This window comes from Theropithecus gelada, chromosome 1 (genome assembly GCF_003255815.1).
Source record: "Theropithecus gelada isolate Dixy chromosome 1, Tgel_1.0, whole genome shotgun sequence".
In the NCBI taxonomy this organism is placed as follows: Eukaryota; Metazoa; Chordata; class Mammalia; order Primates; family Cercopithecidae; genus Theropithecus; species Theropithecus gelada.
In genome coordinates, this window is record NC_037668.1 from 2,649,395 (window position 1) to 2,720,725 (window position 71,331).

The 71,331-nt window shown below is 42.3% G+C and overlaps 2 protein-coding genes and 1 long non-coding RNA gene across 8 annotated transcripts; 1 reads left to right on the forward strand and 2 right to left on the reverse strand.

Moving 5' to 3' along the window:
* Positions 1–5,584: 5,584 nt before the first annotated feature.
* Positions 5,585–35,230, reverse strand: SLC16A4 (solute carrier family 16 member 4). 6 transcript variants are annotated; one of them, XM_025388191.1, is made up of 9 exons: positions 34,690–35,230; positions 33,049–33,167; positions 26,667–26,799; positions 25,187–25,330; positions 24,471–24,632; positions 22,058–22,558; positions 20,158–20,369; positions 18,643–18,736; positions 5,585–6,633 (listed from the first exon to the last, which is right to left on the reverse strand). In XM_025388191.1, the coding sequence occupies exons 2-9, from the start codon at positions 33,133–33,135 to the stop codon at positions 6,506–6,508; spliced, it is 1,461 nt and encodes a 486-aa protein (XP_025243976.1). In that variant the 5' UTR covers positions 33,136–33,167; positions 34,690–35,230; the 3' UTR covers positions 5,585–6,505. The 6 variants fall into 6 exon arrangements, with proteins under 6 accessions (XP_025243976.1, XP_025243993.1, XP_025243984.1 ...); XM_025388208.1 differs by lacking the exon at positions 26,667–26,799; XM_025388199.1 differs by lacking the exon at positions 25,187–25,330.
* Positions 35,231–41,569: 6,339 nt separating this feature from the next.
* LAMTOR5 (late endosomal/lysosomal adaptor, MAPK and MTOR activator 5) lies at positions 41,570–48,942 on the reverse strand. Its single transcript, XM_025402114.1, has 4 exons — positions 47,987–48,942; positions 46,686–46,747; positions 44,254–44,371; positions 41,570–41,905 (listed from the first exon to the last, which is right to left on the reverse strand). The coding sequence occupies exons 1-4, from the start codon at positions 48,253–48,255 to the stop codon at positions 41,845–41,847; spliced, it is 510 nt and encodes a 169-aa protein (XP_025257899.1). The 5' UTR covers positions 48,256–48,942; the 3' UTR covers positions 41,570–41,844.
* LOC112634548 lies at positions 48,212–56,384 on the forward strand. The gene is made up of 3 exons (XR_003121787.1): positions 48,212–48,345; positions 52,295–52,415; positions 56,115–56,384. It is a non-coding gene; the product is annotated as an uncharacterized LOC112634548 (long non-coding RNA).
* Positions 56,385–71,331: the final 14,947 nt, after the last annotated feature.

The window sequence follows — 71,331 nt, forward strand, 5'->3', positions numbered from 1 at the left end:
GTATTAGGGATTAGGTTCTTTATTTTTATTTTTATTTGTTTATTTTTGGGGGGTTGGAGTCTCGCTCTGTCTCCCAGGCTGGAGTGCAGTGGTGCCATCTTGGCTCACTGCAACCTCCACCTCCCAGGTTCAAGCGATTCTCCTGTCTCAGCCTCCTGAGTAGGTGGGATTATGGGTGCCCACCACCATGCCTGGCTAATTTTTGTATTTTTAGTAGAGACAGGGCTTCATCATGTTGGCCAGGCTGGTTTCAAACTCCTGACCTCAAGTGATCCACCCGCCTCGGCCTCCCAAAGTGCCTGGATTTCAGGCGTGAGCCACCATGCCCTGCCCCAGGTACTTTTTTCATGAAATGACTTATTTGTCTCAGTGATCCTAAGTCATGCCAATTTAATTCTCACAGAAATAAAACATGGAGAATTTTAAATGGATTTTATAAGTTGCTTTCAAGCACTTTAGTTATTTTTTGTTTGTGTATATGTTGAGACCACAGATGACAAATGTGAGACAATTGAGTAGATATTTGTGACAAATGAGTAGCCACATGAGGCAAATATGTAGATATAAAGCCTCATACAAGGTGGTTCTGGCTTAAGAGAAACACTCAAGGCTTTTAAAAAATATTGGGCTTTGGGCCGGGTGTGATGGCTCATGCCTGTAAGCCCAGCACTTTGGGAACCTGAATCGGGGATCACTTGAACTCAGGAGTTTAAGACCAACCTGGGCAATGTGGCAAAACTCCATCTCTAATAAAAATACAAAAATTAGCTGGGTGTTGTGGTGTGCACCTGTAGTCCCAGCTACTCCGGAGGCTGAGGGAGGCTGGGGCAGGAGAGTTGCTTGAGCCTGGGAGACAGAGGTTACACTGAGCCGATATTGCACCACTGCACCAGAGCCCAGGCAACATGAGTGAAACCCTGTCTCAATAAAAAGTACTGGGCTTTGGTTTTATGTGAGGTCTTCAGAGAAACCACCGTCCAAGTTTTACACTATGTCTCTCTTAAAAACAATTAAAATAATAGTGTGTGATTTTTTCCCTTACATGGAAAAAGCTGATTTTACAGTTAGACAAATGTATTTACTAAATAAACATATTTTGCAAATAGGACATCACACATATACCTTAATTATTTGAAAAAATCACAAAAGTATCATTTCAGTACATTTAAGTATAATTATTGCTTTTAATAAAGTTAAACTCCTAGAGAATCATTAAAGAAGAAAAGCCAGGGGCCATGAGCTAATTAATCAGCACCAGTAATTAGGTTTCAAAATTGGCTTTGTTGAGGGCTAGCTTTAGGCAAATAACTTGTTCTTAATTGCTTTTGTTCCTTATATATAAAATAGAAATAATAATAATAATTATCCATGCTATGTTACAGAATTAACGTGATGATAATGAGGTAATAGATGGGAAAGAACTCCAAATGGTTAATAGTACCATAAGGTAGAGTTTTAGTGTCAGAAATAGTATTTTACAATGACATGTATGGAAAACTCCTTCTTTTATAATGATGGAAATATCCTAACAGTTTTAAACATAACCCAAGAAGTAGCAGAGAAGAAAGTATACTGAAGTATACTGATCTTTTATGTTCAGATTACCATAGCTCTACTAGATATGTATGTGTATTTTAAGGCTTACAATTTGTAAACACTCCAACTATTAATAATCACATATTAAGGAATTACAAGTGGCCCTGTACGTAGGCATTATTTTCTCTTTAATCAGGTTCACTGAGTATTGGGAGACCTAAGAAAGTTAATTATCTTAACAACTACATTATTATTGCATTGTAGCAGATGTATTTTGTGGTTTTAATTTTGACGGAGGTGGAGGATGGGGGGTGGTTCTTAGGTACTTTGCATCTTTGCATTCTCTATTTTTTTTTAAGACAAGGTCTCGCTCTGTTGCCCAGGCTGGAGTTTAGTGGCGTGATCATAGCTCACTGCACCTTCCACCACCTGGGCTCGAGTGATCCTCCTGCCTCAGCCACCTGAGTAGCCTGGACTACAGGCATGTGCCACCATGTCCAGCTAATTTTTAACAATTTTTTTTGTAGAGATGGGGCTCACTGTGTTGCCCAAGCTGGTCTTAAACTCCTGATCACTCAAGTGATCCTCCCACCTCAGCCTGCCAAAGTGCCAGGATTACAGATGTGAGCCACCTGGCCTGCATTCTCCTTTTTGTTTCAATACAGACATTAAAATTTTAGGCCAATTTGAGTTAGATTTTTGTTATAACTGCTTTCAATTGAATTAGCTTCATAATCTGTTGATGCTGCCAAGAAGCCAGAGTAATGTAAAGGGGAAAGAGTAGGGTTTTGTGTTAGATTGTGTTTGGATTATTACTCCACTACTTACTGGGTATTTAATTTCTTTGACCTTCAGGCTGGGCACAGTGGCTCATGCCTGTAATCCCAGCATTTGGAGAGGCCCAGGTGGGCAAATCAGCCTGAGGTCAGGAGTTCAAGACCAGCCTGGCCAACATGGCGAAACCACATCTCTACTAAAAGTACAAAAATTAGCTGGGCCTGGTAGTGGGCGTCTGTAATCCCAGCTACTGGGGAGGCTGAGGCATGAAAATTGCTTGAACCCAGGAGGTGGAAGTTGCAGTGAGCACAGATCATGTCATTGCACTCTAGCCTGGGTGACAAGAGTGAAATTCCATCTCAAAATAAATAAAACTGAATTATTTTAAAAAATAATAATTTCTTTGACCTTCAGTTTCTTCATTTGTAGAATAGGCATCATAGTATAATATCTCTATCGGATTCTGAAGGTTATCATGAAGACTAAATAGGGTATTTGTCGGCTGGGTGCAGTGGCTCACACCTGTAATCCCTGCACTTTGGGAGGCTGAGGCGGGAGATTCACTTGAGTCTAGGAGTTCTAGACCAGCCTGGGCAACATAGCAAAACCCCATCTCTACCAAAAATAACAAAACTTTGCCAGGTATGGTGCACACCTGAGGTCCCAGCTACTTGGGAGGCTGAGTTGGGAGGATCACTGGAGCCCAGGAAGTAGAGGCTGCAGTGAGCTGTGATTGTACCACTGCACGCCAACCTGGGTAACAGAGCAAGACCTGGTCTCAAATAAAAATTTTTTGAAAGAAAATTTTTTTTAAAAAAAGATACGTGTCTACCTCAGTGACTGGTATGTTATTAGATGTTGAAGTAAAATTATTCACCACTCTACCACCCCAAGCGCACTTATTCATATATAAGTTGTGTAATATTTGTTTCCTCTTTGTCTTATGGAATCTCTTCAGGGGGGAAGAAAAAATCAGCGACTATTATGCTTTTCTTGAAACTCTGTATATAGCTGGGATGATATTCCTGCATTATGGATTCCTAGAAGTGTTTTATATGGCATCTTAAAATATTGTCCACAAAAATGACAACATTGCAATAAATGAACAGGAACATCATAAGTTAATTGCTAATATGATGAACGCATTAGTTACAGAAGTCGTTAGCTTTCTGTAGTCTTGGGATTCAGGCTTTCTTAATTCACACCACCCAGGTTTAGAGGGCCTATTACCGTTGAGTAGGATAAAGAACTTCTCTGTTGCATGAGATTCATAAAACCTAAGAATTCAATTTGGAGTTCTTTAGTTGGTCCTATTTAAAATGTACAGCTTGGTTAGATGGGAGGAAGGATCAGGTTGCTCTAGGTAGTTGAAGTCCCTTTTAAAAATAATTGCTACTCTAAAGAGAAGGAGGAATTATTGAAAGTGGTTCATAAAATCATTGATTTCTTTTATCTTTTGTTTTGACATGAAAGCAGAATGGACAATAGCAGTTACTATATATGAAGGGCATTTTGCCTGATACAACTATATTTTCTTTTTTTTTTTTTTTTTTTTTTTTTTGAGACAGAGTCTCACTCTGTTGCCCAGGCTGGAGTGCAATGGCATGATCTCACTGCCACCTCCGCCTCCCGGGTTCAAGCAATTCCCCTGCCTCAGCCTCCTAAGTAGCTGGGACTATAGGTGTGCGCCACTGCACCCAGCTAATTTTTGTATTTTTAGTAGAGACAGAATTTCACCATGTTGCTTAGGCTGGTCTTGAACTCCTGACCTCAAGTGATCCACCTGCCTTGGCTCTTAAAGTGCTAGGATTAAAGGTGTGATCAGCCATGCCCGGCACAAGTATATTTTCATGGGTTTAGTCCTCACAGTACGTCTGTGAGGTAGGTTGGTGGTATTTTCATTTTACAGAGGAGGAAATTGGGTCTCAGAGAAGTTAATTTTAAAAGTAACTTTCATGAGGGCATATGGTAACAAGTGGCAGAGCTGATATTTATTATTAGTTAACTATTTTTGCTGTTTGTATGTGTAAGGGGGTAGTATTTTTTTTATATTTTCTTACATGTAAAATGTAAAAGTATTAGACATCCATATCTAAATGTAAAAATGACATTTTTTTTAAGTCAGAAAACCAGTTTTCTTTTTTCTTTTGCTTTAGAAAGCCATAAAAACCATATTTAAATAGGATCAACTACTGTTTTTTTTTTTTTAACATAACTGAGATTTGAACCCAGATTAATTTGGTCCCAAAGCTTATGCTAGGCCTTGGAGAGTACAAAGATGAATGAAACCTCATTCATCTTGTTGATCTTGCAGACTAATGGAAAGGATTGACATGTGAGTTCATGTAGTAATCTGTTAAAAGTTAGATAGGATTCCAGATGAGAATGACTGCTGGGGAAGATTTTTCCAAAGGAGGTAGCCTTTGAGTGAGTCAGATAGTGAAAAGTGAAATGGTGCCTAGTAGAGAAGGCATACATAGGCAGTGACAGGGTATGGAGCTAAAACCAGTCTTCTAGAGTTTTTCTCTGTAAGGAATCAATAGACATTTTAAAGCAGAGAGGAATGAAAGAATAGAATAACGATAATGGTAATAGTTTAAGAAGCATTCTGGGCCAGGTGTGGTAGCTCACGCCTGTAACCCTACCACTTCGGGAGGCCGAGACGCGTGGATCACTTGAGGTTAGGAGTTTGAGACCAGTATGGCCAAGATGGTGAAACCCTGTCTCTATTAAAAATAACAAAAATTAGCCGAGCATGGTGGCCAATGCCTGTGATCCCAGCTACTTGGGAGGCTGAGGCAGGACAATAGCTTGAACCCTGGAGGTGGAGTTTGCAGTGAGCCGAGATCACACCACTGCACTCCAGCCTGGGCGACAGAGTGAGACCCTGTCTCAAAAAAAAAAAAGCATTCTGAAGGAGATGCTAAGGGTGGTTGGTGTTGCAGATGCAGGGAACTCTAGCTGGTTTTTTCCTCTCAAGGATCACTCAGGAGGAGGAAGAGGAGGGAAAAAAAAGCTTACTCAAATAATGAAGGCTCTCTATTCACATGCAATCGCTTAGTCTAAGTGACATTATTAACATAATTATTCCATATACAAGAAACATCTTTTAATTTAAACATATTTCCCATTAAAACCACCTATTCAGCTTTCACGTAAATCTTGTAAAGAGATGTTTCAATATTTAGTGTGAATATTTTGTTAATTAGATGTAGTGGAAAATGACGCTTTGATGGGCAAAATTGCTGTTCAAATGATCTTGAAATGAAGTTTTTAAAGCAATTTTTATATACTGTTTATTATTTAGCAATACATACTTATCATAGAAATTTAAGAACCTAAGTAATACAAAGAAAGTAAGGATTACCTTTAATTAAGAACCTAAGTAATACAAAGAAAGTAAGGATTACCTTTAATCAATAAACAAAGATAAACTTTTGGAGGGAGTATATACCATTCCAGTCACTAAGTAAGGTTTTAATATTCAGATTCTAGGGTTCTGATCAATCAAAGGTTATTTTTCGCACTTCTGTAAATTAAGAAAAAATGTTCTATCTTTACATATTTTAGTGACTGAATTACCATGGCGTAATTGAGAGTTTGGATTTATTATGGTACATTCCGATTTCTATTTAATATATAAGATACCTGATTAAAATTTCAGACTATTTGATTAAATACTAACAATACAGGCTGCTATTACTCTTGTCTTGCTACCAATTAGACATTTCTCAGAATGCTAAAGCAAGAAGGAACCTTAAAAACTTATCTGGTTGGCAGCGCCCCGTGACTCATGCCTGTAATCCCAGCACTTCGGAGGTCAAGGCGGGCAGATCAGGAGGTCAGGAGATGGAGACCATCCTGGCTAACATGGTGAAACCCTGTCTCTACTAAAAATACAAAAAATTAGCTGGGTGTGATGGCATGTGCCTGTAGTCCCAGCTACTTGGGAGGCTGAGGCAGAATCGCTTGAATCTGCGAGGGGGAGGTTGCAGTGAGCCGAGATTCCGCCACTGCACTCCAGCTTGGGTGACAGAGTGAGACGCCGTCTCAAAAAAAAAAAAAAAAAAATTCTTGTTTACCTTCTCATGTTACAAATGTAGATGCGTTTCTTTCAAGCTTTTGTTTCCAGTGACACACTAGTTTAGGTTTTCTTTCGTTAAGCTCTCACTTGATTGCAGTCTTCTTTCTTTCAGGTCAGACTGTTTTTCCGTCTTTCGGCCAATGGTACAAAAAAAAAGGAAACTGAAGAGAGGAGATAGCATATGCCAGAGAAGTAGAAAGAGCCATTGTATGTCTGGGTATAATCATATAACCAGCCTGGAAGGAAGGAATGATTTCTGTTAGGGAAGGAAATTTTGCCATTAGTAGTTCTCAGCCATGAATAGCTCCTCAAAGCAAGGAGCCTCCTGTATTGTGACCCATTCTAACTTAGTGAAGCTTCTTAGCTGTCCTATTTTTCACTGATGAAGCTGAATGAGCTCCACCTGACTTAGGGACTTACCCCATCTCCAATCTTACAGTGGAAGTTGGAGAAAATTAGGAACACATACCATTTTATTTTACCATGAATTTTATTAGAAGACCACTATTATGAAGAAAATAATCATAAATTACTATTTTCCAAAGAAAAAAAGAAGTGATAATATCAGTTTTCTTTTTTCCTTTACTAGACAAACACTTGAATACTTACTATATTCCTGTTAATATTGCTAGGTGTTGAGGACATAGTAGTGAGCCAAAACAGATACGGTCCCTGCCCTCACAGAACTTCAGCGGGGAGATAGGTACCAGCCACATAAATAATATGTGATAAGTGCTATGAAGGGAAGGTGCAGGGGGCTATGAGAATATATGAGAAGAAACTGACTGCTTGATCATGTGGGTTAAACAATGACTAGTTCCACCCTGAAATCTAAATGCTTTTTTTTTTTTTTTTGAGACAGAGCCTAGCTTTGTCACCCAGGTTGGAGTGGTGTATTGGCACGATCTCTGCTTACTGCAACCTCCACCTCCTGGGTTCAAGAGATTCCCCTGCCTCAGCCTCCCAAGTAGCTGGGATTACAGGCGCCTGCCACCATGCCCGGCTAATTTTTGTGTTTTTAGTAGAAACGGAGTTTCGCGATGTTGGCCAGGGTGGTCTCGAACTCCTGACCTCCAGTGATCTGCCCATCTTGGCCTCCCAAACTGCTGGGACTATAAGCATGAGCCACTGCACCTGGTCCTAAATGCTTTTTAAAAGCATAAGTTGGAGGGGTCCTCAAAGTCTTTTGGCTAATAGCACATACCAAAACCTAAGCAAAACCCTTTTGTTTTTTGTTTTTTTTTTTTAACTGAGTAGGTGATAGCAAAGAATATTTATGCTAAGGCACATCATTGCAAAAGTCAACACTGAAAAAGGCAAATAATGTCCTTAGTATTACCATGACAATAATTTTGACCTCCTGGACTTCCTAAAGGGTGTCAGGGATCTCTAGGGATCTGTTGACCTCACTTTGAGAAGTTCTTTTCTAAAGTGTATTATGTATATTAAATCTGATCACTTATTCAAGAAATTTCAGTGCTGTATGGCAGCACAGGTCTGGGTTCCAGGGATATATCACTGAACAAAATAGATGAAAATATCTGCCCTCATGGAGCTTACATTGTGTCTTTGATTTTTCCCTTCTGTCTTAGATCATGATGCCTCACTGGATATATAGAGTATACCCTCCCCCACCTTTTTCTTCTGGTCTGCTTGTCTCATCTCCTCTTTATTCTCTTACGGACAAAGGAGATGAGACAAGCAGACCAGAAAAAATTGACTTAATTTATTTTTGTTTTATAGCTCTGTGTTTCCTGTTATTAACGTAAACAGTAAGTGAATAGAATGTTTTATAGCCTCTTTAAGTTCAACTAACTTTGAGTTGCTTTTTACTTACTGACTCCTGTTTGATTAGTGACCTCTATTAAGTGTTTCTTGGAGTTACTAGAGTGAAAACAACTAGGACAAGTCTTTGTGTTATGTTGATTGTTATTGACCAATAGATCTCTAAGAAATAGGTGACTAGTCTCTGAACTCTTGTAGACATTTCTAGAAAGGAGGGAGTATGGAAGGTAGCAGTCCTTACCCTCCCAGTCTCTTGTCATTCTTGCCTTAGTCCTGCCAACACAGCAAATATATTAAAGTGTATGTGTCTGTGTATGTATATGTGTATATATAAAACCTGTGAATTATAAAATAGTGGTCTCAGAAGTAACACCCTGGGGAAAGACTAGGAATTCTTGGATGAAAAGGCCAACAGTGCTACTAACATGTCAGGTAGGCACAGCTAAAAATAGTGAAAATGGATTGAAGAGGAAAACTGTTTATAAGCCTTTTCTTTATTTCTTTTCTTTTTCTTTTTTTTTTTTTTTTAATTTCTTACAGAGACTGGGTTTAAGTTACCCACGCTAGTCTCAAATTCCTGGCCTCAAGTCATCCTTGTGCCTTGGCCTCCCAAAGTGCTGGGATTACAGGTGTGAGCCATCTTGCCGACCAAGCCTTTCATTTTATACACAAACACATATGCGCGCCTGCGCGTACACACACACACACACACACTCTCTCTCTCTCATACACACACTCACTTTTTTTTGTTTTTTGAGATGGAGCCTTGCTCTGTCACCCAGTCTGGAGTGCGGTTGTGCAATCTTGGTTCACTACAACCTCCGACTCCTAGGTACAAGTGATTCTCTTGCCTCAGCCTCCTGAGTTGCTGGGATTATAGGTGCCCACCACCACACCTGGCTAATTTGTTTGTATTTTTAGTAGAGATGGGGTTTTGCCATGCTGGCCAGGTTGGTCTCAAACTCCTGATCTCAGGTGATCTGCCTGCCTCAGCCTTCTAAAGTGCTGGGATTTCACTCACTCTTAGAATGCTGTTTCTGAAACATTAAGTATTAAAATATAGTCATATGGCACATAAGAGGACAAACCTCATGAGGTTATGATACACATTTTTACTGTATCCTATGTTTAGATACATGAGTACTTTGTTTAGATACACAAGTATCTTTCAATGTTTAGATACAGTTGCCTACAGTACTCAGCACGGTAACATGCTGTATAGATTTGTGGCCTACGAGCAATAGGCTCTACCATATAGCCTAGGTGTGTGTAGGTAGGGATACTGTTCATCTGACAACAAAATATCTAACAACACATTTCTCAGAATGTATCCCTGTTAAGTAACTCATGACTATATTTAATATGTTTTCTTACCAGGGCAGGGAATTGTTTAGCATGTTTTAGAATTATTTCTATGTATTTCCATGCAAAATTACGTGAAATAAAACCTAGATGAAATAATTGTTGTAAATCTGTTTCTCAGTCATATTTGATCATTGAGATATTTGTATTTTTTAAATTCTAAATTAAGATCCAATTGCCATTCAATAGGATAATAGTATACAGTTGAGTATTTAGTTTTAGGATGGTATTTATACTAGCAGATAGGAGGTAAAATGTAGGATGCAGAAATACACATATGACTGATTATTTTATGAAAGTATAGTTGTTATAATCAAGCTTATATTTAAGTGGCTACTAGGTAAGTTAAATTTTGAGCTTCATTGGTATTGGAACATTTACTTTATTTGGTTGGAATAACTAGCCTTTCTCTACTGCTGAAAGTAAAAGGATTGGCCAGGCACAGTGACTTATGCCTGTAATCCCAGCACTTTGGAAAGCCAAGGCAGGCAGATCGCTTGAGCCCAAGAGTTCATGGCCAGACTGGGCAATGTGGTGAGACCCTATCTCTACAAAAAAGAAGTAATAAAGTAGCTGGGTGTTGGCTAGGCGTGATGGCTCATGCCTATAATCTTAGCACTTTGGGAGGCCTAGGTAGAAGGATCACTTGAGCTTAGGAGTTCAAGACCAGCCAGGGCAACATAGTCAGACCTTGACCCTATTCTATCAAAAAGTAAAATTAAATTTAGAAAAGTATTGGAAAAGAATAAAGAAAAAGTTAAAGAAAAAAAAAGTCAGGTGTCATGGCACATGTCTATAGTCCCAGCTACTCAGGAGGCTGAGTTGGGAGGATCACTTGAGCCCAGGAGGTTAAGGCTGCAGTGAGCTGTGATTGTGCCACTGCCCTCCAGCCTGGGCAACAAAGGGAGAGCCTGTCTCAAAAATTTAAAACAGATAGATAGATAGATAGATAGATAGATAGATAGATAGATAGATAGATAGAGAGAGAATGAGTGTCTGATTTTATTATTTTTGTTTTTTTTTTTTTTTTGTAACAGTATGAAAAATCTGTTCAGATGCACTTCTGACCCTAAACAGTTTAATGCTTCTAAGTAAAAATTTTTTTTTTTTTTGAGAGGAGTCTCGCTCTGTCGCCCAGGCTGGAGTGCAGTGGCGCGATCTCCACTCACTCCCAGCTCCGCCTCCTGGATTCAAACCATTCTCCTGCCTCAGCCTCCCGAGTAGCTGGGACCACAGGCATCTGCCGCCACGCCTGGCTAATTTTTTGTATTTTTAGTAGAGATGGGGGGTTTCACCATGTTAGCCAGGATGGTCTCGATCTCCTGACCTCGTGATCCGCTCACGAGGAAATTGTTGATAGTTCAGAAGCCACTGTATTCTCACCATTTTAAATGGAAGCACACACATAAGTTGACATTGAAAAGACTAGATTCCTTTGTGGTCATAGTATAAGCATTGTGAATGTCAGAAAAAGACAAGATTACATACCAGTGGTAATCTAGGATAATGTGCATGTATCTGAATGTTCACTCTATGCCTGGTATTACTGTTTGTAGCCAGCACTCTGAGGAATAAACTGGCAGCTGATGCAGAATTATTAAGCTGAAGACCTCTGTAAGCATTTCCTCAGTGTCTACAGGCTACCTGCATCAGATTTACCTGAGATGCATGTTAATAATGTAGATTCATTGGATTCTGTCAAGCAGAACTTCATCCTGGGTGGCACTCAGTTGATTCTTATGCACAGTAAAATTATTATTTAACAATAATAATTATTGTATTTAAAGTTATTAATCCAGACTCTTTTCTTATATCTATGGCTATAGGACTTGTTTTAGGCAGAAATGTCTAATAATGTTTCCTGTGATAATTTAAAACAAATAGGAAGATTGGGCTGAGCTGCCTTAAACACTTGTGCAAACCAGCTTTTTTTACAGTCAGTAAAAGAATAAGAATAATCATTGAAGTTAGATATTTAATATAGGATTCTGAATTCATTTTTTAAGTGTTAATACTTTAAAACTATTCCACATCATTTTTTATGTGTTAGGTCATACATGCTTCAAAAGGAATTTAGCATCCTGTCTAAAAAGTATTCATGCCTTCAGACATCTCAGAACTTGATTGTTAAGCCAAGTTATGAATCATTTTTATTAGGATTACTGTGTAAGTTTACTATTGGTCATCTTATTAAAACTTAACATGGCTAGGTGCAGTGGCTCACACCTGTAATCCTAGCACTTTGGGAGGCCGAGGTGGGCAGATTGCTTGAGCTCAGTAGTTCGAGACCAGCCTGGGCAACATGGTAAAATCTCATCTCTACTAAAAATAGAAACAATTAGCTGAGCATGGTGGGACACACCTGTAGTCCCAGCTACTCGGGAGACTGAGGTTGGAGAATCACTTGAACCTGGAGGTTGCAGTGAGCCAAGATCGTGCCACTGCACTCCAGCCTGGGTGACAGAGGGAGANCAGGACCGTGTCACTTGCCCCTGACAACAGGCGTGGCACACAGTGGGCCCACCATTTGCTGCAGGGGCTTAAAAGCATGAGCACCCGCTGGGTGCTGAAAGCTTTGGGGGAGGCAAGAAGCAGATGACTGGATCACCGTCCTCCAGAACCTCAAGGTCTGATAACAATGATGGTGACAGTGACAGCAGCTTCCACTGGCTGGCACTTTATCCCACATTGGCCAGGCCCTGCACTCAGCACCTTAGTGATGTCACCTCAGCGAATCCCCACCACAGCCCTTGGCAGTGGCTCCTATCATCATCCAGTTTGGCAGATGAGAAGACAGGCTCAGAAAGAGTTCATGAGCTCAAGGTCGGGGAGGTTTGCTGACATCAGAATCCCTTCTCTTTTTTTTTTTTTTTTTTTTTTTTTTTTTTTTTTTTTGTTGAGACGGAGTCTCGCTCTGTCGCCCAGGCTGGAGTGCAGTGGCCGGATCTCAGCTCACTGCAAGCTCTGCCTCCCGGGTTCCCGCCATTCTCCTGCCTCAGCCTCCCGAGTAGCTGGGACTACAGGCGCCCACAACCGCGCCCGGCTAATTTTTTGTATTTTTAGTAGAGACGAGGTTTCACCGTGGTCTCGATCTCCTGACCTTGTGATCCGCCCGCCTCGGCCTCCCAAAGTGCTGGGATTACAGGCGTGAGCCACCACGCCCGGCCTGAGACTCCATCTCAAAACAAAAAACAAACAAAAAATTTAAGGTCCTTAATTCCAAAGTTTCTTGGTGCTAGTTCTAATAAGTGGTTGAAAATTCTGCAGGTGACTGGTCAGAGTTGAATCAGAACTCCTGTGGTTGGGTTGTAGCATAGTGGCAAATTTCCAAGGTGTGCAGAGACAATTTTTCTCTCATCCCTGGGTCCACTGGAGCCACCAGCTGGTTATTGGCAATCTTGTTCTTTTACTTTGGGTGTATTGTGCAAATACTTTCTGTATGTGCCATGATCTGAAAAATCTTGGGAAACTTGGCTTAGCAAATTTAAATTTCAGGGCCTTTTAAGATGGGAACTCAGTAAAGTTTCCTTGGTAGAAATTTGCAATAAGATTTACTAGGAATGCTTCAAGTATTGGCTGTGTGCTGTAAGTTTTATTAAAAGGATCGTGGTGTCTATTAGGATTTGGAAGCTGGATTCTTTGGCCTTGCAAAGTGTATTACATAAGGGAAGGACTCCTCCTCCTCTTATTAAACCACAATAGAGAGCTATTTGGAATTTATTTTTGATGCTTTGTAGGTATTCATCAATCTTAGGAAAACTGAATCAAAGTAAAAATCTGTAAGGCTTTGTAGTTTATGGGGAAAATAATCACTAGATACATAAAATATTTACTTTTTTAAGCCTTTTTTTCCCCCACAGAATGTATAGAGGACGGGGCTTTGCTCTGCCTTCTCACTTTCTGCCCACTCACCCGCAACCTCCAGAGTGTATTTTCCAAGGAAAATTTTAGGCCATAGAGAAATTCTCAATTGATAGGCTAAGGTGACTGATAAAACTCTAGAGGTCAGGATTGGTAATAGTGGAGCGAGGAACAGATGGAATTTTTGTTTAATACTATATCTGAAATTGAGGATGGGATAGATAGGAAATGACCTATCATTTCATGAGGAGATGACTTTTCTGTGATAGGGGGACAGATATAAGCTTAGATGGATGAATATATATTTTAGCACTTAACTTTTTCCGTAAAACACAAATAGACTTAGTGCAAAATTACCAGTCTCACTCCATGGTATTTCTGATGAGATCGGTAAATAATAGAGACATAAACTTCTTTAGGAGCTAGTTGACTTTAACGTATGCTGAAGTACAATTGACTTACAACTATTTGGCGTTAGAAATGATTTTTCTAGGGCTTGGTGGGGGAAAAACAAGCGTGAAATACCTGCTTGACTTAAACTTCAACATATTTCAAAGTCATTTTATTATCCCACAGCTCAGAATGTCTTCAATTAAAGGTAAGAAAATAAGGTGATGGGCTACAGTGACTCAATAGGTGTTCAGTTAATGAAGTAGAAGAATGCAGATTCTAATAATTCACAGTTGTAGAGGTTCTAGGCTGTTCTTAGTATGAAGTCCCGGCAGTGTATGTGGCAGAGTGAATACTGTGTCACGACCTGGTGAGTCACGTGAGGACTGTGAGTAACTTTTATCTTCTGTGTGTCCCACATAGCATTTAACAGAGTACTCTGCTAGTGATTTGGTTGACAGTTATTGAATGAATGCTAAGTTTCAAGTATTTATTTGATAGTTACTTGATTATCAGGTAATCAAGTAATTACTTATAGTGTTTTAGGGGGTTTTCAGAAGATATTTGTGATTAATTTAAATAAATGATCATATATGTATGTTAGCATAGTGTATGCATTTGTCAGTTGGGAAAGGGGGGAATATGGAGAAGTGGGGAACTGCATTCAGTTTTATTTTATAGGCAGCTAATATAGTCCCTTGGTTTTATTTTAAAATGAAACTGAGCCTTGAGCATTTTGAGCTTTCATGTCAAATGCCTTGAATGGAACAGTAGGAATTTCATGTAAGTAGCTTACATCTGCCCTGTATGTTGGAGAATGTGATTAGATATACTTGCTTTTCTGCCCAAGGCACTATTTTTGTATTTATATTGCTTTTTTGCAGGTTTACTTTTGTTAACAGGAGTCTGTGAGAAATAAGGCTTAAAATATCAATACTTAAAATATCAAGTATTAAAATATCAATACTTCTCATTTTTCCACAGCCTTCCAAGGCTTCCATCTTTGTGCTAGTGTGTAGTTCTGGGTGCCATCTAACCCCAAAAGCAGCAGTTGGGTTTGGATGAGCTGTGTGACATTTGGTCTACACTTAGGTCTACTAACCACCCTGGGTCAGGGAACCTAGAACAATCCTAAAACTCACCTACTCCAATGCAGGCCATATTTTTTAATTAAAATTGAAATTGTTACTGAGTATTGCAAAGGAATAAGAAGGGACTTTGGGGTAGAGTGGGTGGGCAGGGCGTTGTCTTACAAAGGAGGTGTGGAGACTGGTAAGTTTTAACTTTCATCCTTTCAATCTCTCAGTTTCAGTAAAGAATTTTGTTGCTACCGTTATTTCTTAAAATCATGAAAGAAAGGTAAGAAATCGAGGTGTATAATTTTCTTGCCCATATTTTCTATATTTTAAAAAAATACAAGAATAGTATATATGGGTCTATGAATTTCTTGTGCTATTTTGCTTTCCTTGAATTATTAAAATATGTTGCATAGAACTAATATTGTTTTCTTTTTTATTTTCATACAGGAAGGACAGAAATATTGTTCATGTAATGTGTTACCTTTTTTGTCTGTGTGATCTACAAGAGCATGGCTGAAATGTTACCATTTTTAAGTAGTGTTTTGACTGAAGATTATTATGAGAAGTTTTACTTTTGTTAGATTCCTAATTTAAAATGCCTATACTCTTTTATAGGAGTTTCAACTTTTGCGATTTGGTAATAACAGATTTAGGTAAGTAAAAAATGAGAATCTTATACAGTTCTGAAGATTCTAAGTTTGGTTGAGAATTTAATGTTTCATCACCAGTAAACCTTTTGATTCAGTTAAAGACTCAGTTCTGCCTGCATCTGCAAGAACTGAGTTGATCTGTACATCAACATTTCTAATGTTTCTTTGGTAGTTGCTGCTGGAGTCAGAAGTTAGGAACAAATCTAATGGCCTTTGTAACGTCCTCTGCCATTTCACCGAGGAATGACTTAGAGGAACAAAGCTTTCCTGTAATTTATTTCTTCAACAGATGGTTAAGGGCACAGCATTGCAGTTAGAATCTTGTTTAAGATACTAGGAGCACGTCCTGGACTAAAAATTTCTACGTAAGCTTTAGCAATAACCTTATAACTTGCTTTGACTTTTTTGTAGAGCTTACAGAATGTATGGCTACCTAAGTAATACTCTCTGAATTAATGGGTAAAAAAATATATTATGAGTTTTTTATCCTTATGTATGGTGCTAGGATATACTGGATTTGGGCTAACAAAAGCTTGTTAACTTTTTTTTGTCTTATTGACAGAAGTATTTTATATCTCATATTTTACATTACATAGGTGTGTGTGTGTATGAAATAAAAGTTTGAAAATAAAGTGATATATTCTGTTTTTTAATCTGCTCTGTGGTAGTCTGTTTTCATAAAAACAATGAGATCATTACCCAACAAATTTACTTCAGAACTCACATATATACCTATAGCTTTTTCTTTTCAGGTAATGGTCTTCAGAAAACTTGCCTTGTCTTCTCGAGTATTGAACTATTTAAACATTTTATTTTAAGAAGTATACAAAGACATATAGGACATTAAACGTGTTATAGTTTTGTCGCTTGTCTTTTTCATTTGAGTAAGATATTCTATGCCCTTGTATTTGTTACTTCCTTGTACTTTTGGCCCAATAGGCTTGAAAAGTTCCAAGGTACTACTGGGACAGCCAGTGAAGAAGGATCAAGATTGAAAAAATGCATCAGCAAACTGTGTTTGAGCTCTGTTTTCTGTATCTCACTGTCCTGGGTACTAGCCATAGAGTAGTTGTGCAAGGTACTTCTGGTATTTGGCCTCCTTTTACTAGTCCCTATATAACAATTCTGGGCTTTACTTTATAATTCTAGCCTGCTTTCCAGGTGTGAAACGTAGGCTAAGTGTTAGATAGCATGGGAAGGGGTGTGTTCATAAATGCAAATAAGAGAGTTGGTTGCATATTTATATAAATTTTTTCTTTAGAATAAGTATACCTTAATTGAACCTCAGATAGTGGCATAGTTTTTTGTTCCCGGTACTAATTTTTTTTTTTTTTTGGACAGGGTCTCACTCTGTCACCCAGGCTGGAGTGCAGTGGCATGATCAAGGCTCACTGCCCTCATTCCTGGGCTTAAGCAGTCCTCCTACCTCAGCCTCCTGTGTAGCTGGGACTACAGGTATGCACCACCACATCTGGCTGATTTTTAAAAATTTTTCTGTAGAGATGGTGCCTCACTATCTTGTCCAGGCTGGTCTGGAACTCTTGGACTCACACAATCCTCCCACCTTGGCCTCCCTAAGTGCTGAAATTATAGGCGTGAGCCACTATGCCAGGCCCTCTCAGTAACAATTCTTGTTATCCTTAGTTTATATTCCTTCTTTTAATATTTACTTTTTCTGAATCTTTTTTTTTTTGAGATGAAATCTCGCTCTGTTGCCCAGGCTGGACTGAAGTGGTGCAAAATGAAGTCGGCTCATGGCAACCCCATCCCCCGGGTTCAAGCAATTCTCCTGCCTCAGCCTCCAGAGTTAGCTGGGATTATAGGTGCCTGCCACTACATTTGGGTAATTTTTGTATTTTTAGTAGAGATGGGGTTTCTCCATGATGGCCAGGCTGGTCTCGAACTCCTGACCTCAGGTGATCCACCCACTTCGACCTCCCAAAGTGCTGGGATTACAGGCGTGAGCCACTGTGCCTGGCCCCTTTCTGAGTCTTAAGAGGTATAAATTTAACATCATTATGAAACTTAATTTTTAAATAATGATAGTGAGACAAGATCAACTCCCTTCTGTCTTACTTCAGGACTAAAAGAAGCAAAAGTAAGTTTTAGGCTAAGTTCCTTTTTGTGGATGATTAGAAATGTCATAGTAATTTGTACATTGAAATACATTGAGAACCTGTGGTGTGTGAGAAACTGAAGTTTAGGTCTGTTCCCTAGAAATATTTCTGTGTGAGTATTTAAGTTTATAATAGTATTAGATTAAATGTTCAGCAAGCATAAAATGTCCAGTTAGGTAAAAGGTGAATGTAAAACTACAATTTGAATCTTAAAGTTAACTTACATATGAGAACTCCCCAAATGTTTACTGTACTTGTATATAATAATTTTCAATGGCCCCCAATAGCCTCTCCATAGAGATCTGGCCTTTAGGGCAAGTATCCTCCCATCCTTGGTACCCACAATTTGAAGGGCCTCTTTTCAAAGAGAGATACTTAAAGAACAGATAACAAGCAATCCTGGACATCCATATGGCACATCAGAAGAATAAAAGTGTCAGGCCTATACCTTTCAAGCTCTATAAAAGTGACTCATGTTTAGATACAGGATGCTAGTCATACATTGATTTTTGTTTGTTTCGTTTTTTCTTTTATAGAGACAAGGTCTCTCTGTTGCCCAGGCTGGTCTCGAACCCCTCAGCTCAAGTGATAACCCCCGCCTTGGCCTCCCAGAGTACTAGAATTACAGACATCAGCAATTGCTCCCAGCCTTTTTTATTCTTTTTCTTTTTCTTTTCTTTTTTTTTTTTTTAAGCATCATGGGTCTTTGAGGCTCTGAAAAAACTCTGGATTGTCTCCCCCAGACAAGTAGACATAGATCCAGGGTCTGCCCTACAACTCCCAAGAATATAAGAATCTGCTTAAGGCACATCTTAAGAGAATACAAGAATCTGAGCCTTCAGATTTTTCTGCATTGGTGATGGAGTGAGTAGATATAGGAAAAGCAGAAATAATCTGTTTCTTTTAACCTGATACTGTCATTACATGTTACCATTAATCCTGGATCAGTGTTTCCTTTTATTGCTATTGAAATTTGTTCAGAATGTGGTGAAAGGTGTTACCTGCTATAGGTGGTCCAGAAAGGACAGCCATCCCAGCAAAGAAGCTGGCAAGTCCCAAAAACCTGTTTACTGTAGAATTCCTACACAGATCAACCTGTAGGAATTAGAATTCAGTGTTAGCCACATTAAGGGTGAAATTCTATAGAGACTTCTGCCTAAAAGGGACAAATACTATTTATATAATCTCAAGCTATGAACAGTGTGACTTCTGGGGTGAGTTGGTTGGCTTTTTGCCCCCAGTATTGTGAAAGAGCTGAGGACTAATAGTGAACAGTAACTGCTAGGCAGGCAGTGTTTTCAGTTTATTAGTAAGAATACAAGTTTTTATTTTCATTTTAATTTTTTAGGTGGTTCATGGGTGCTTTTTCTTCCCCAAACCTTGCTGCTTTTCCCTATTAGGAAATGATATTTACAATATGAATTGATAGTGATATTCTTTTTTTTTTTTTTTTTTTTTTTGAGACAGGGTTTCACTCTCTCACCCAGAGTGGAGTACAGTTGTATGATCTTGGCTCACTGCAACCTTCACCTCCCAGGTTCAAGCGATCCTCCCACCTCAAGGGAGCTACTTCCAAGTAGCTGGGACCACAGGTGCGTGCCACCACACCTGGCTAATTTTTTTATTTTTCGTAGAGGCGGGGTTTCACCATGTTGCCCAGGCTGGTCTCCAACTCCTGAGCTCCAGCGATCCACCCGCCTCTGCCTGCCAAAGTGCTGACACAGGTGTGAGCCACCACACCCGGCCAGATGGTGATATACTTGAATCCCCTAAGGCTAGGTATCAGCCATTGGTTTGTAAGTAATCAGATAACACAAGGAGTTAATTTCAGCTTTAGGAAGCTTGATTTTTGCCTGAGCTTCGTATAATATCCTGTAGCACTTATGCTAATATTGATAGAACAGAAGTTTTCTAGGAAATCTGTTCCAGCATGTTTAGCACCTGGTTCTAAGGAGAACCCATGAAATTCCCAGGGGTTCCCAGAACACAGAAGTATTTGTAGAAGTATTTTGGTTGCATCTGGGTCAAGGACTTTGAGTCAGTTTAGGGTAAAAGTGGAGAGGAAGTATAAAACAATGGCCCTGTGAAAGTACACAGGACCAAAGCAATAACTTCAAGAGAGAAACCACACTGGTAAGGAAATCCGTTTTTCTCTGTGTTCCCAGGGATCTCTTCTTTAAGATTATGTCTTAAAAGGAGCCAAACAAGTTTCTGGAACTGAAGGAGAGAAGTGAACACAAGCCTAATCTAGGAGACTGATAAGTAAAAAGGAATCCTGCTGATCCCTTTTTTGCTTTAATTTTATTGCTGTCCCATGTGGATAGTCCTCTCACCATCCCTCCCCCGTCACACACAAGATGAGTAACTGGACAGGATATAGCTGCAGAGTTTCTAAGATGTTTGAAATGATTTTTTTAAGTTATAAAATTAATACAAAATACATATTTTGGGGAGATTGTTACTGATATTTGCTTTTACTGAATGGTTTAACAATGTTAATGAGTGTGTCTACTCACCAGTACAGGCAGTATCAATGCCAGGTAACCACCAGCAAAGATGGCAAAGCAGATGGTGTAGGTCATAAGTAGTGGAAATGTGGTGGCTAAAGGAGCAAGCAGGTTAGTGATGCCGCAGAGGATGAGGTAAGACTTGTGGTAATGATACTTCTTAATCCAGTTTTGATCAGCAACCCATCCAGAAATAATCTGACTGACCGTCTCGAGGATACCTGGAACAATATTGAAATCTTTTTATTTTCCTAGCCCCTTTGAAAAATGTGAATGCATACGGCATCATTTCCCAAGTAATATGACCTCATCCCGAGGCCAGGATATGTGAGGAAAAAAATGATTTCATTTGTTTACCATGAAGCTCTATTATTTACTTACCTATTCCAAATACATTTAATAAAATAGCAAAAAAGTCTCCGCTAGAGTTGTGTAGAAGACCCCCGTAGTTAGGGTTTTTTTCTGATTGTGTTTGGAAAGCTTACATCATCACTACAGTGGGAATCTTTGGTTACAGAGGACCCTGGGCGCAGAAGGCCATGCAGTCCCTTCGTCTAAGAGGTCCTGCAAGTGAGAAAATGAAGTTTCTAAAAGACAAATAGACCTTCAGGTCAGTGTCTTGGGGAAATTGTATTGTAGAAGATTGGAGTATAAATAAGTCTTCTGTTAAAAAAGAGATGTTGGGACTCATAATTGCATATGAAGTTTTAGGAATTAAGTCCTCCAAAGTTTATGCTTAATTTGAAAATATGTAGTAAGTTTGGAAATGGGAGATCGTATTTTGGACCACTGCACCTGACCAAATCCCTATCTTCTAGATCAAGCATTCTGTCTTTAAACAGTTTTATGAGTAGTCAACTAAAATAGTTGCTTTTATTTATTTTCATTTTTTTATTATTATTATTTTTGAAACAGTCTTGCTCTGTCACCCAGGGTGGAGTGCGGTGGCACAATCTCGCCTCACTGCAAGTTCTGCCTCCCGGGTTCGTGCCATTCTCCTGCCTCAGCCTCCCGAGTAGTTGCTACTACAGGTGCCCGCTACCATGCCCAGCTAATTTTTTGTATTTTTAGTAGAGATGGGGTTTCACCATGTTAGCCAGGATGGTCTCAATCTCCTGGCCTCGTGATTCGCCCACCTCAGCCTCCCAAAATGCTGGGATTACAGGCGTGAGCCACTATGCCCGGCCAGTTGTTTTTATTTTTAATTTACATTTTAACTTATTTTAAATATCAGACAATCCATAAGTGACTAGCCTTAAAAGTTGTATTTATCTGTTTTACTATGAGTTCAAGGGAAAAAATCCTTAGCTACAAATAATAAAACATTACTGAATGCTTGCTACAGGCCAGGCACTATTCTAAACTCTACATGCATTGCTTTTTTGATCCTGACAATCTTATGAGGGTAGATACTATTATCCCTGTATTACAGATGAAATGAAGGCACCATGAAGCAAAGTAACTTGCTGAAGTTCCCACAGTTAAGAAATACAGAGCAGGAGGTTGAGCCAGGGAAGTCTTGCTCCAGAACCAATCCTTTGAGCCACTGCACTGTGCTGTCTACCTGGGGTTTTCTGTTCCTTACAATGGCTATTACCACTGAGCATCAGCTTTTTGAAATTTCCACATTTATCTAATAAATAATGTCTACTGTGTCAAACACTGTTACATGAAGATGAGTAAGACTTGTTTTAGTGTGCACTATCTAGTAGGGGAGCCTGTGTGCAGTGACAGAGATCTCTTCCGGGGAAATGCCCAGGTGCTCCATTTAGCCTCAAACATTTTACTTTCTCTGGCCCTTCTACAATTCCTCTTTTGTTTTTCTTTAGCTTTTTGTTAAAATGTAAAAAACTTGTAAAATTAAGTTGATCTTTCCTTTTGGGTAGAAGGCTGACGTAGGCTTTCTTACCTGCTACGGAAACGAGGTAAGAGGCATCCATGATGTCAATCCCCAGTGTTTTGGCTCTGGCTACCAGGTGAAAGGTAGGGATGAAGTATGCTAACTGACTGAGGAGAAAAGACCAAGTAAATATGTAGAAGAAAGGATTTCTAAAGAGAGAAATATCAAAGAGTTGTTTGCAGCTCCACGAGATAACCTTATCACTTTCTTCATTACTTTTTAATAACAGTCTGTTCCTGTTAGGCCCATTGTAGAACTCTTCACTTTGATTTTGTGAGATTATTAAATTTTTGCTAGGTAGTCCAGCCTTCTGCGTAGTACTGTCCTTGATGGTAGACTCTTCTGTCTCATCACAGTGTGTTTCTGTTGCACATGCCTCTGGACCACGTGCAGACAAACTGCTGCCTTTATCTTTAATACCAGAATTCTCAGTTTTGATATGGATGGGTCTTAAGAGCATACTAGAAGGCACCAAATTCAGTGCAATAGCTCCAAATAATATAAGGGCACCTAAATAGGAGGGAGAGATTGAGCAATTAAAAATAGCCTTTCAGTTCACAATATTGCTTTGTGTTCGTAGGCTCAGAAGAGGCCCCACTGGCATAGGCCATTAATTCTTGAAAACATTACTTTGTCTCCGATTTGACTTATTAGTCATATACACTGCAGTATCCATGTACTAATGTAGTGCTTTGGAGATAGAGAACCAGAAAGCTGCACCAATAGATGGGATAAAAGGAGAGGTGGTGGTTATTTGTGTTAAGCATTGGGGGGGGGGGGGGGCAAGTTTTTGGAGGGAGAGGAGGGTATTTTAAATGCTAAAATATTAAATAGAAAATTTAGACCGGGCAGTGACTCACGCCTGTAATCCCAGCACTTTGAGAGGCCGAGACAGGTAGGTCACGAGGTCAGGAGATCGAGACCATCCTGGCTGACATGGTGAAACCCCGTCTCTACTAAAAATACAAAAATTAGCCAGGCGCAGTGGCGGGCGCCTGCAGTCCCAGCTACATGGGAGGCTGAGGCAGGAGAATGGCGTGAACCTGGGAGGCGGAGCTTGCAGTGAGTGGAGATTGCGCTACTGCACTCCAGCCTGGGCAACAGAGCGAGACTCCGTCTCAAAAAAAAAGAAAGAAAATTTAAATATCCTGAAGTGAGAGTACAGATTTAGGTACAGAAAAAATAGAATAAGATGAAATAAATCATTTGGAAACAACCTTAGAAGAGGGGACACCTGGCCAGGTGCTATGGCTCATGCCTATAGTCCTAGCATTTTGGGAGGCTGAGGCAGGCAGATCACTTGAGCCCAGGAGTTCAGGACCAGCCTGGGCAACATGGTGAAAACCTGTCTCTACAAAAAATACAAAAAAAATTAGCCTGATGTGGTGATATTCACCTGCAGTCCCAGTTACTTGGGAGGCTAAGGTGGGAGGATCGCTTAGCCTAGGAGGTGGAGGTTGCAGTGAGCCGATGTTATGCCACAGCACTCCAGCCTGAGTGACAAAGAGAGCCTATCTCAAAAAAAAAGAAAAAAAAAAAGGCAGGGGGAGGAAGGCATGGATAGCCTTTCATCCCATGACATTTTTTAGATCTTCCTTAAAAGATGACAGATGCTAATCTTGCCTTTGAAGCTGAATAGTTGCTTGCATTCAGCATGTCCTGATCAAAGCTATGGCTTGTATGGTGCTTCTAAAGATAGAATAGGCTATAGGTTCTGCTATCCTATCATGGATTTGTCAGCTGGTCCCATTCACCATGAGACTACTGAATAGTTAGGAAAGATTCAACAAAACTGCCATGTAGATAGCAATAGGCATGAATATATACATATACATATATTTTTTCCAGTAGTTTAAGATTATTTTAATCCAAATGTCTTAGTTACAAAGAAAATTGTGAGATGAATCATTTTTTATTCATTTGTGAAAATTTATAGTTGACATTATATAAACTATTAAGGAACATACTCTTTTTACCAAAGTATTTTTCATTTTCATCTATTTTAGTGAGTCTGATGGAGGAGGCATTTTTTAAATGCATATTTTTGTCTTAAAGGGAAAATGGGAAAAGTGAGTGTTTTGAGGGAGGAAGGGGGACGCCTTGTTTCCCCAGGAGTATCGCTTTTACTGCAAGCTGTTTCCAGCTGCACGGAATGCCCTCCATCTCCTCAGACGTTGAGCCCTATGGTAAATTCTGAGTTGAGTATGAGCTGGCAAAGCCTGCAAGTATTTCAAGATCTCCTCTGCATATGTATTCTCCAGGGAAGAGAAGCATATTTACTTTAGAAATTATGCTCATTTCCTCTGTTGCAATACCTTGTGAAATCGATTGCTCTAAAAGTCTTAACTTCCAGTTCTCAAAGGGAGAAAGCTGAATGCTAAATCTTGCACAGTTGATAGTAAAGAAACTTAGAATGACTTACCTGTCCAGTCATACAGATCTATAAGGAATTTTGTAAAGGGTGCCAACAGAAAAGTCAGTCCCATCCCAGAACGGGCAATAGCTGTAGAAAGAGCCAATCGTTTTTTGAAGTATTTAGTAGTTACCACAGCAGCTACTTGGTATAAGAAAGCAGAACCCAAACCTAAAAGAAAAACATAATAGTTTAGAATCACTCTCACATTAAGTGGCTTGGTACCAGAAAAGATAATTTCCTGGATCCAAGATAATAGGCCTTTTGGACCCAGGAACAGTAGAAGGGAAGGGTCCTGTTCCATCTTCTATGGATAGATGCATATATATATATATACACACACACAGACACACACACACATATATACATATATATACACACACACACATACATACACACATACATATTTTGAGACAGGGTCTCACTTTGTCACCCAGACTGAAGTGCAGTGGCGCAGGCTCGGCTCACTACAGTCTCAACTTCCTGGGCTCAAGCAATCCTCCTGCCTCAGCCTCCCAAATAGCTGGGACTACAGACATGTGCCACCACTGGCCTGGCTAATTTTTATATTTTTAGTAGACACAGGGTTTCACCATGTTGCCCAGGCTGGTCTGGAACTTCTGGACTCAAGTGATCCACCCGCTTTGGCCTCCCAAAGTGCTAGGATTACAAGTGTGAGCCACCACTCCCATCCTTCTATGGTCACATAATTACAAGGAACTCACCAGGTAGAAGTCCCATAGTCACACAAAGAAAAGGAATACTTGTGGCCCAGCTGCTGATCAGATATCCACCAGTAACAAGGAAAGCCCCAAGAATGGAGGTAGTTTTCTCTCCAAGTATGTCGCAAATAATAGCAACCAGGGGACCTTAAGAAAGAAAGGCAATTCTTAGGTAAATATGATCTGGCATCTCTTATCCTCTGATGGCGATTTAAATGAATGACAAGGAAAGCAAGAGGACTGTTTACTTTGAAGTATTATGTATTCTTTTTTTTTTTTTTTTTTTGAGGCGGAGTCTCGCTCTGTCGCCCAGGCTGGAGTGCAGTGGCGCAATCTCGGCTCACTGCAAGCTCCGCCTCCCGGGTTTACGCCATTCTCCTGCCTCAGCCTCCCGAGTAGCTGGGACTACAGGCGCCGCCACCACGCCCGGCTAATTTTTTGTATTTTTAGTAGAGACGGGGTTTCACTGTGTTAGCCAGGATGGTCTCGATCTCCTGACCTCGTGATCCGCCCGTCTCGGCCTCCCAAAGTGCTGGGATTACAGGCTTGAGCCACCGCGCCCGGCCAGTATTATGTATTCTTAAAAAAATATTTTCATATCGGGTTTTTTAATATCACTAGTCTCACACTATTTTAGTTTTTGGAAGGGGAGTTTAAAAGAAAATGTTTATTGCAAATAAGGTTTGGAGGGGAGGTGTTTTGAAATTCATTATAGAACCTCCACGAAAAGATTGCATATAGTGGTCAATGACTAGAATAAGGTTGAATCACTTATCTGCTCTTCCATCCTGTTACAGCTCCAAATAAAAGAGGAGAAATTGGTTCTATAATTTGTTTTGAGGCTGGACGCCGTGGCTCTTTAATCTCATACTTTGGGAGGCCAAGGTGGGCAGATCACCTGAGGTCTGGAGTTTGAGACCAGCCTGGCCAACATGGTGAAACCCCATCTCTACTAAAAATACAAAAATTAGCCAGGCATGGTGGCGGGCGCCTGTAATCCCAGCTACGTGGGAGGCTGAGGCAGGAGAATTGCTTGAACCTGGGAGATGGAGGTTGCAGTGAGCCAAGATTACACCACTGCACTCCAGCCTGGGCAACAGAGTGAGAGTCTGTCTCAAAAAAATAAATAAATAAATAAATAAAATTGTTCTGAGTATACTTAGATAACTAGAACTTCATGGCCTAACTTCCAGGTTGAGGGCCTTACTCACTGAACCCATATTAAGGCATTAACAGACTGGAAAGGCAATGCATGAAATACTGAATCATGGCATTTAATAATTCTTCATCTTTCTTTCTTTGAATGCTGATTCTCCCAACTTTGTTACTAAGTCAAGTGGAAGCTAAATATTGCAATTCCTTACTTTCTTAGTGTTACATAATGAACCTGAATTTTAGCAATGCTTCAGTCTGGAATAGGAATCTTGGAATTGCCCTTTGTGGTTTTTCTCTTTGGACAGCAAGCTTATTGCCAGCCTTATACCTGCACAAAAACGAAGAGATGACATGATGGATCCAATCCAACCAATTTGCTCTGAGGTGCCTTCAAACTCTTCTTGAAAGACCACAAAGAAAATTGCAAAAGTCTTGGTCATCCCCATCACAAACACATTCACCTAAATCAAAGCAGACCAGAGTCCAACTCAGGTGGTAAGTCAGCCATTACAGAGGCAATTACGGCTACTAGAAGTTATGATTCCCTTAACCTACAACTATTTACCAGTTTTGCCTTATTGGTTGAGCCTCATTATACATCTTATATTTTATGGGGGAAGTCATTACTTTTAAAGTAGCTAAGCATTTTAAATGGAAACATCTCATTTAATCCTTATTTCATGGCTTTGGAATAGGCATGCCAGTGTTGTATACCAAATAATTTATACCAAATAAACCATCCAATGGGTTCACCTTGCCTGCTGCCTAGATACAGCTGATATATCAAGACGGGAATTGGCAGTAGAGAAAGAGTTATTCCCACAGCGCCCATTGTGCAGGAGACTGGAGTTTATTATGCCAGTCAGTTTCCCTGAGGTTTTGGGGATCAGAGTTTTTAAGGATAATTTGGTGGGTGGGATGCCAGTGAGTTGGGAGTGCTGATTGGTTGGGTCAGAGATGAAACAAAGCTGCCCTTTTGTGCCTAGTCACTTCTGGATGGAAGGGCAGGGGCAGGGGCAGGGGCGGGGGGACCCATGACCAGATAAACCAGTTTATTAATCTGGGTGGTGCCAGCTGATCCATCAAGTGCAGGGTCTGCAAATTATCTCAAGCACTGATCTTAGGTTTCATAATAGTGATGTTATCCCCCGAGCAATTTGGGGAGGGTCTGTCTTGTAGCCTCCAGCTGTATGATTCCTAAACCATAATTTCTAATCTTATGGCTAATTTTTAATCCTACAAAGACAATCTAGTCCCCAGGCAGAAAGGAGGTGGTTTTTTTTGTTTGTTTTGTTTTGGGTTTTTTTTTGGGTTTTTTTTTGGAAAGGGCTGTTAGTTTCTCTTTCAAAATTAAGCTATTAACTAAGTTTCCCCCAAAATTAGTTCAGCCTACACATGGGAATGAACAAGGACAGCTTGGAAGTTAGAAGCAAGATGGAGTTGGTTAGGTCAGATCTCTGTCTCCGTAATAATTTTCTCAGTTATAATTTTGCGACAGCAGTTCCAAGATCAGGAAATTGAAGTTTAGAGAGGTAAAAAGTTGCTTAAAATAGGGGTACTGGAACTGAGATTTGAACCCAGATTAGACTGACTCTAGATCCGGTACTCCTCTACTGCCCTCAGTAGCATCTGTTAAAGACAGCTAATTTCAGTTACCTTTGTGGGAGAAAAGTGTTTGTCCATAAGAGGAATAATTATTCCTGTCAGTTCTTAGATTAGTTTTGATTTAACTCTGCTGCTGAGCTGAGTACCTTCCTTCACTTGATATATAAATAGGTTGACCATATAATGTATCATCCAAATTGAGACACTCAAGAGTGAAAAGGGGTGCTTAATTTTGGATTAACTGGGATGTATGGTCACCTTAAGGTTGGGCCAGGTGCCCCATCCTTTTCTTTCTGCCCCACCTAATCTTCCTTACCTGCACTCCACTAGAATTGCTGCTTTGGAGATGAGGTTTTCTTTCTGTGGAGTATTAACTTTTATTTCTCAGAATTCTAGTTAGCCGGGGGGCTGTTAAGTGCTATTCTTTCTTTCCCTTTTTGAGTAACAGTCATACTTGATCCCACAGCGGTCTAGAGGGGAAACCTAGCCAGGGTTTGCATTCAGTCTTAAAGCCCAGGAGCCATGTGTACTCTCTATCTCCAGGGGCTTCCTGGCTTCCCCTTTTCCTTTCCTTGTTTCAGTAGCACTGGCTTTTCAAGGCCACCTCTGCTTTCAACCTGGCCGTGCATTGCTTATGAACCATAAAACCAGCTGGGCATGGAGGTTCCTGCCTATAATCCTAGTACTTTGGGGGGCCAAGGTGGGTGGATCGCTTGAGCCCAGCAGTTCAAGACCAGCCTGGGCAACATGGCAAAACCCTGTCTCTACAAAAAGTACAAAAAATTAGCAGGGCGTAGTGGTATAACACCTGTAGTCCCAGCTACCTGGGAGGGTGAGGTAGGAGGATCACCTGAACCTGGGAGGTCAAGGGTACAGTGAGCTGTGATCACACTATCTGCACTCCAGCCTGGGTGACAGTGAAACCTTGTCTCAAAATTAATAATAATAAAAGAACCACAAAGCCTTAGGTTCCCTTTCATTAATGCCACTTTCTCAGCCCATCTGTTACAGTTCTGTACTCATCTCGCTTAATACCTGTTCCCTGGACAATCATTCACTCTCAAGGTTTTAATTACCACCTGCATACTTATGGTGGTGTAGCTGAATAGGGTTCTGCAATCAGTCTGCCTTAACTTGCATCCAGGCTGTGCTTCCTACTGGGGCGTGACCTTGGGCAAACTACTTCGCACATCACAGGGGTTAAGCTTCCTCTTTTATGATGGAGGGGCGGCGGTGGGGGATGAAAATGTTACCTAGCTCATAAGACTGTGAAGAGTAATTGAGAAAATTCTGATACAGTACTTAATATTTGGCACTTAACACTCAAAACAATTAACTGTGGTTTCCATTCTGCTTTCCCGAGAGCTTTAAATTCCTCTAATTGTCTACCATATCTTTATAACTTCTAGTCAACTTGTCCAAACATAAACTCACATTTCCCTTATCCTATGCCTACTCTTTTCAGTTTTTTCTATTGGTACCATTCACTCATTCATTTGAATGAGAGATATGCTTTCTCTTAGATACCTCCCTCCCTCAGCCCCTGCTTTTAAATAATCGTCAAGACCTGCCCCCTTCTTTTCACCCCGTCACTATTGGCGATGCTCAGAAATTGCAACAGTGGTAGTGGTGAGGAAGAAGTCTCTTAATATACTTTTCCCCTTTCTGATTTGATAAAAGGAACAAACTTATTTAGAATGAACAGTGCTATAAACGCCAGGACTATATATTCAAAAGTTAAAAAGACATTTTATCAGGCCTCCATTTAGGCAATTTATAACCATAATTTTCCTCTAAGGCACTTCTGTCAGGCTAGAAATTAGGCTAGAAAATATACACAGATCTCAAATGACTTGGACTTTCTTCTGTCAGTTCATAATAATGTGGTGATTGTGTCCGTTCATGAGCAAGGAGTACTAAAATGCATCATTCTGTAAAATAAACTTCCTTTTGTTCTGTGCTGGTATCTAGAGGATGTTGACCTCTATATTCTTAGCTACCTAAATTTAGCTAGCTCCTGGTCCCCCAGTTCAGAGCTTTTTGTCTCTGATTTGTCCTTGATGTCTGGGTGTAGCAGCAGTGAATGGTTAGGACTTGTCTCTAATAACTGGGTCCGTGTCCACTGTGTATCAAGAAGACCAAGGGAAGAGCCTTTGCACCTACCATGCTTACTGTCCCTTAACTTGAAGTCTTCCAACTTTGTTTGAGTTTTGACTCAAAGATATTAAAACTCTCTCCCAAGGTGTAGGTTTTTTCTTAGTTAATTTAGCAGACGACATAAATCTGCATTATTCTACATAATCCCATGTCTTAGACCAAGCTTGGTAGGTTTCAGTTCTGTTACCAGAGTCCACATCATACATGGTAAATGACTCACTCCAAAATAAAGCAAAAACCCTAGAACTTCTCCAGTCCCCTCATTTTCTTTTTGTCTTTAAGAGCAGTTAATTGGGTTGAATCTGGCAGGAACACCTTAAGCAGGCCTTCCCCACACCCCACCTCCAGTAAGAGTTTCTTCACTAGATCATTTTAATTATTGTCTTGGGAAAGGAGTTGGATCAGCCTCAGTGACTTATTTTCAATACAGGGACCAGGCTTTGTCAGAGTTAGTTTTATCTAATAACAACTTCTTATCCTGCATCCCTTTCTAGTATCACCCTAGCTCCTCCTGACCTTCACAGGCAAGTTTCTGTAAAAAATACTCTATTAGGTATCTCAGCTTTCTGTCATTCCGCTACTCCACTGAAAACTAAAGTTCACTACCTTTGGCCCCCACTGCTCCACTGTACTAGCTCTTATCAAGGTTATGGGACTTTTTTGTTGCTAAACCAATAGACTCTTGTTATTTCTCTCCTATTTGACCTCTCAGTAGCATCTGCTTATCACATTTCTCTGAAATGCAAATCTATGACATCCCTGCTTAATTTTTCTCATTAGCTTCTCATAGCCTCAAGAGCCATTCTCATCTCTTCAATTTCATCAACTATCCCCTTCATCCTTATTTGTTTATTCATAAATGTGTGCAGCTATCAATTCACCCATCTATCCATCCACCAACAGTATTTACTGAGTGCCTACTACGTTCCAGGCTGTATACTGGCGCTGGGCTTACAGTAATGAGCGTATACTCATGAGCAATGCAGACGAAGGCCCTGCCCCCACAGAACATTCAGTCTAGTAAGACAGACTGAATACAGAAAACAGTCATACAAATATATAAAGTGTGGCAAGTTGGTTAGAATGAATCTCTCTCTCTTTTTTTTTTAAGTAGGAAGCTCCCAAAGAACATTGTTATTTTTCACTTACCAGGAGCTCCTCTGTTACAGAAAAGAACACTTGTAAGTCATACAGAAACAAAAGCACAGTCATTCAAGTGTGCACATTACAACTGTGGGGGATTAGCCTCTGAATTTATTGTTAACATTTTGAGGATCCAGTGCATTTTTTGTGCTTAGTAAGCAGTATCACACCCTAAAAGTGGTACAGTGTTTATTAATCTGGTTATTAGATGGTTTTTCTTATGAGCAACTGGATTGGTCAAAAACCATTCTATCCTCAGAGGATAATGTAGAAAAAGTCAAGGTGGTTACTGGGGAGAAAGGCAGGAGAATTAGAGATCCTCACCAACAGTGCCCATTCTGCAAAACCTATGATTTAGGGAGGTGGCCCAGCCACAGGAAGGGCTCTCAGACTTAGGGCATCCTTTAGTTTCTCTATTAGTAACATTTCTGGGAGGAAAATGAGATTCCACATTCTTCAGTACTGAAGCTAATGTTTAGCAAGTACTACCATTATGTGTTAGGAGTTTTGTATTACATAAATCCTGGCTGGGGACCTCTGCCCCTAACTTCTGTAGCACTAGGGAGGAGGCCTGATGTTTTCCCACCATCCTATTTGTAGAGTTCTTAGTTATCTGCATGTGAACTATAGGATTATTAGAAGGCACCAGGACTTGTGCTACCCTTCCCTGTGAACTGCTTACTGTAGGGCTGAGTAGGGGAGAAGTGTCGGCAAGAAGGGTATTTTTTTGAGTGCATGTGCCGCTGGTGCTGCTCTCTGGAGAGCTGTGTGGGGCATAGCTGGGATTCACCGACATTCTGGAATGGGCATGCTGATGATGCAGATCACCACTGTCACACCTCAACCCCTGGGAGGGTGAGGGAAAGAAGTTAATTTAAAAAATGGAATGCCTAGTCTAGTTGCTTATGGGTGAAGGAGAAAAATCAGGCTCCCCCTTCAAAATCCGTGTCCTCCCTTTCCAAACACATTGGAAATATAGATAGCATAAACTATAGTTAGTGGGGATGGATTGGGAAGTAGACAGCAGGCCAGAGGAAATGTCCCCACCCCTTATCAGTGGAGGGGGCTGTGCCAGCAGTGCTCTATCTATGCTGGGCTGAACTGGGGAGACCACCCCCAGAGCACTTTTTAGCACCTCTCAGTGCTACTTTTGGGATGGTTAAAAGTATGATTGTCCCCAAACCCTAACTGCCATGCAGCCAGTACAGAACTGCTGATTGTGACTGAACATTCTCAGGTTTAAGAGGTGGTAGACAGGAAGATTAGAGGACTGGATTCAGGAACGTTTCTGTTTGTTTGTTTGTTTTGAGAGAGTCTCTCATGGTTGCCTAGGCTACAATGCAGTGGCAGGATCTTGGCTCACTTCAGTCTCCGCCTCCTGAGTTTAAGCAATTCTCCTGCCTCAGCCTCCCAAGTAGCTGGGACTACAGGCGCACGCCACTGCACTCAGCTAATTTTTGTAGAGATGGGATTTCACCATGCTAGCCAGGCTGGTCTCGAACTCCTGACTTCAAGTGATCCGCCCACCTAGGCCTCCCAAAGTGCTAGAATTATAGGCGTGAACCCCCACACCCAGCCCAGGAACATTTCTGCTTTCGCTCCAGGGGTATTTTCAGCTTTCTCCTAGGTTGGGCATGGGCCTCTGACTTTAGCAGTTTTTGGCAGCTCCTGGCCTTGTTCCTGCCCACCCCTCCAGTCAGGTGCCAAAGATTTCCTAAGTGATCTTATTTGTAGGCAGCCCTGAGCCTTTCTCCAGAAAGCCTGCTTTCAGGCAATAGGAAAGGGGGAAAAAAGCGAAATCTTACCAGGAAAAAATGAACCACAATCATCCATCCCCATCCTCCATCCGGGGTTTCAGTGTAAGGTCGGGCCTTCCCCTCCCTCTTCAGCATGATGCCTCTTCTATTTTAAATGCAGAAGATCCCTGTGATAAATCCAAGACAGTTGATTCAGTGGACCAGAAACTAAACTTTTAAACTTTTTATCTGAAAGGGAATGTTCATACATTGTTGGTGGGAATGCAAATTAGTTCAGCCACTGTGCAAAGCAGTTTGGAGATTTCTGAAAGAACTAAAAATTGAACTACCATTTGACCCAGTAATCCCATTCCTGGGTATATACCCAAAAGAAGATAAATTGTTCTACCAAAAAGCCACATGCACTTTTATGTTCACTGCAGCATTATTCACAGTAACAAAGACATGGAATCAACCTATGTGCTCATCAAGAGTGGGTTGGATACAGAAAATGTGACACATAGACACCATGGAATACTACACAGCCATAAAAAAGAACAAAATCATATCCTTTACAGCAATATGGATGCAGCTGGAAACCATTATCTTGAGCAAACTGATGCAGAAACAACCAAATACTGCATGTTCTCACTTATAAGTGGGAGCTAAACATTGGGTACATATGGATGTAAAGATGGGAACCACAGTCACTGGGGACTACAAGATAGGGAGGGAGGAGGGTTGAAAAACTCCCTATTGGGTGCTATGCTCACTACCTGGGTGACGGGTTCAATTATACTCCAAATCTCAGCATCACACAATATACCTCTGTAGCAAACCTACACATGTACCCCCTGAATCTAAAATAAAAGTTGGAATTTAAAACAAAACAGCAAAAAAACCTTTTTTCCTCTGATATAAAACCACTTGTAATTTTTCTGAAGCCCCTCAGTTACAGATGAAGTCTGCCTGATGCAACTAAGGACTTAGTTACCTGGAAAGCCTGACCTCAGTGACTGTGGGGTGGCCAATCTGAAAACTGTACTCAGTGTCCCTCGCCCCAGGTCTGCAAGCCAGTTTCTTGGGGAAGCTGTACATCACCCTGCTGGTCCTCTGGGTGAACTCTCGACTTAAGAGATAGAAAGGGAAGGGAAGCCTTGAGTTTAGGAATTCTCCTTAGAAAACACTTGCTAAATGTAAATATTTTTGGAGCTAAACAGACGTGACAACGAAATGCGATACCCGCTCATTGAATATATCCTAGATCAGAAAAAAAGTTGTAAAAGACAGTTTGTGGGGACAATTGGGGAAACTTGAATATGGACTGTATAATACAGAATACCAAGGTTAACCTCTTGGATATGATGGTGATCTTGTGGTTCCACAAGAGAATATTCTTAGGAGATACATGCTAAAGTATTCAGGAGTAACATGACACTGTGCTACCTTCTCACAATCGGTTCTGTAAAACAAACAAGTATATATAAAGAATGATAGCAAAAAGAAAATGTAAATGTTCTGAGGAAGGGGGAACAGTACTCATTATTTTCCCTGGTGGGTTGAAGGCTGACTGTTTCTAACTGAAAAGGAAAGTCAGCTGGCAGGGTGTGCAGAATGGCCATCTGGTGAGCAGGCTGGGTGGGGAGAGATGCCAGTCATCGAAGACGTCGTAGAAAACCAACCCAGCACACAGTCCCATTCCCATCTTACCTTTGATGTGGTGTTCAGCAAAGAAATCCTCCACAGATCGGGCAATTAAGGAAGAAAAATAAATTACACCATTTTCTGGAATGTTACTCTTTTTCTAAGGCATTTCATTTTACTGCACTGTGAAAACAAGTGAGCATTGTAAGAGCCAAGGAGGGCTCAGACGATTTAGGCCCTCCTGCTAGTGGACTTTACTTCCTGAGGGGAGGAGGAAGAACTGTGATTTGATGTCATCTCAGGCCCTCCCTCCACCCACAGTCGCTCAGAAGGTAGAATTTTTTGCCGCAGGCTCAAAAGCAAGCATAGAGTAAACTAAGTGGAAAGTCCTTTGGGCGACTATGCTCAGAGCAGGGGGATGGGGCTCCAGAGCTCTCATACACTTGTCTTCAAAGTTCCTCAGGGAACTTCTCATGACATGCTTATTTTACAGGAGAATATAAAACTGGATGAGTGGCGAGAGAGGCATTTCCTGGGCCACAAACAATAATCTTCAGTAAGCTCAACCCACTCGTGTGGCCTTTTGTATATTGACTAAAGATTCTGCTTACTAATTTGGGGTTTCAGACCCCATTTTAATTGCATTTTTGAGACCTGATTACCTCAACCACCTCCTGCAAAAGATGTATGCTCGTAGTAACTTTAACGAGATGGTTTTTTATTTTGGAAATGGTTAGGGCTGAGACTCCTAGAAAATTACTGGGATAATTCAACTTTCTCTTCCCATTTCCTCCCTCTACTCTACCCTCCACATAAAACGAAACAAAACAAACAAGTCAAATGGGAAATTGTCTTTCGTCTCCCACACCAATATTCCAGATTTTAAACCAGAGTATATTTTAGATGAAAGGATGTGTTTTTAGTTTTATCTGGAAAATCTGCACATATTTATGCATGCTCCTTTTTAAAAAGCAAGAGGCTTCTCAGGTTCTTAAAATCAAACCCTATAACACTTTTTGATTAAAGTGCTTGCAGAAGGACAGCTTAGTTGTTTGGGAGGGTGTCCTATAAGTGTAACCATGGAAGGATTATGCGGTTACATGATGCTGGTGGCAGGGATCAGATAAACATTCAGCAGAAGGAGAAAACCAGAAGAGAGAAGGCAAATGCTTTCCAGAGAGCTGTTTGTAATTATGAATACACTCTAGACTATATATATATATATATATATATATATATATTTTTTTTTTTTTTTTTTTTTGATACAGAGTCTCACTCTGTTGCCCAGGCTGGAGTGCAGTGGCGCAATTTTGGCTCACTGCAACCTCTGCCTCCCGTGTTCAAGCGATTCTCCTGCCTCAGTCTCCCAAGTAGCTGGGACTACAGGTGCACACCACCACGCCCGGCTAATTTTTTGTATTTTAGTAGAGATGGGGTTTCACCGTGTTGCCCAGGCTGGTCTTGAACTCCTGAGCTCAGGCAATCTGCCTGCCTTAGCCTCCCAAAGTGCTAGGATTACAGACATAAGCCACTGTGGCTGGCCTGAAAACATTTTTTAGTAAACAAGACTGATTTATTTATTTATTTGGTGGCCCGCTTGTTGCTCTTTTAAAGCAGGGCTATCTATGATTTCTTTTTTTATTGAGACAGGGTCTGCTCTATTGCCCAGGCTGGAGTGCAGTGGCATAATCATGGCTTACTGCAGCCTTGACCTCCCCAGTTCAAGCAATCCTCCCACCTCAGCCTCCTGAGTAGCTGGGACTACAGGCATGCGCCACCATGCTCAGCTAATTAAAATTTTTTGTTGTTGTTGTAGAGATGGGGGTTTCATCCTTTTACCCAGGCTGTTTGCGATCTCCTGGGCTCAAGCGATCCTCCCATCTTGACCTCCCAAAGTATTGGGATTACAGGTTTAGCCACCATAATGGGCCAGCTACCTATAATTCTAATCACAGGATGAAATGAGGCAAGACTTTATATATATTTTTCTCACACACACAGAGGAATATATATACACATACATATATACATATAGGAATATGTACACATACAAGAATATATACACATATAGATGAATAGGAATATATATGTGTGTGTGTATACACACACACACACATATATTCCATACACACACACACACATATATATTCCTATTCATCTTTATCTTATAACAGGCTTTATATTGATAGAGAACTCTGATGCTAATGCCTGGGGTCAGATTTGAAATGCAGCAGAACAGGAAGTCATTCATAGAGGCCAAGAGGGCAGCAAAGTAATCAGAGAGTAACTCCTTCAAATCAGAGAATAACTCCTTCAAACATATGTTTCATGAAGGCACATTAACAGAAATCTGCAGGCTTGGTGATAATCTCAATTTTGTCATTTTTTTAAGCCCGTAGACTCTTTGAGTCTGTTTCTAAAACTCTAAAGTGTATCTAATATTTTGCAAGGTTGTTGTGAGGATTAACAATATATCATGTAAGATGACTACACATTGGACCTACTATTGGTACTTGGTTCATGAAAAATAATTTTCGTTAGTCAAATGAGGCCTAATAGCAAGAACAAAGAATTCTTAAGCCACCTTTGGGATGTTAGTTAACATTTTGGCAGCTGTACCTGATTGACTTAATAAAGCTTATAGGGTCTTTAAGGAAACATAAACAATTCCCTTAACTTCTAACCTTTTAACTCTTGGCCCTAAAGCTATTCAGCAAGAATGCAGCATGATTTTGCAATCATCACCCAAGGTAATCATCATGATTACTCTCATCCCACTGTCAAATATAGCCAGCCCAGGAATAATCTTTAACACTTTTGGATTTAGACTTTAATAAGCATTACCAACTAGAATTAAGATATTTTATTTTCAGTTGACTCTCTCCTTGCCCTCATTCAATTCTTGTGCAGAAAAGAGTTACTGGCAAGAGATTCCTATTCTTTGAAACATCACTGGCCTGAGATTCCTATTCTTTGAAAGGCCTGTTTACATGGTTGGCCTCTGGCTGGCAACTGGGAACTTAGATTTCAGGGGGGTTCCTACCATTCCTTAAATGATAATAGTGAATCATTGTGCCTAAAGTATGTAAACAATACAATTTTTATGCTGAACGTTTGCTTTCTTTTTGGGAGCCTGGAATTTTGATATGTGCTAGGCAGAGGGTTCTTACCTGACCAGCCCCCTTGGGCACTGAGTCTCTACTAAGCTTTCTGGATTTGCAACATTTCACACATGTTACAACTCATTGCTGGAGGAATTAACTGCATCCTGTGTATCTTCACTGATAGAAGAATTCTTGCAAGCTTCTGCCTGGTTTCTTCTGGACTTTGCCCCATCCTCCTTTTGCCTTTGTTGAGTCAGCTTTGTATCCTTTCACTTTAATAAACCATGTAAGTACAACAACTACGTGCTCGGTCCTGTGAGTCATCCTAGTGAATTATCAAACCTGAGTGGTTGAATGAGTCTGGGTTATTGAGAAAGAATAGAATATTCTCCAGAGCAAGAACCAGTGATGGGGGAGGAGATATTGAGGTTGATTTACTATAAGAATTGACTCACATGATTATGGAGACTGAAAAGCCTGCACTCTGGTCAGCAAGCGGGACAATCAAGGGAGTTGATGGTGTAGTTCCAGTCTGAGTCCAGAAGCCTGAAAACCAGAAGTGCTGATGGTGTAAGCTTTAGTCTGAGAGGGCCTGAGAACCAGGAGAGCCATTTGTGTAAGTTCCATTCTGAGTCTGAGTCCAAAGTCAGGAGAAGACCGATGTCCCGACTCCAGGACAGTCAGGCAATGAGAAATTCTTTGTTAGCCTTTTATTCTAGTCAGGCCTTTAATGGATTGCATGAGTTCCGCCCACATTGGGGAGGGCAGTCTTCTTCAGTCTACTGATTCAAATGCTGATCTCATCCAGAAACACCTTCACAGTTGCACCCCAAAATAATATTTAGCCAAATACCTGAGCATCCCATAGCCCAGCCAAGCTGACACATAAAATTAACTGTTATAGAAGTGTCCTGGGACTCCCTCATACAAGCATACTTCAGTTTTGGCTCTGTACAGACTAGAAAATAAGCCTTCTCCAGCCTCAAGCTCTTTCCAGCGTGTCTTAGGTTTCATTGATAAATTGGATACATTATATCCTACCTCAAAGGGTGCTGTGAAGAATAAATGAGAATGTATGTTCATTTATTTCATTCAATAAAAACAGTTGCTTTCTATGTGCCAGATGTTGTGCCAGACAGAGGGGGCTATATAGTGCACACAGGCTGGCATGAGATGTGGCCCAAGGGGTTAGCAGGGGCTAAATCATGCAGGGGTTGGGAGGTCATGGTTAAAACTTTTTTAATTAATTTTTTTTTTTTTTTGAGACAGGGCCTCGCTCAGTCACAGCCCAGGCTGGAGTGCAATGGCACAATCTCATCTCACTGCAGCCTCTGCCTCCTGGATTCAAGTGATTCTTGTGCCTCATCCTCCTGAGTAGCTGGGATTATGTGCACCACCACACCCGGCTAATTTTTTTTTGGATTTTTGGTAGAGATGGGGTTTCACCATGTTGGCCAGGCTGGTTTCGAACTCCTGACCTCAAGTTATCTGCCCATCTCGGCTTTCCAGAGTGCTAAGATTACAGGCATGAACCACTGTGCCCAGCCATAACTTTTTAATTCTAAATGCAATGGAAGGCTGTTCATAGTGGCTCACACCTATAATCCCGGCACTTTGAGAGGCCAAAGTGGGTGAATTAGTTGAGGCCAGGAGTTTGAAACCAACCTGGCCAACATGGCGAAACCCTGTCTCTATGCAAAAATTAGCCAGGTGTTGTGGTGCATGCCTGTAATCCCAGCTACTCGGGAGACTGAGGCACAAGAATCACTTGAACCCGGGAGGCAGAGGTTGCAGTGAACTGAGATTGTGCCACTGCACTCCAGCCTGGGTGACAGAGCGAGACTGTCTCAAAAAAAAAAAAAAAAAAAAGAAAGAAAGACAAAGCTTGTGCCCTCAAAGTGTGTATACTAGTGCGGAAGTCAGACATAAAACAACATGTATGTCAGTTATTAATAAGTATGGTGAAGACCACACATATATATCCCATCTATTAAAGTACAAGCTCAAAGACTGGAGCTATGTCTTACTAAAATGTTTGCTGTTCTCACATAGCACCTTGTATTTGTAGATGCTTAATATTTTTGGATAAATAATATTCTGGAGGTTTTTACACTGTCAAATGTTAAATTGCTAGATCAACAGAACTACATTCAAGTTCAACGATCCGTCTTTTGTGCCTGCTTGTGCACAATTCCGTTGTTGAAAACTATAAAGGTTGAAGCGAACTTTTTTTTTTTTTTTTGAGATAGTGGCTTGCTCTGTTACCCAGGCTAGGGTGCAGTGGCACATCATCAACGTCAACCTTCTAGGCTCAAGTGACCCTCCTGCCTCAGCCTCCCGAGTAGCTTGGACTACAGGCCCATGCCACCATGCCTGGTTAATTAAAAAGAGCTTTTTTTGTAGAGATGGCGTCACAGTATGTTGCCCGGCTGGTCTTGGCTTAAGCCATCTCCTGCCTTGACCTCTCAAAGTGCTGGAATTACAGGTATGAGTCACTGTACTCAGCTAGACCTATACTTTTCAAATGTAAAAATTTATTTTCTAGCCAACATGTCCTATCTGGTGGTCTGGGTGTTAAAGAGTACAGACTCAGCTGGGCGCGGTGTCTCATGCCTGTAATCCTAGCACTTTGGGAGGCTGAGGCAGGTAGATCATGAGGTCAGGAGATTGAGACCATCCTGGCTAACACGGTGAAACCCCGTCTCTACTAAAAATACAAAAAATGAGCCAGGTGTGGTGGTGGGTGCCTGTAGTCCCAGCTACTGGGGAGGCTGAGGCAGGAGAATGGCATGAACCCGGGAGGCAGAGCTTGCAGTGAGCCGAGATCATGCCACTGCACTCCAGCCTGGGCGACAGAGCTAGACTCCATCTCAATAACAAAAAAAAGAGTACAGACTCTGAGTTGGAGTCCTGAGTCCAAATGATGACTCTGGTAATTTCATAGCCTTAGTTACACAAACCTAAGATAGGGTAAATAAGAGTACCTACTGTATAGGGTTGTTAAGGAAAATTAAATGAGTTCCTGCCATATAGTATAGCTGATCCTTGAACAACACGGATCCACTTACACATGAATTTTCTTTCACCTCTGCCACCCTGAGACAGTGAGACAAACCCTCCTTTTCATACTACTCATTGTGAAGATGACATATACAAAGACCTTTATAACGATCCACTTCTACTTAATGAATATTAAATATATATTATCTTCCTTATAGTTTTAATAACATTCTTTTCTCTAGCTTACTTTACTGTAAGAATATAGTATATAATACATAAAACAGCTGGGCACGGTGGCTCATTGCCTGTAATCCCAGCACTTTGGGAGGCTGAGGCAGGTGGATCGAGGTCAAGAGATCGAGACGATCCTGGCCAACATGATGAAACCCCGTCTCTACTAAAAATACAAAAATTAGCCAGGTGTGGTGTCACATGCCTGTAATCCCAACTACTCGGGAGGCTGAGGCAGAAGAATCGCTTGAACCCGGGAGGCGGAGGTTGCAATGAGCCGAGATCGCACCACTGCACTCCAGCCTGGCAGCAGAGCAGGACTCTGTCTACCAAAAAAAAAACAAAAAACAAAAAACAAACCAAAAAGACATGAAACATAGAAAACTAGTGTTAATGTTTAAGTCAGTAGGCTATTGAGGGGTTAAAAGTTATATTTAGATCTCTGACTGCACAGGGGTGGGATCCATGGATGTACCTGGTGAGAATGTAGGTATTTCAGGAAGCTTCTTAAACAAAAGCAAGTAATTTAGAACAAAGACCTTTTAAAACAATTACAATTTGATAACTGAACAAAAAGAACATTTGGTTAAGTTTAAAGAATCTAGAAAAGATCCATTTTCCTCCAAACAGATTTATTGAATATAGCAAAATTCTATATACAAAGTGACCTGGACCTGCTGCTTCAAAACATGATCCTTTCTTACTAATATCTTGATAGTCGGTCCATAGAGCATTAGAAAGCAATTGACTCTTAAATAAATAGAAAAGTGCCCAATGTACATTAAATGAATGGCCTAACTACTGGAACTTTAGTAGTTCTATAAGGTAATTAACATAGGTAGGATCGAGTTCCTGCGACAGGCTGCTGAAGAACAGATATGAGGTGTCAAGAGGCCATTTTGTGCACTGCCACTGTGATGCCATCATGTTTCTGGATCATAATGTTCCTGAAATGCAAGGAAGAAAATATTCAGTAAGACATTATCAGTGGTACTTCACTGTAAGATTAAAGATGTTGTTTGGTTTAGGACACAATGTATAAAATAATGCAATTGTTCTCTATGTATAAAACCAATAAACATAACAAAACATTTGGGAAATACATAAACATATAGCATATAAACACGGAATGAATCCTTAATCCTACTACACACAGACAACCACTGTTAATATTTCCCTGGTTCTTTGTTTTGGTTTTTTTAGGCACTCTCTTGCTATGTTGCCCAGGCTGGCCTCAAACTCCTGGACTAAGCAATCCTCCTGCTTCAGCCACCTCAGTAGCTGGAACTACAAAAAAAAGGCTTTCCTGGTCCTCGTTTTCTTTGCATGTATATGATACAGTCATGTGCTGCATAACAATGCTTCAGTCAACAGTGTACCCTACATATGATGGTAGTCCCATAAGATTATAATGGAACTGAAAAATTCCTATTGCCTAGTGACCTTTTAACTGTCCCAACGTCACACAGCACAACACACTACTCACATGTTTGTGGTAATGCTGGTGTAAACAAATTGTGCTGCCAGTCATAAAAAGTATAGCACATACAATTATGTACAGTACATAACACTTGATAATAAATGACTATGCTATGGTTTATGTATTTACTACACTTTTTTGTTTTTTTTGAGATGGAGTCTTGCTCTGTTGCCCAGGCTGGAGTGTGCTGGAGTGCACTGGCGTGATCTCTGCTTCCCGAGTTCAAGCAATTCTCCTGCCTCAGCCTCCCGAGTAGCTAGGATTACAGGTGCCTGCCACCATGCCTGGCTAACTTTCGTATTCTTAGTAGAGACAGGGTTTCACCATGTTGGTTAGGCTGGTCTCAAACTCCTGACCTCAAGTGATCTGCCTGCCTTGGCCTCCCAAAGTGCTGGGATTATAGGTGTGAGCCACTGTGGCCAGCATACTTTTTATAATTATTTTAGAGTATACTACTCCTACTTATTAAGAAAAGGTTAACTATAAAACAGCCTCAGACAGGTCCTTTAGGAGGTATTCCAGAAGGTATCATCATTACAGGAGACAGGAGATGACAACTCCATGCATGTTACTGCCCTGGATGACCTTCCAGTGGGAGAAGACGTGGAGGTAGAAGACAGTGATATTGATGATCCTGACCCTGTGCAGGCCTAGGCTAATGTGTGTTTCTTCTTTGTTTTTAACAAAAGTCTAAAAAGTGGAAAAAAAAAAAAATTAAAAAAGAATTTTTGTGCAGCTGTACAATTGTTTTAAGTGTTATTATAAAGGTCAAAAAGTTTTATTGGCTCACTCAGAGCAACTTCCAGTCTTGTAAGCTCCCTTCGTGGGTAAGTGCCCTATTCAGGAAAACTTTTTAAAAAATTTTTCTATATCGTATTTTTACTGTATCTTCTCTATGTTTAGATACACAAATACCACTGTTATAACTGCCTACATTATTTAGGTACAAATCTTTGCAGTCTAAGAGCAATACAGCCTAGATGTGTAATAGGGTATACCACCTAGGTTTAAGTACACTCTATGATGTTCATACAACAAAACTGCCTGACACATGTCTCAGAACGTATCCCCATTGTTAAGCAATGCATGACTGTATGTTTCTTCTTTTTACAAAGCTGTGATAGTAGCAGTTGTATATGTTTTTTCACATATTATTCTGAGGACTATCACTTGGAATATCTTTAGTGATTTTATTACTTTAGAAGTAATTTTTGGCTGGGTGCAGTGACTCATTCCTGTAATCCCAGCACTTTGGGAGGCTAAGGTGGGCAAATCACTGGAGCCCAGGAGTTTGAGACCAGCCTGGGAAACATGGTGAAACCTCCTCTCTACAAAAAAATACAAAAATTAGCTGGGTGTGGTAGTGCACACCTGTAGTGTCAGCTATAACTCGGGAAGCTGAGTTGGGTGAATCGCTTGAGCGATTGAGAAGGGTTGAGGTCACAGTGACTCATGATCACACCACTGTACTCCAGCCCGGTGCCAGGGCAACACCCTGCCTCAAAAAAAAAAAAAAAAAGAAAAAAAAATTAGTTTTATTCTCGGATTAGTTTTCCTTTGTGCTATTTACTACTTTCTTTTTGTTGATAAACTGATAGTTTGTGCCAATTCTTATTCTTCATTTAAATAGCATTGTGTCTTGAGAGCACATTAGCTTTAGGGATCAACTTGTCTGTTCCTGTGATCCAAAAGATTAAGAACTTTTCCCAAAGTAGTTTGAATAAGGAATCACTGATGAACACAGGGCCGGCCCCCGCCAATTTTACCAGGAATTTTTCTGAACAAAAATGAAAGGATCTGTTGAAATCTACTCACCCATTATCTGATTCTAGACACACCACAGGAATATCAGTGGGGTCAGAGGTTAGCTTAGCTGCTTGCTGGGCTAGAACAGATATCACTCCAGCATGCTCATCTGACAGGGTCCCACGGCCTGGAAAACAGAGATGATATATGTCACCTGATTGCTCACAGAATATTTCTGCTAGAATAAGCTAGCTGGTTGTTTTAAAATGTCAACAGAATTGTCTTTTTATTAATGTTTGTATTAATCTGTATATATTATAGTAACTAAATCTTGGGTGCAAAAGTACCTATAAATTCTAGGTATGAAAATTAATTACTAAGTATACTTCACAATATAATTCTGTATACAAAGGCAACACAAACTTAACTGTACCTGAAACCAAATCAGGTAACAGACATGCCACTATGGCAGAGCATATGGATGTACCATTACCATACAAAACATTTTGACCAGATCTGATGCCGACGTTTGGGCCTTGAAGGTTTCTTGAAGGAACTCATTTAGTTTTAGATTTCCATACCTGAATTTCAGTCTTTCCATTAGTGAGCCTGGCAAATGGTTCCAAAAATTTACCCTTTTTCTCCCAAATGACTGATGTGCGTGTTAAACATAACTGAGTTACACAGATTACCTCTTTCAGTTACCCTTCCAGCAAAAATTCAGAGCTTTAAACATTCCTGACTTAGGAGCAACAAGTCTTGGGTTTACTAGTTCTGTCACTAATTAACTGCTTTAGTTATTTACCTTTCCAAACTTATTTCCTCATCTGTAATTGCTACCATTTATTAAGTATTATGTCTCAGTTCTACGTAAGCATTTTATACATATTATATAACCTTAAAATACTGTGATTAGGCCGGGAATGGTGCCTCATTCTTGTAATCCCAGCACTCTGGGAGGCTGAGGTGGGTGATCACCTGAGATAAAGAGTTCGAGACCAACCTGGCCAACATGGTGAAACCCTGTCTCTACTAAAAATACAAAAATTAGCTGGGCGTGGTGGTAGATGCCTGTAATCCCAGCTACTCAGGAGGCTGAGGCGGGAGAATTGCTTGAACCTGGGAAGTAGAGGTTGCAGTGGGCCAAGATTGTGCCACCACACTCTAGCCTGGGCAACAGAGCAAGACTTTGTCTCAAAAAAAAAAAAAAAAAAAAATTGTGATTAAGAGGCCTCAGGGCCAGACAAAAATCCTAGCTTAACCACTTACCAGCTGTATGACCTCAGGCAAATTATTTAACCTCTGTGTCTCCGTTTCTTTTTTTTTTATTTTTATTTTTTGAGACGGAGTCTTGCTCTTGTCATCCAGGCTAGAGTGCAATGGTACAATCTTGGCTCACTGCAACCTCTACCTCCCACGTTCAAGTGATTCTCTGCCTCAGCCTCCGGAGTAGCTGGGATTACTGGCACCTGCTACCATGCCTGGCTAATTTTTTTTGCATTTTTAGTACAGATGTGGTTTCACCACGTTGGCCAGGCTAGTCTCGAACTCCTGACCTCAGGTGATCCACCCGCCTCTGCCTCCCAAAGTGCTGGGATTATAGGTGTGAGCCACCGCACCCGGCCTCTTTTTTTAAATTTTAAAAACATACATATATATATATATATATATATATTTTTTTTTTTTTATTTTAAAAATAGAGATGGGGGGTCTCACTGTGTTGCACAGGCTGGTCTTGAACTCCTGGGCTCAAGTTATCCGTCTGCCTTGGCCTCCCAAAGTGCTGGGATTACAAGCGTAAGCCACTGCACCTGGCCCCTCAATTTCTTTTTCTACCCCACTGGGTTGTTATGAGGAATAAAAGAGTGTATGTAAAGCACTTACAATGGTGCTTGGCACATAAGAGCTCAATAAATACAATTCTATGATTATTACCATTATTAAATAACAACTCAGTGAAGAAAATGAAGCCCTAAATGGTAGTTTTTTGGTCCATGTTCACACTACTAGCAAATGAAAGAGCAAGGGGTTGAGACCAGGTATGTCCAACAATGAAACCCCATTTTACTGCCTATTCACTTCTTGTTTAGTGTAGTTGAGCTTAAAAATAGTACACCACCCACCTTGCAGGGTTGTTGTGAAAATTAAAGATAATGTATTTAAAACCTAGCAGTCTCAGCATATGGAATACACTCAATAAATGGTTAACAGCCGTTATCTGAAGTCCTTTCTAGACTCAATTTAAAATGATTCAAATATTATTTTTAGTAGAGACAACTATTTATTGCTATAGGACTGAAAGGAACATCTTCCTTCATAAATACCAACTGAAAAGTTTCAATTTTCTGATACTGTTATTTGGAGATAATCTCTACTCTCAAATGCAGAAAGAACTGGCAAGGTAACAGGAAATAAAAGCTAGAAAATAATAGCACGCTAGGCTCCAAGTCAACATCAGATGCTGTGCAATTCACCAAATGGTTGGTATGAGAGATACTTACAACCCAGATTAAGTCCTTGTGAATCTGTGCACAGGACTCCAACAATGGAGGGATTCTTCATTCTAATTCCAGGAACACAGAAGTACATAATGGGAGAAAAAAGATTTAAATAAATATAAACACACAGGTGTTCTATGTACCAGGCATTCTTTAAGTGCTTTAAATCAATATTTCTCCATCTTTTTTCATTGTCACACCCTAAGAAAAAAATTAAGTTCTAGGGCCGGGCAGGGTGGCTCACGCCTGTAATCCCAGCACTTTGGGAGGCCGTGTGAGGTGGATGGATCACCTGAGGTCGGAGTTCAAGACCAGCCTGACCAACATGGAGAAACCCCCGTCTCTACTAAAAATACAAAATTAGCCGGGCGTGGTGGCGCATGACCGTAATCTCGGCTACTCGGGAGGCTGAGGCAGGATAATCGCTTGAACCCCCGGAGGCGGAGGTTGCGATGAGCCTAGATCACGCCATTGCGCTCCAGCCTGAGAAACAAGAGTGAAACTCCGTCTCAAAAAAAAAAAAAAGAAAAGAAGAGAAGAAAACAAAAGAAAAGAGTTCTAATTAATTAATTTAAATAAACCAGTTTCTCTCTGATGAGAGAAAAAAATGTGTACTACTGAGTTCTGCAGGGCCACAAACACTGCGTGAAAAACATCTAGGATGTTTTCACTCTTGTTAAAAAATGCATGTTTTAGTACTAACTCATTTAAAACAGCCGTTGAAAAACTCTTAAGTTACCTCCTGGAGGGTAAGTGGAAGCTGAGGGACATCGGTGGTAGGCAGGTGTCTCTCTGTACCCTTAATACTTTTCCAGTTTTGAATTTTACATAGATACTGCTCGTTCGAAAAATTTGAAGGATGATTGTTATCTACTGAAGCACCAAGTAACTGATAGGTTACACACAAGGAGATACGCGTCTGTTTACACTGCAGGGCTCGACTCTGCACAACCGGCACAATCTTCCCAAAAGTCAACCCGTTTCCTAAAACTCGTGCGGAACAACCCTGACCCTAAAGACGATTTCAACAATGAGATAGGCAGTTTTGGCCCGTGGCCTGGGCCCAGGAGACTCGTTCAAGAGGGAATGTGCGCTGCCCGGCAGGATTTTAATTCCGGGTAATTCCGGGTCACCTGCCCCGCCCTGCGGCCCTTGGGTAGGGCTTAGTCCCCTCATCCCGTGTCCCAGGGGTCGCGACACGTCCCCGAGACGCCCTGGCCGGCACTCGCAGGTCGCGCCTTTCGTCCCGCTCAAGTTCCTCCGCCGCGACCTCAGAACAGGCCGAAGAAGCGCGCACTACTCACGTGTCTTCCAAGTGCTGCTCCAAGGTCGCCTCCATCCCACCCACCGACCACCCTGACCCAGAACCCAGCGGCACGGCACGTCCTTCTCCAGCACAGTCCTCAGTCACTTGACGCGAGCGGGGCGTGGGCCGTAACGGCGCCTCCAAAGGGACAAAATTGATCACGGTGCAACGTCCGCGTTCTTTACTGGAAAACATCACTGCGCTTCCGCCGCACAGAGCCCGGCGAAGGCTTGGGCTGCCGGCGTGGTGACCCGCTCCTGGCTCCATGGCGGAACCGTCCCGCAGGGATTATTCCCCTCTAGGGAGAGAGGTCTGCAGCCGGGCCTCAGTATCTCAGTTCGTGGCCTGGCATTTTGTGTCAGTGTTTTTTAACCTTTGGACCCTACTTCAACCTAGTCCGAGACCTAGGGGACAGATCTTAAAGTTTTACAATAACCCAGGGGTCAGACAGGGTCTGATCTAGCCTGTGGGGCAAGTACGGGGAAGACACGGGACCTCTGGGAGGGGCTCAGTAGGCTCGTAGGGGGAAAGACGCACACAGGGACTAAAGGACCAGATGGAGCAAGGTTCAACTCCCCAGCTGAGTGTTGGCAAAGTGTCGGGATTTTAACGAAGACATTGGTGCTTATTATGGTGAGGGGACTCCGGACAGTTTAGGGGAAGAGAGTGGCATTTGGGTCCTAACTTGTAAGGAAGACTGGGTAGGACTATTTAAAAATAACTTTTAAAAATTAATTATAAAACTGGTGAAAATAAAGGAAAACACCTATGGCCCCACTGTCCACAGATGACTTTTAACCCCTTGGAGAATATCCTTTCAGATAGTTGTCTTTGCAAATGTGTACTTTTAATGTTTTTTCGTTTGCCTTTAAAAAAATTTTTTGGGGGGGCACAGGGTCTTGTGCTGTCACCCAGGCTGTAGTGCAGTAGAACAGTTATAGCTCATTACAACCTCGACGTCCTGGGTTCAAGCTATCCTCCCCTCTCAGCCTCTCAACTGGCTAGGACCACAGCATCGAGTCATCATGCCTGGCTAATTTTTACATTTTTTTGTAGAGATGGGGGTCTCGCTGTGTTGTCCGGGCTGGTCTTAAACTCCTTGCCTCAATAGTCCTCACACTCTAGCCTCCCAAAATGTGATTGCAGGCTGAGTCACCACGCCCAGCATGTTTTTTTTTTTTCTTTTGTAAGCAAAATTGACATACGTACTGGAGGTACAATTCTGTAGCTGGCCTTCTTTACAGAGTTTAGAATAAATGTCTTTCCATGTCAAGTTTTCACTTACATCCTTTGTAATTGTTGCAAAATATTCCATTTTATAGCTGTATCTTAATTGTGGATTAAGGTTGGAGTGCAGTGGCACTATCACGGCTTAGTCCAGCCTCAGCCTCGTAGGTTCAAGTGATCTTCCCACCTCAGCCTCCCAAGAAGCTAGGACTACAGGGACGCCCCACCACACCTAGCTAATTAAAAAAACAATTTGTAGAGGTGGGGTCTCAGTGTGTAGCCCAGTCTCAAGTGACCCTCCCTCCTTGGCCTCCCAAAGTGCTGAGATTGCAGGTGAGCCTGTATACTAACACTTTTTTTTTTTTTTTTGCTTTTGTTTGTTTTTTGTTTTAGCTATTACAGTGCTGGTTGAATATCCTCATAGCTAAATATTTGTGCAGTTTTAAAATTTCCTTATAAGTTGCTAGAAATGGAATGACTGGGTTAAAGGACATGGTCATTTTTTAAGACTTTTGATACATACTTACAAATTGCCTCCCGAAAAAGTGGTGCTAATTTACATTCAAATTGGTAAGCTTCGCCCCCTCCATGGATCATTCCTTGTGCTAAATTTCTTCCGACTCTCTCACCTCCAGCTTTTTACTCACAGCCTACCTTCCAGTCTGGTTCCCAGCTCCCAGATCGGAAGATACCAGACTCTGGTATTGAACCAGAGTCCAATACCCGGCACTGGCATTCAGAGTCCCTTTTTATTCCTCAGCTGTCATAGTGAAACTTGCAGCTTCCTTAAAATTCCAGTCTGTTTATTTCTTTATTTTTTTGAGACGGAGTCTTGCTCTGTCACCCAGGCTGGAGTGCAGTGGCGCCATCTCAGCTCACTGCAACCTCTGCCTCCTGGTTCAAGCGATTCTTCTGCCTCAGCCTCCCAAGTAGCTGGGATTACAGGCATGTACCACCACACGTGGCTAATTTTTGTACTTTTAGTAGAGATGGGGTTTCACCATGTTGGCCAGGCTGGTCTCAAACTCCTGACCTCAAGTGATCCGCCCACTTCGGCCTCCCAAAATGCTGGGATTATAGGCATGAGCCATTGCACCCAGCCAAAATTCCAGTTTGAATGTTATAATTCAGGGGTCTTGGACTCCTGCTGTAGAGAAATTATTCATGTTAAGTTAGGGGTAACACAGTATAGGCCATATTAGTTTTAGAAAAAGCACTTTAAAACTTAGCATTAGAAAATATAAGTACTGCCTGGTGCAGTGGCACATGCCTGCAATCCCAGCTACTCAGGAGGCTGAGGCAGGAGGATCCCTTGAGCCCAGGAGTTCAAGTCCAGCCTGGGCAATATAGTCTGGTAGCCACATTAAAAAAAGTAAAACAGGGCAGGGCGCAGTGGCTCACGCCTGTAATCCTAGCACTTTAGGAGGCTGAGGTGGGTGGATCACTTGAGGTCAGGAGTTTGAGACCAGCCTGGCCAACATGTCGAAACCCCATCTCTACTAAAAATACAAAAATTAGCTGGGCGTGGTGGTGCGTACCTGTAGTCCCAGCTACTCAGGAGGCTGAGGCAGGAGGATTGCTTGAACCCAGGAGATGGAGGTTGCAGTGAGTCAAAATTGAGCCACAGCACTCCAGGCTGTGCAACAGTATGAGACTCTGTCTCAAAACAAAGTAAAACAGATGAAATTAATTTTAATAACATTTTATTTATTCCAATAGTATGTTCAAAATGTTATTATTTCAACTTGTGATTGATAAAATACTAATGAGATATTTTACATTTTTTTTCCTGTACTGTCTTCAAAATCCAGAGTATATTTTTCAGTTAGCAGCACATTTCAATTCAGACCAGCCATATTTCAAGTGCTCAGTAGCCACCCATGGCTAGTGGCCACAGTATTGGCCAGTGTAGCCCCAGGGTATCTCAAATTATCTCAAAGCTAGACTAGTGATTAAAGGATTCTCTGGGCCAGGTATGGTGGTTTTCAGGCCAGGTATGGTGGTTTACACCTGTAATCCCAGCACTTTGGGAGGCCTAGGTGGGCGGATGGCTTGAGCCCAGGAGTTTGAGACCAGCCTAGCCAATGTGGGGAGACCCTGTCTCTACAAAAACACAAAAATTAGCTGGGCAGGGTGATGAGCACCTGTGGTCTCAAGTACTTTGTGTGAGGTGGGATGATCACTTGAGCCCGGGAGGTCGAGGCTGCAGTGAGCTGAGATTGCACAACTATACTCCAGCCTGGGTGACAGAATTAGACCCTGTCTCAAAAAAAAAAAAAAAAAAAAAAGAAGGATTCTCAGAAAGGCTGGTGATTACTTTTTAAGGTATAAGGGAGGCCTTTTAAGGGAAATCAAGTAGGAAGAGGATGATAGCTGGCTCACATGTCCTTGCCACATGGGAGGTGAGAGAGCAGGCTACTCCTTACCACCCCCTCTTTCTCTGCCCTGCTGCTTTCTTGCCCCTGTGCGGGGAGGCAGTGGGAGAGGAATAGCATATATAAATTGGGCAAGTGCTAGGGGCTGGAGTGATGGTTGGAGAAAGTATCTGACCCTTAATTGTTTTCTGCTTTTTTTTTTAGCTTGTGGGGTATTTAACAATTCTTTGTTCTTAGTTTTGAGTGCCAGCAACCATTTCTGGGGTGACAGAAAAAGTTCCATGACATTCATATTAGAGCATTTGTTTCATTGTATTGTAACTCTTTTATGTTTACTTTTGAAAAAGTTCATTCTTTTCTCTTTTTAATTCTTTTTTTTTTTTTTTTTTTCTTTTTGAGGCAGGGTCTTACTCTATCACCCAGGCTGGAGTGCAGTGGTACGATCTTGGCTCACTGCAACCTCTGCCTCCTGAGCTCATGATTCAGCCTCCCAAGTAGCTGGGACTACAGGTGTACACCACCATGCTTGGCTATTTTTTTTTTTTTTTTTTTTGTATTTTTTGTAGAGATGGGGTTTTGCCACGTTGCCAGGCTGGTCTCGAACTCCTGGGCTCAAGCAATCTGCTGTCCTCGGCCTCACAAAATGCTGGGATTACAGACATGAGCTACAGCACCCAGCCCTTAAGTTTACTTTTCATAGACAGGAAGAGTGTCTTCGTCTCTGCATCCCTAGTGCAATAGAGCATGATAAAAATTCAATAAAGATTTATCGAAGAGTCTTGATGTCTTTTGGGAAAGGAGCTCTATGGTTACCTTTACTCTAAGGTAAAGAAATTTAGTCCTGAACTTTAACCACCTTCTCCTGTTCTTTCTCCCCTCTTTCATAAGTGAGCTCTTGGAAAATTAAAATGCCAGGAGGGTCCAGCAGAGAATATCCAAGCCCACATGTCCTGATGGGAAGTGGGGGATAAGTAGAGAGGGAAACACAGACCCTGCCTGCCATCCCACTGCTGCTGGCCCAGGGGACCCTAACTCTTCTTCTTGACCCATCAGAAGCAGAATCCTCCTGAGGGTCTGTTTAAGAAGCACAGCTCTGGTAGAAAGGCTAGCTTTCCTCTGGGTACAGAGGGCTCTGCTACCCCAGGGCTGTCCACACTGGGCTGTGAATCACTCTCATAATGCTCAGGGTCACGGGCTTTCAGTGGAATGAGTCCTCTTGTGCCACCAGGGGGCACCAAGGCCACAGAAAACCCTACTCGGAAGGTTCTGGGGTGAGGGAAAGGAATCCAAGGGTCTGTGGAGCTGGCAGAACATGGGTAAGGATAGCATTACGCTAGGTTGGTGGCCTTGAAGTCAGATGTAAATTGGGATCCTGGCTTGGCCCCTGACTATCCGTGGGAACTTTGAGCCTCACAGGGCTCATTTGTGATGTGGGGGTACCATTATCTGCCTCATCAGGTTGCGGGGAGGATTATATGAGATACTTTATGTAAGAGGGGCTGGTGCATTGTGGAAGTCAATAAATAAGTTTTGTTAAATCTGAGTAAGAAGACCTGTTTGTTTCCTCAAGTTGCTTATAATCTAGGTGACGACACATCTGAGAGAATAACTAGTAGTTCAGTGAAGGTAAGAGCCAAATGATTGGTACAGACCTCAAGTGGTCTAGCATTTATAGGAGAGGGGGATTGTGAAACAGGAATTAAAAGAAATTTAAAAATGTGTAAGCAAAAACTCAGTTGTATGTAAAAAACAAACAAAAAAATCCCCCTGAGAAAGAGAAAGAGGTGGAATCCTTGAAAAATTAACTGCCTATTTTTCTGTCTGTGGCTAGTGAGCCTTATCTCTCCCTTTCCCAGGCATTGTGAAGACCCTGTTTCCCTAGCTGTGCAGCTGCAAGGTCACTAGACAGATAAACTCAAATCATAAAACATGTTTGTCCTTGAAAAGTAAGAAATAATGTAATGCATGTCTCAAATGAATAACTGTTTCTTGCTTCTGTAATATGCTTTCCCCTGCACAGATCTCACCCTGCCCCATGACATGCTTAAAAGGTAACCTGACTCTTTGTTTGGGGCTCAGTCCATTGGATATTAATCTGACTGGCTCGGTGCGCCTAAATAATAAATAATATATATCCTCCTCAACCCCTCAGTCTCTCCGATTCCTAAATTATCCAGCTGCAATTGCAGGGCTAGATTTACAGACCTGCTTTATAAAGCTATGTTAAATTAGATCAGTATATTTTGTTCTTTTTATTAGATTTTTCTATAGCATAAAAATGATAAAATACAGCAAGAAAAAAAGTCACCTGAAATTCTAATCCTAACCCTAATATGAATGTGAAGGAGCTGGGCTAGAATGGAATAAGGTAGCATTTGCATAAGGTGGAAATGAGGACAGGCCCGTCACAAGGATCATGAGAGTCTTGCTGGCAAAAGCATCTTACTGCATTCATGCTGCAGCACAGGACCCCGATGCAGAACAGGTTGGGGACACAGCCCTGCCTTCTTATAGTGGACACCATCTGAGAGCTGAGGTGTAGATTCAAAGCCTAACTCCTAGTCGTGATTGGTAGTAATATCATCAGCAGTTCATGTACATGGGGTGACAATGGCATGCCAGGCAATTCAGAGGGCCTCTTGGTCCTCACATCATTTTTGAAGTAGCTAACATCACTATCCCCCTTTTACAGTTAAAAAACGAAACAAAACCCTGAGGCTCAGAAGATAAATATTTGCTGAAGATCACCGTGCTTGTAAGTGGTGAAGCCTGACCATTAACCTCCCCACGACAGTGCTTCAATTTCTATCACTTCATCAACCACACAACCCGAGAACTGTGAGGGGATTTAGCAGGCCCAGTCCAGATCTCGTATTCTACAGAGAAGAAATCTGAGGCTCAGAGAGGGGAAGGGGCTAATTTGGACCTTTAACTTCTGATTCTTAAATTTCTTTCTGGTGTTCCAGCTATACTGTACTACAAGAGGCTGTCTTAGAGCTTTAAACCAGCTTCAGAGAGACTCATTTTTATGGCTTGAATTATGTCTCCCCAAAATTCATATGTCAAAGTTCTAAGCCCCAGTACCTCCGAATGTGACCAGATAGGACCTTTGCAGAGGTAATCAGGTGAAAATGAGGTCGTTAGGGTGGGCCTTAGTCCAGTATGGCTGGTGTCCTCATGAAAAGGGGAAATGTGGACACAGACGTACATAGAGGGAAGACGGTGTGAAGAGACATAAAGAACAAATAGTCATCTGTAGCCAAGGCCTGGAACAGATCCTTCCCTAACAGCCCTCAGAAGGAAGCAACCTCGCTAACACCTTGATTTTGGACTGCTACCCTCCAGCACTGTGAGACAATAAATTCTTGTTGGCTAGGACACCCACTTTGTTATGGCAGCCCTAGGAAACCTTTGTGGATGTATGTGCTCATATACCCATAAAGTCTAAAAGTCAAAAGTATCACAGACTTTTGGCAGCCCTTCAATAATAGAAGCACTGGTTGGGAGGGTCACTCTCCCCAAGGCAAAAGGATAGAGCAAATGATCTTTCCAGCTTACTCCCAACCTTGAACTTTGGCCAAGATATATTTCTTTCACTGGACATTGGCCAACAGTGGTGTCATGACATATTTGACCGTGACATTCTTGAGTCTGTTTTATATCTCTGAGCTTGACCTACAGAAGAAGCTCAATAAATGTGGGTAGAGGGGATGAGTGGGAAAATCAGCTCCCAGCCATTCCAGTTCAAGCCTTTCCAAGCAGAAGAGGCCCACCCTAACAACCTCATTTTCACTTGATTACTCGATATCGGAGCAATAGGTGGGGCAGGAAGCAGGGTACGTAAGGCCTGTCAGTGGATAGAAGTTGAAGTTGGACACTGTCTCCTAAAGTTTAGAGTTGAGCTCGAATTCTGGAAAACACAAGCAAAATACATTTTAGATGACTCAGGATGGGCTAAAGAAGTTCCAGTACAGGAAACTATTTTCCTGCTGCTTTATTAATTTTGCTACAGAAGATAAATGAGATGCAGACTTTCATATCCAAGTCTTCATTAGATGCCCAGTTAATGCAGCCATGACAAATGGGAATGAAGCCCTTATGAATAAAAAAAAGATCAACCCAGTATAAAAAATCATAGACCAGAGAAATGAAAATTTAGAGGAGCTGATAAAATACCCTATCCTTAATTAGACTGTCAGCATATACATCAAATTAGCCTTAATGCCAAGATTTATTGGCCTTGGAATTGAGTAAATGAAATAAGTGCTTACAAATGAATGGAAAAGAAATTACCTGTATTAAAACGTATTTGTGATGCAGGACTGTGCACTGAGGCTTTTAGTCAAACTCAGGCTTGCAGCTTCTTTTGCTCTGCATCCATTTCTACCCTGTGTTCCCCAGTAGGTTTCAGAGACCCTCTTTGTGGGGTAACAATATGTACCATTGTCAGCTATCTCTGCTGTTGTCCTGGAAAAATCCTTCTTGGACAGTAAAATATTTTTGTCTTTACTTCACCATCTCCAGATTAGAAGGGTGTTACTGATTCTTACCTCAGAGAAGAGAATGTCATGGAGACAAAATGACCTGCTTAGAGTTCTACCCCCCACCCCAGCACGGAGAGCAGAGCACAAAGATTTCTTCTGGACTCCCACAATCTCCCTTGCAATCCAAGAACTTGTCTACCATCCCAACACTTTAGTACCCTCTTGTAAGCCCCTGGACAAATCCTCTGATGCCTTGATACCTCAGTTTCTCCCCACTATAAATGGGAAGATAAATTCACCATAAACTGTACTTACCTTGCAGTGTCATTATGAGAATTTCATGAGACAATGCAATATAAAGCTCCTAGCACAGTTCCCGGCACCATTGTAAGCACTGAACAAATGAAAGCTGTTGTAATTAGGATCTCAAGAAATGACAGCTGAGGCAAATTTGGATTAGAATGCATTCAGCATTCTCAGCTGCAAGCAACAGAAGCTGACTCCGGTTTAAAGAATAGGAAAGGAAGTTAATTAAAAGACATTGAGTAGCTTGTGGAATTCGGAGGACTGTAGAGCTCAGTCTAAGTTTCTAGTGACAAAGCTTCAAATCATACATGAGGAAAATGCCCCTGCTGCTCCTGTTCCTGGTGTGACTGCACACACATAATTGCCAGCAGTACCAAGGCCCCTCTGCAGGAGGAACGTAACCCTGCAATCACTGCTTCCCCTGAAGTCAGATACCTCTGCTGCTGCCCTTCCCAGCAGTAATGGAGCCTGGATCACGTATCTGGCCTTAGTTATAAAGGAGGCTGGAGAGAAAATGCTCTGCTCTCTGTAATGGTCTTGAAAGTAGCCCGCACATAGCAAAGCTATTCAAAAGCGGGTGACAGCATGAAAGCATCCAGAGGGATTCTTGCTTTGCATGAGGGAGAACTCTTGCTCCCAGAGTCTGAGACCCGCAGGGGCATTTTCCTCATGTGTGATTTGAAGCTTTGTCTCTAGAAGTTTAGACTTAGAGTAGGACACCTCTGAGTGTGAATGTCCTACCTGAGTTCTCTCTCATGCAAAGCAAGAATCCCTGTGGAGGGATTGACACCACAGCCTCTTCCATGTCTCCGAGCAACTTTATTGGGCAGCATTCCACTCCTTGGCAAAGGGGAGAGGTGGATTCTACCTCTGTCCTGCACGAGCCTAGTCTAATATGGAATTTGGGAGTGTTGATCATTGTACTTTGTGCTCCTAGAGATCAGGGTCATCATAAAGGATCTCGGAGTCTGCACGTGTGCCAGCTTCATGTTGTGGCCTCACTGTAGATCCACAGTTCCATTTCTTTATGGATCCCTTACCCCTACTTTGCCAAATTCTATGTTGATAGCAATAATAATTCAGACAGGGCTTCCTCACTCAAGGAGTTTGTGCTCTATATAGTTAATAAGCTAGAGATAATGGAAAAAAACCCAACTTGAATTTTGGGTAAGAGAAACTTTTCAGACCAATGATCATTACCAATAACAGCTTCCATGCATGACCCTGCCCGGAGCTTGGGGCCTGCACTGCTGTTTCCAGGAAACATGTTCTTTTGTTTGTTTGTTTGTTTGTTTTTTGAGGCGGAGTCTCGCTCTGTTGCCCAGGCTGGAGTGCAGTGACGCAATCTCGGCTCACTGCAAGCTCCGCCTCCCGAGTTCCCGCCAGTCTCCTGCCTCAGCCTCCTGAGTAACTGGGACTACAGGCGCCCGCCACTGCGCCCGGCTAATTTTTTGTATTTTTAGTAGAGACGGGGTTTCACTGTGGTCTCGATCTCCTGACCTTGTAATCCGCCCGCCTCGGCCTCCCAAAGTGCTGGGATTACAGGCGTGAGCCACCATACCCGGCCGAAACACGTTCTTTTAAAAAATTTTTTTTTTGTAGAGATGGGGTCTCAGTCTCTTGCCCAGGCTGGTCTCAAACTCCTGGCTTCAAGCAGTTCTCCTGCTTCAGCCTCCCAAACGTCTGGGATTACAGATATGAGGCACCAAGGCTGGCTGATGGGTACCAAATTCCAGGAGAGGACTTGAATAGGGTAGGCATCTGTCTTTCCCCATTCCTTTCAGGGACAGAGCTCTCCTGGGCGGGATAAAGAGAGAGGGAGAGGAAGGAGGATGAATAGTGAAGCACCAAACCTCAGAATCAAGGCCTTTTTCTTTTTTCTTTCTTTCTTTTCTTTTCTTTTTTTAGGTGGAGTTTTGCTCTTGTCACCCAGGCTGGAGTGCAATGGCACGATCTCAGCTCACCACAACCTCGGCCTCCCGCGTTCAAGCGATTCTCCTGCCTCAGCCTCCCAAGTAGCTGGGATTACAGGCGTGTGTCACCATGCCTGGCTAATTTTTGTATTTTTTAAAATAGAGACGGGGTTTCACCATCTTGGTCAGGCTGGTCTTGAACTCCTAACCTCATGATCCGCCCACCTCGGCCTCCCAAAGTGCTGGGATTACAGGCATGAGCCACCGCGCCCGGCCTCTTTTTTTTTTTTTTTTTTTTTGAGATGGAGTTTCACTCTTGTTGCCCAGGCTGGAGTGCGGTGGCACAATCTCGGCTCACTGCAACCTCCGCCTCCCAGGTTCAAGGGATTCTCCTGCCTCAGCCTCTCGTATAGCTGGGATTACAGGCATGCGCCACCGCACCCTGCTAACTTTTTTGCATTTTTAGTAGAGATGGGGTTTCTCCATGTTGGTCAGGCTGGTATCGAACTCCCAACCTCAGGTGATCTGCCTGCCTCGGCCTCCCAAAGTGCTGGGATTGCAGGCGTGAGCCACCACGCCTGGCCAGAATCAAGGCCTTTTTAAAACTTCAGTGTCTTGTCTTTACCCTTCATGGTGCCTAGAAAAGCATCTGCCTCATAGAAGGTGTTCAGTGAATGATTGTTTCGTTAGTGAAGGAATTCCCTTTGGAAATCTCATAGGAAACTGACCCTCTCCAACCCTTCACCTGCGCATTATTCCAGCTCCCAAGGAGGCAGCAGAAACTGGTGTAATCACAACGGTCAACAGCAGCAAAGGCAGCACTTTCTGATTTACCTGACTGCTGTGGATGCCGCCTCTCTCCACGCCTCAGTTTAATGTCTGTAAGTTTGGCCAGCACGTCGTTCAAGAACATTGCATTTACTCTGGTACTTAAAGATGAAAAATCAACATTTACAAAGCAGATCCATTGTCAACCTAAATAACAAACAAAGAGAGTCTCTATAAAAGAAAAAAATGTTTATCTGGGAATAGAGCATTGCATAGGAATATGCCTGCCTTAGTAATGCATGTATTCAGGGAGGTAGAGGAAGGCTAAGGTTTTTAACGGAGAAAATGAAGAGGATTACATAATTGTTTTGAAATAGTTATCCTTGGCTATAAAGATCAATAACAAGGGTGATGCCAGTCCAAGGTTGGACAGGCAGTTGCTGGGCAGATGACTTTGCAGAAGTCTTTTTTGAGTAAGTTTGTAATGGCCTTTGTAGGAGGTTGTGGCTTTCGCGATCTTTTGTGATAGCTTTTGTTACCAGGCATACAAGCATGAGAATGCTCTCTTCAGGGCCTTCCCTGGCTCTGTTTATCAGGGGTTTCTTGTTAGTGATTCCATTTTGATTCTGACAACTTTCACACATTCATACACATTGTCTTATTTAATCTCACAGTCATTCCATGACTCTAGCCCCATTTTGTGAATGAAGTAACCGAGGTCTGGAGAGGTCAACTAACTGGTCAAGGTCATAGAACTTGAAAATGTTCACTGTCTTGGGTCTCTAATACTGGGGCTGACCATTCTGCCAGGCAATGTTGAGTGAGTCGGCCCAGGTGAGTTGGCTCCTCTGCAACTGTGTCTCCTTGACTAGTTTGAACAGCACAGGCCTGGAGTCAGTCCCATAAAGTGACTAGGCGTTTCCTTCTGCCCATTTCCCCTAGGCAACAGGAGGACTTGTCTGTGTGTCTTCAGACACCACACAGTAAATCAACTGCCACATTAATTCTGGACCATCAGTATTTTCCCCCAGGAGAAAGTCAGAGGCAAACACACTAATATCTCATTGATATTTTCAGTTGCCAAAGGGGAAGTGAGATGAATCTAATCCCATCTGTCAAGGTGGAGAAGGGCTAATTTGAAAGCAGCATAGATTACTTACTTTAAGTAAGTAATCACTTACTTAAAGTCACTCTCTGGACAAGGGATATGAAATGAGGACTAACCTCCTTTATAAGTTGGTAAAACATTGATCAGCAAAGACAATATCTGGGGAAACAAACAGCAAGTTCTCTGGCCCTTTTTCCACTTTTTCTTTCCCCGAGACTTTATGTTATAGATATATACACACCCACACAAACAGGACAGAATCCACCTCCTGCCCCTCAAGAAATAGTTACCATTTGTTGAGGATTAATTATTGCCAGGCTTTGTACTCCATGTTTTATATTTTCTATCCAGAAGCCTTAAGTGTTAAACGAGGTAAGTGTTATTATTAGAACCTTTGTACAGATGTGGAAACTGAGGTGTATAGAGGTTGACTTGCCCGAGGTTAACCAGCTAGTGAAGGATGAAATCAGATGCAGTCCGGCCAACCCTGGGCCTGCTGTCAGTCACACGCAGTACATGCAGATCAACCAGCCTGGGAAGCCGCCTAGACAGCCCTGCTTCGAGACCACTGAGCCTCTCTTCACTCACTCCATCCTTGGTCACCACCTTAGGGAGCCCTGCTGATCCCCAGAGGATGTGCCTTTTACAGGTTGTAGAGGCTGAGCCACAGCTGAGGGGCTGGAATGCCTGGGGGCCTCAGATAGGGTGTCTGGAGATCTGAGGCTCAAGGAAGGGTGGAGGTGGGGCTGAAGTTGAAGGCCATGAGTCTTGCCAGCAAGCGGGGCTCAGTGAGCTGAGGTGCCTCTCAGTTACTTCTGTGTGTGAATTTCCGTGGAGGACAGTGATGGGCTCTGGGCCGTCAGAAAACAGGACATCCAGCGTGTCCAGCCACAGTGCAGCCTGCCCTGGCTGCTGAGAGTCTCAGAAAATGCCGCGGTCATGGGTTAGGAAAGCCTGGGGACCACAACAATGTGACTTCAAAAACCCAAGAAGGAATGTGCACACTTGAGATGCTCAGAATGCATGTGTCAGTGTTCAGTTCTGACTCTTTGCTTCAGCCAGGGACAGAAGCACCCTCTACAGTAAAGAACCACAAGAGAGGGCTTTGCGCCAGCCTCAGCCAGGGGCACATGCGGCCAAAGCAAAGGTCACTCCAGGGCTGCAGATTTCAGCCTCTGTGGCCAGAAACAAGCTTCCAAATTAATAATACTCTGGATCAGAAGAGATGGCTGCTCTGTCTCAGGCGTGTTTGCTGTTGATCCCTGTGATTGATGCTGATAACATTAAGAGTCTGTCAGGGTGATAATTCATGAATGTCTTACATGGGGGGATGATACAGTCAGCAAATGCAATTCCTTAGCTCAGGCAGAATCGGAGATGACCCAAAGCGCTGATAGAAAGGCCCAGGCCCTTTCCAGCCTCTGGCAGGGTAGGGGAAGCGGGTGAGGTGGGGGCTTGGGAGGGGCTGGGCTGACCTGGAACTGTAACAAGGATCTCCCATGAAGGGCTGTGAAGAGAAACAGTATGTGAGAGAGGCAAGAAGCTTTTCTCTGGGTTTCCTCGTGTAGAATGATCCCATCTGTGTAGGCCATGAAGGAGTCCAGGGAATTTCACCCCAAAATGTTGAAACCACCTTTGCAAAGATTATGACAGTGAGAGAAGCCTGGCATGGCTGACCTTATCTTGCTTCTAGCCTCACAGGCTGGCTGTTCTTGCTCATTCCTGGGCATAGGCCAAGTTAATCTTGGGAGGGGATTTATGGTTTAACTTTGAAACCAGGATCATAATAGTCCCTCCCTAAAACTGACCCCTTTTTTGTTCTGGTACTGAAGCTGTCTTTGTAAGACTAATGAAAGGCCACAAAATTAGGATTATGGAAGGGGCCTGAATTTTGATAAGATGTAGGCATAGCTTGCCTTTCTGTCATCGTTTATTGCACGGCACTCGCAAGATTTGTAGCTTCCCCAATTGGTCCCATAGATAATATCACTATGGTAGAACCTCAGATTGGTCTTTTGAGATGTTTTTCAGACTTTTGTATTCTGGTGACTGACTCCACCCAGACCCCATGACTCATGACCCAGCTGGTCCTGTGGCTGTTACCCAGAGTCTGACTCAGCACCAGAGGACCACTTTCCCCACTCCTATCTATGATTTCATCCCCAACCAATCAGCACCACCCATTCCCTAGCCCCCTGCCCACCAAACTGATATCCTTAAAAACCCTAACCTCCTTCTCAGAGAAACTGATTGGAGTAATAAACTCCTGTCTTCTGTGTGGCTAGCCTTATGTTAATTAAACTCTTTCTTAGGGCAGCACTGCTTTCAGTGAATCAGCTCTATCTGTGCAGGGGACAAGAAGGACCCACTGGGTGACTACAATATGGCATTTTGGTGTGTTGGTTATTTTAAGTTAGAGGCCTTTGATGCTGGAAGAAGCTTTACTCTGATACCTCCTTATCTACCAGAAGACTGGATCTGCCAAAGAGAACACAATTGCCTTCCATTCCCTTGCCTTCTGTTCCCTTCCTGAAATCTCAATATCTATAGCAGAAAAGAAGACTGGGGAATGTCATACACAGTATTACACAGTACTGTCATGGTCTCCACAGTATTTACACAAAACATAGAACACAGAATGTAATACACAGTATTTTCACAAAACAATATCTGTCTCTCCAACTCATTCAAATTCTAAAGAGTCATTTACAGGTTAATTTGTGTCTTCTACGCCCATTCATTCTCCCTAACGATCATTTACTACTCCTCAAAAGAATTACCAACATTCTCCATCTCCCATTCCCCTATGAGGAAGGGTATATAAGTTTCTGTCTGGATCTCATTAGACGACTGTGTGATTGTGCTTCTATGATCCCTACCCCACATGTTGAATGAATTTTGTATGCCTTTTTCTTTTATCAATCTGCCTTTTGTTAGGGTATTTTCAGAGGACCTTCAATGGGCAAAGGGGAAGTTTTCCTTCTTTGACCCTACAGTTATTAGACTTGATTGAGTAAGACACACAATATTGAAAGTAAATAAGAAGAAAAACATTCTTCCTGCTGTCTCCAGAGTTTGAAATGTCTGCCTCAAACTTCTATTTCTATCTACCAAAAGTTCATGCATTAATCATAAGGTTGATCTCAAAAGTGATTTTTTTTTTTTTTTTTTTTGAGGAGTCTCACTCTGTCACCTAGGCTGGAGTGCAGTGGCACAATCTTGGCTCACTGCAACCTCTGCCTTTTGGGTTCAAGCGATTCTCTTGCCTCAGCCTCCTGAGTAGCTGGGGCTACACAGGCATGTGCCACCATGCCCGGCTAATTTTTATATTTATAGTAGAGACAGGGTTTCATCGTATTGGCCAGGCTGGTCTCAAACTCCTGACCTCAAGTGATCTGCCCGCCTCTGCCTCCCAAAGTGCTGAGATTACAGGCTTGAGCCACCGTGCCCGGACGTGAAAAGTTTTTTGAATTCCCAATTAGAAACGATCTTCACCCTGACTCCAATAACACTTTGTACATTACTGTAAAAGCATAATGTTCAAATATTTAAAATATACCTCCTTCAAATATAAAATGGACACGTGCTGAAGACTTAGCAACTCATGAAGGAGGGAACCGATAATGTAGTTAAGCTAATTCAAAGAGCATTTTGAGGAAGTGAATACTTACGGTCATTTAAAAGGAAATGTTAAAATAAAATTTCTAGGTTAAAAATAAAACTCGCCATCGCATATATGGTCAAATGATTTTTGACGAGGGTACCAAGACCATTCCATGGGGAAAAGACAGTCATTTCAACAAATTGTGTTGGGAAAACTAGACATCCGTGTTCAAAAGAATGAACCTTTACCTTACCTTCCACCATATACAAAAATTAACTCAAAATGGATCAAAGACTTAAACGTAAGAGCTAAAATTATAAAATGCTTAGAAGAAAACATAGGGAAAAAGGTCTATGGCATTATATTTGACAATGACTTTTTTTTTTTTTTTTGAGATAAGGTTTCACTCTGTCACCCTGGCTGGAGTTCAGTGCAGTGGTGCAATCTCAACTCACTGCAACCTCCACCTTTCAGGCTCAAGCAGTCCCCCTACCTCAGCCCCTAAGTAGCTGGGACTACAGGCATGCACCACCACGCACAGCTAATTTTTGTATTTTTGTACAGAGTTTCTCTATGTTGCCCAGGCTGGTCTTGAACTCCTGAGCTCAAGCGATCCACCTGCCTCAGCCTCCCAAAGTGTTGGGATTACAGGTATGAACCACTGTGCCCAGCCCTGATCCCCAAATTTTTAAACAAAGCTTCTCTTTCATAATCAATTGCAAATCAGAAGATCTTTGAATCTATCTATAGCCTGCAAGGCCCCTATTCAAGACACCTCACCCTTTTAAACTTAAGCCAATGTGTAACCTCCTGGCAATCAATTTTGCAATTTATGATTTTGCCTGTGGCTTCTGCTGTTCTGAAATTTATGCCTGCCTCTAAAACTCCTTGCCTGCAAGCCACTGGGGAGGCTAGGTTTTAAGCACTTAGCTGTCTGGTCTTCCTTCCTTAGTGCTCTGCAATAAACACCTTCCTTTCTATCACCACAAAATCCTGGGTGTGGGTGTCCGGTTTTACTGTGTTGGGTGAGCAGATCACAGTTTGGTTCTGTTACAAGTCCCTGCTCCATCTCACTTGCTACATCATGAATGAAACTTGAGGACGTTATGCAAGATGAAATAAGCCAGTCACAAAAAGACAAATACTGTATGATTCCACTTATATGAGGTACTTATGATAGACAAAATCATCAAGACAGAAGGGATAATGATGGTTGCCAGGGGTTGAGGGAAGACAAAATAGGGAGTTATTTTTTAATAGGTGAGGAGTTTCAGTTTTGCAACATGAAAAGTGTCCTGGAGACGGATGGTGGTGGTGGCTGTATGACAATATGAATGTGCTTAATACCGCTGAACTGTTCTTAACTCCACTGAAACATGGTTAAGATGGACCGGGTGCAGTGGCTTACGCCTGTAATCCCAGCACTTTGGGAGGCTGAGGTGGGCAGATCACTTGAGGTCAGGAGTTCGAGACCAGCCTGACCAACATGGTGAAACCCAGTCTCTACTAAAAATACAAAAATTAGCCGGGTATGGTGGCATGCACCTGTAACTCAAGCTACTTGGGAGGCTGAGGCAGGAGAATTGCCTGAACCCGGGATGCGGAGGTGGCAGTGTACTGAGATCACACCACTGCACTCTAGCCTGGGCAACAGAGCAAGACTCCATCTCAAAAAAAAAAAAAAAAAAAGGTTATGATGGTAAATTTAGTACCAATTAAAAAACAAAGTGGCTAATGCCCTACAGGGCAATTAAACATCATAATCTTTGGTGTTATCTTTTTATTAGATAGAAATTATTTATATTTACTGGATAAGATCTGTAAGTTAACATGTAACTTCACAGAGTCTGAGCCCTTAATGAATAATAAATAGGCAAGTCACAGGGAGATACTTTCCCTGAGGTAATTAAGCAATCCTTGGGTAGGCTTGTGAAGAAATGCCCAAAATGACGTTGGAAGGACATGCTGTTCTCTCTTGGCCTTATTTCCAAGGTTTAGACTCTAAGTATTATTTTTTAACATCACAGAAATTTTTTATGCCCTGGTCTCTTGAGGGTAGGGACTGTGTCTTTTTCATCTTTGCCCATCTCCATATGCTCTGGTTTGTAGAATAGAATTGAAGAAGGAGCCATGCACTAGATAGAGTGGGTTGGGAGCAGCAGACGTGCCTGCTCATTGCTTCTGTAACCTTGACCCATCCTGTAATTTACCCACGCCTCGCTATTCTCATCCATCAACGATGAGATTGCACCTAAATCCTGGGTGCTGTGCTGGGCCCGGCGATGCTGTCTAATCTCTGGGTTTCCTGGGTTTGCTCTAATCATCCATATGAAAAAGAAGCTACTCAAGGCAAACACACATGAAACGGATAATGAATAAATATTATTTTTTCTTGCTTTCTTTGGAAGAGGCATCCTGGATGCTACTCGAAGCCTGCAGCCCTGACTCCTGGGCTGGGAGGTGGGCGAGGACTTGTATTTTGTAGCTCTGCTAGAGAGGGAACAGCTGTCTACTGGTGGCAGGACTGACGCCTCCCAGAATCCGGGGCTCTGGATCAGCAGGCATCAGAGGGAAAAGAAGCTGGCATCCAAGCCTGCCTTTGAGAAAGGAGCAAATTACTATCTTATTATAACTTCATGAGCCACTCATTGCTGTTTTCAATTAATTTCTTGACAAATCTGGCTGTTCCTCTTCTTATTTTCCTTAGGACAGGAGGTGTCCTGGTGATCAGCTGGAGCTCTGGGGAGCTGTTGCTGAAATTAACTTGAGAGCTTTGGAGAGAGATTTACACGGCAGAGTGGAGCCAGGGCTGCTCCTTTGGCAGGCACTGTTGTGCCACTGTGGAGGCGCCCCTGGTTTTCCCATGCTGTGCAGTGTCCTCAAAGGCCTTTGGAGCCATGCCCAGGCTCAGCCCCATCCTGGTGTCTCCCTGTGTCTGTTGTGCCACTGCCCAGCTACTTCACTTGGCCATGGGCCTCACCAGCTTGCAGACAAACCCATCCATCTATGCCTCCCAGCCCAGCTTGGCCCACTTGCAAGCACTTACAGAGGGTTTCAGAAGGAACATGTCTGCCATCTGTGTTTGGAGACTGTGTCCCAGACTCTCAAGCTCACATTAGTCATGGCCACATATGGAACTGGGAGTCCTGCCCACTGGAGTCCCAAAGGTCTCTAGTGTTTGTTTTCCACTCTGCATGCCTGGACTGGGGGACGGCAGGGGGATACGGGTTGTTGGAGTACCTCCCAGCTGGGCCGTTTCCTTGGTTCCCTGGGACTACCTCGCTTCCTCTCTAGATCGTCAGTCTCAGCAGAGGGAACCAAAAATCTCCTCCTCGCCCTGCAACCATCTTTTGCTGACTGCTAAGCATCCCTGCTCTGAAAACATAACCACCATAAAAGCAATAGGTTTGTCTTCTCTGTTCTAAGCATGTACTATTCAGGTGATGTAGGGGGAGTAAACGGGCCCAGAGAAATTAAATAATTTTTCTAAGGGTACCAGCTAATAAGGGACAGAATGAGGATCTGAGCTCAGTTCTAAATGACCCCATCACTCATGCTCTTTTTTTAATCCCCTTTATAATTATTTTTAAATAACATTTAATTAATTTTCTATTATAAAAGGAACACATGCTCAAACAAAAAACTTAGAAAATATAAAAATATATGAAGATGAAACAAAATAACCCCCAGTATTAGCAATGCCAACTTGCCAAGACAAAAACGTTAACTTTTTTTTTTTCTTTTCAATCTTTATTCTCTGTGTGCACACACACACAGGCAAAGTGGAATCACATTGTATATTCTTTATTGCTCCTAGCGTTTTCTACTTAGCAATCTAATATTACTATTTCCTGATATCAATAAATGATCTTCAATCCCATGCTTAACTCTTCTGTCCAAGGCATGTTTTGCACAATTTTGTTTTCTCCTGTGTCCAGTCGAATGCCTCCTTTCTGGCCTGCATTTTAGGGGGACACTGAAGTCTCCTTTCCAACAGTTCTATTCAGGGGGAATCTGTTGTCTTGTTAGAAGCCCATCCTGGGCTGGGGAGTGAGCAGGAGAGGGGGTGGGCGGGGAGAGAGAGAGAGAGAGACCACCCACAGGTGACTACAGTACCCTTTGTAGAAGGATGCCCCAGAGGCAGCATGGCCCTTCACCACCACAGTTACCTGGAACTAGCAGAAACTGTATGGAGGAAGAGGCACATCCCTTTTGAATGGCTGTGCCCTTGCAGCCACCTCAGTCCCTGCTTCCTGAAGGGAATCAGTTACTGGGCTCTGGGAGACAATTTTCAAAGTGAACTTCCATGGATGTGAAGGGAACCTAGAAATCTGAAGGTGCTAGGTCTTATTTTGCTCAGAGCTGAAAAAGCCACTTTGAGAGGGCAAACACTGAGGAAAAAATGAAGAATATTTCATTGTTTGGGGAAATCCTGTGAGCCTATAGGAGTCATCTTAGCCCATGTGCATGGTCATATGGCCTCTGTCCAGGATGGCCAAGACGGGGTGACTTCCCTAGAAGGGACTGGCTTCCCAGGAGGCAGGCCTTTTCAGGGCTCAGCCCCAGACCTCCTTACCAAAATGTTGAAAAAAAAAAGTTAGTCCACAGGCCACTAGAAATAGGGAAAGCGTTGATGGATTATAACTCAATTCTCAATACCAACAATCCATAACTCTCAAAGAAGATCTGTGACTCCAAAAGGGTGACCTGAATCAGGAGACTTATAATTGCATTGCCGAAGTGCAATGTGATCAGAGGCAAAAACATAACTAGGACCTCCCACCAGGAGTTGAAACTCCCTTTATCCTGGGTCTGTGGTTATCTCATTGTTATTTTCCACTGCAGGTGAATTATTTCATTGTAGAGTCCCCTATTTAGAAAATACATGGCATGTGTGCCAGCATTTTCCCATCCTGCACCCATGCAGACATCACCAATCAACATTGGCACCCTCCCCACTAGAGCCTAGAAGCAGCTTCAAACTCAGTCTCAACATACTTCTCCAGGCAGCCATTATGAATCGGTCAGCACTGACCTGGAATGAAATCCTTTGCCATTCCTGAATTAGTTTATAATCACAAGCAGGAATTGTATAACAAGTTCTTATTAGATGGAATACTTAGAAGGTCCTCAGGTTGGTTCGTTCGCCTGTTTCCTCATAAGAATGAGGGCAGAGCTGGGCATGGTGGTTCATGCCAGTAATCCCAGCACTTTGGGAGGCTGAGGTGGGAGGATTGCTTGAGACCAGGAGTTTGAGACCAGCCTGGGCAACATGGCAAGATCCCATCTCTGCAAAATATATATTAAAAAAAATAAAATGAAGAATGAGGGCAGGAGGTGGCAGGAGAAGTGGAAGCAGACGGAGGAAGTTAGGTTGAAAAGAGCCAAGAATTCTTATTCTGATCCTACCATTTTCTTTTTTTCTTCACTCTGTCACCCAGGCTGGAGTGCAGTGACACTATCCCAGCTCACTGCAACCTCTGCCTCCCGGGCTCAAGTGATTCTTGTGCCTCAGCCTCCTGAGTAGCTGGGATTATAGGTGCATGCCACCATGCCTGCTAAATGTTGTATTTTTAGTAGAGAAAGAGTTGCACCATGTTGGCCAGGCTGGTTTCAAACTCCTGGCCTCAAGTGTTCCACCCACCTCGGCCTCCCAAAATTCTGGGTTTATAGGCGTGAGCCACCATACCTGGCCCCATTTTCTTATTTAAGACTGAAAATGTTTCTCCTGACATTGCCACAGGTAGCCTCCTTTCCTGCCTGTTCCTAGTCCAGCCCTGGGACTCTTCTCACCTCTTGTCAGGGTCCCTTGAAGCAGGGGCTGGGTTGCCCTTCTTCCTGAGGCAGGCAAGAGGCAGAGCTGAGTTCAAGCAATTCTCATGCCTCAGCCTCCCAAGTAGCTGGGATTACAGGCATGTGCCACCATGCCCGGCTAAGTTTTGTATTTTCAGTAGAGGTGGAGTTACACCATGTTGTCCAGGCTGGTCTCAATCTCCTCACCTCAGGTGATCCACCCACCTTGGCCTCCCAAAGTGCTGAGATTACAGGGATGAGCCACTGCATCTGGCCTATTCTTTAATGAGAAGAATAGAGCAATGAAGTCCCTGAACTGGGCCGAGGTTCCCAGGGGCTTCCCAGGAACATGTGGCTGACTTATTTTAGTGAAAAATTAGCCAGCACAGATTTATCACCCAATATATAGCTTTGGCCATCAGTATTCCCATAGAAGCTTCTGCTGATTGCCTTGTTCAATCAACACAGGGTGGAGGTAATATTCCATTCACATTGCGAGATCCTGGTTTTGTGTCCTGACGGGCCATGTGGGCAGGCTGCTCTCTGCTCCAACACTGCCTCAACACTATGTTCACACCATCCTGATTTTTTTTTTCCCCAAGTGTTTGCACGACTCAGCCTATCCAAGGGATTGTGGAGCTCAGTGGCTCCTTTTCAGGTTCTGGCAAATGACTATTTGCTGCTGCTGCTTCTGCTGCTGCTTCTTCTTCTTCTTCTTCTTCTTCTTCTTCTTCTTCTTCTTCTTCTTCTTCTTCTTCTTCTTCTTCTTCCTCTTCCTCTTCCTCCCCCCTCCCCCTCCCCTTCTTCTTCTTCTCCTCCTCCTCCTCCTCTTCCTCCTTCTTCCTCTTCTTCTTCTTCTTCTTCTTCTTCTTCGTCGTCGTCGTCATCTTCTTTTTTTGAGATGGAGTTTTGTTCTTGTTGCCCAGGCTGGAGTACAATGGCACGATCTCAGCTCACCGTAACCTCCGCCTCCTGGGCTCAAACGATTCTCCTGCCTCAGCCTCCCGAGTAGCTGTGATTACAGGCATGCGCCACCATGCCCAGCTAATTTTGTGTTTTTAGTAGAGATGGGGTTTCTCCATGTTGGTCAGGCTGGTCTCGAACTCCCGACCTCAGGTGATCCGCCCGTCTTGGCCTCCCAAACTGCTGGGATTACAGGCGTGAGCCACCGCGCCCAGCCGATTATTTGCTTCTTCATGGCAACTCACAGACCATGATCCCCACTTAATCTTGTGGGTTTGTAATAGTAGCACAGAAAAGCTGTGCTGAACATTGGGACATCTGTTAGCTTTTCCAGGTGCTCAGGAGGAGAAGGTCAACTAGCTGTGTGTAGTGTGGTAAATAAAGGGGCTGGGCTACCTTTTAGAGGTTTGGCACACTGAGTGACTTATGCCCTGACCAGGGACCTGGGCTAGGAACTTAGCTACATGGCTTGGTGGCCTGGGACCTTGGTCCCATTTGCAAACACAACAGCTGCACTGGAAGAAGCTTTGTCACAATAGTTATTGTTAGCAACCATCCAGAGGATGCTGCATCCTAAATATCCCTCAGCAGTAGTTCAGGTAAGAAGCACACCTGACTATGCTCTTCTCTGCTTCAGAACCCTTCAGGGAGCTCCACTGCCTACAAGGAAAAGTCCACATCTGGGCACTTGGGTCTCCATGAGCTCCTGCCTGCTTGTGGCTCCAGTCTTACCTCTCACTGCTTCCCGCATTAAACGTTTGCCCTAAACATTGAACTGGGTTCATTGTTGCGTATTCCCCCT

Bases quoted from the DNA above. Each gene is read 5' to 3' on its own strand.
- SLC16A4 (XM_025388191.1), bottom strand. From the start codon at position 33,135: ATGCTGAAGAGGGAGGGGAAGGCCCGACCTTACACTGAAACCCCGGAT. The intron at 24,633-25,186 runs GTGAGTTCCTTG...TTTTTCTTTTAG, and splicing joins GACTATGGGACTTCTACCTG to GTTTGGGTTCTGCTTTCTTA. The intron at 18,737-20,157 runs GTGAGTAGACAC...TAATTCCTACAG, and splicing joins CATTGATACTGCCTGTACTG to GTTGATCTGTGTAGGAATTC.
- LAMTOR5 (XM_025402114.1), bottom strand. From the start codon at position 48,255: ATGGAGCCAGGAGCGGGTCACCACGCCGGCAGCCCAAGCCTTCGCCGG. The intron at 46,748-47,986 runs GTGAGTAGTGCG...TCCTGGAATTAG, and splicing joins GAGCAGCACTTGGAAGACAC to AATGAAGAATCCCTCCATTG. The intron at 44,372-46,685 runs GTAAGTATCTCT...TCTGTTTTCCAG, and splicing joins ACAAGGACTTAATCTGGGTT to GCCGTGGGACCCTGTCAGAT.